Source organism: Choloepus didactylus, chromosome 8 (assembly GCF_015220235.1).
Source record: "Choloepus didactylus isolate mChoDid1 chromosome 8, mChoDid1.pri, whole genome shotgun sequence".
NCBI classification, from domain to species: Eukaryota; Metazoa; Chordata; class Mammalia; order Pilosa; family Megalonychidae; genus Choloepus; species Choloepus didactylus.
The window spans coordinates 3473882-3545970 of record NC_051314.1 but is presented as its reverse complement, the minus strand read 5'-3'; positions in this window follow the sequence as shown (position 1 = coordinate 3545970).

Genomic DNA, 72089 nt, shown 5'->3' with positions numbered 1-72089 from the left:
TATAAAATCATGTCATCTGCACAGAGATAGTTTTCGTTCTTTGTTTCCAATGTGGTTGCCTTTTATTTCATTGTCTTGCCTAATTGTCCTGATTAGAACCTCTAGTATAACACTGATTAGAAATTATGAGAGTAGACATTCTTATCTTGTTCCTGATTTTAGGGGAAAAGTTTTCAGTCTTTCACCATTAGTTACGATGTTAGCTATGGGCTTTTCAAAAATTTCTTTTTTCAGGGTGAGGAAGTTCCTTCTATTCCTAGTTTGCTAAGTGATTTTTATCATGACAGGGTGTTGGATTCTGTCAAACATCTTTTCTATATCTGATGAGATGATCAAGTGTTTTTCACCCTTTATTGTATTAACATAGTGCATTGCATTGATTAAATTTTGTAAACTGAAGCAACGGTGCATTTGTTGGATAGGCTGCTGGGTTCAATTTGCTGTAATTTTGTTGAGGCATTTTCATCTATATTCAGTAGCAATATTGGTCTGTAATTTCCTTTTCTTGTAATGCATTTGGTCTCCAGGTTTTGTATGAGTTAATACTGGCCTCACAGAACGAGTTGGAATGTGTTCTCTCATGTTTCCTTTTTTAGAAGATTTTGTGAAGAATTGGTGTTTAATATTCTTCGATCGTATGCCAGACGTTACCAGTGAAACCATCTGGGCATGAGATTTCTTAGTTGTAAGTTTTGATTACCAGTGTAATATTTCTAATGGTTAAATGTCTACCCATATTTTCTATTTATTTTTGAATTAGTTTTGATAGTTTGTGTCTTTCTAGAAATTTTCCATTTCATCTAAGTTATCCAATTTGTCCACACACATTTTATTTCTGTGAGGTCAATAATGATGACCCTTAATTAATCTGACTTTCATAATTTGATTCTTTTCATTTTTACTGGTAATTTTAACTAAGGATTTGTCAATTTTGTTGGTCTTTCAAAGAACCAACTTTTTGTTTCATTGATTTTCTCTATTGTTTTTCCAATCTCCCTTAATTTATTTCTTCTCTAATCTTTGTCATTTCCTTTCAGTTTGCTTTGTTTTTAATTTGCTCTTCTTTTTCTAGTTTCTAAATGTGGAATGTTAGGTAATTGATTTTCAGTTGATCTCTATAAATGTAAGCTTTTACAATTGTAAATTTCCATCTGACCACTGTTTTTGTGGCACCCACTAAGTTTTGGTATGTTGTGTTTCACTTTGTTTTCATCCACCTTAAAGTATTTTCTAATTTCCTTTGTGGTTTCTTCTTTGGTCCATTTGTTATTTATTAGTGTATTGTTTAATTACCATATATTTGTGAATTTTCCAAATTTATTTTTCTTATTGATTTCTAATTTCATTCCACTGTGGTCAGAAGATATACTTTGCATAATTTCAATCCTTTTAAATACATTGGGTCTTGTTTCTTGACCTAACATATGGTCTATCTTAAAAGATGTTCCGTATACACTTTTGATGTTATTTTAAATAAATTATGTATCCACTGTTGTTGAGTGGAGTAGTCTAAGGATAGCTGTTAGGTCTGGTTGTTTTAGCATTGTTCAGTTCTTCTATTTTTTTTCATTAGCCTTCCATCTACTTGGCATATCTATTAGTAGAATTGGGGTGTCAAAGTCCCCTGTCATTATTGTTGAACTGCCCATCTCTCCTTTCAATTTAGTCAGTTTTTGTTTCGTGTATTTTGAGGGTCTTTCATTAGGTGCATATATGTTTATAATTGCTATGTCTTCTTGGTGGTTTGATCACTTGATAATTGTCTTTATTTATCTCTGGAAATAATTTTTGATATTGGAATAACCAATCTAGCTCTCTTTCAATTACTGTTTGCATGGTATATCTTATCCATCCTTTTACTTACAACCAATCTTTTTCTATGAATCTAAAGTTAGCCTCTTATAGACAGCATATAGTTGGATCATCGTTTTATCCATTCTGCCAATCTATGCTTTTTAATTGGTGTTTTAATCCATTCACACTTAATGTAGTTACTGATAAGGTAGAATTTACATCCATCATTTTTCTATTTGTTTGTGACATGTCTTATGCCAAACTTGTTTCTCTAATCCTCTATTACTACCTTTTGGTGGTCAAAAGATATTTTCTATTGCACCGTTCTAATTACCTTGTCATTGCTTCTATATATTTTTGAGTTACTATTTTAGTGGTTGCCCTTCAGACTATAATTAACATCTTAATTTATAATAACTTATTTCAGAATAATGGTCACAACTTAAATGTTATAGTAAAACTTTGCTCCAATATGGCTTCAATCCCACCTCCTTTATGCTTTTATTGTCACAAATTGCATCTTTACACCCTATATACCCATAAACATAGATTTATAATAATTCCTTTATTTATATAATTATTGTTATATATAGTTGTCTTTTAAAATCAGATACAAGAAAAATAAAGGAGTTACAAACAAAAATATATTTATGTTGTTTTTTATATCTCCCTATGTAGTTACCTTTACTGTTGTTCTGTATTTCTTCATATGGATCCAATTAACTGTCCTGTGTCCTTTTATTTCACTGGGAAGGACTCCCTTAGGGGTATTTCTTATAGGGAAGGTCTGGTAGTGATGTATTTGTTTATCTGTGAATGTCTCAATTACTCTTTCATTTTATACATTTTCTCAGATATAGAATTCTTCTTTGACAGTTTCTTTTTATATTTCAGCATTTTTGTGATGGTTAAGGTTATGTGTCAACCTATGAACTTGGCTAGGTCGTGGTGTCCAGTTCTTTGGTCAAGCAAGCACTGTCCTGATTGTTACCTTAAGTGTTTCATGGATTAATTCACCAGTCAGCTGATCGCATCCATGGCTGTTAGATTTACAGTCATCTGAGGATAGTGCCTTCAGCAATGAGAGGAGGCTCATCCAATCAGTTGAAGGTCTTAAAGGGAGAACTAGTGATTTCTTCCCTCAGAAGGGAGAATTTCTATCCATATTTCAGTCAGCCAGCTTCTCCTGGAAAATTCAACAAAACCTTCCTTGGAGATCCCAACTTGTGGCCTGGCCTATGGATTCAGACTTGCCATACACACAGTCATGTGAGCCAATTCCTATAGTAAGTTTCTCTCTCATATATAATACATACATACATACATATATATACATACATATATATATATATATATATATATATTCTCTCATTTCCATTTTCCTAGAGAATCTTGACTAACATAGTTTTGCAATACTAGAAATTGGGGTGCTGCTGTTGCAAATACCTAAAAATGTGAAAATAGCTTTGGAATTGGGTAATAGGTGGAGGTTAGAAGAATTGTAAAGGCTTAAAATGAATGAGAGCTGTAGAGAAAGTTTGTATAGTCTTGGGGAACACATAATTAATCATAAACAGAATGTTGATGAAAATATGGATGATAAAGGTACTTTTGGTGACATCTTAGAAGGAACTGATTATGTCAGCAGAAACTGGAAGAAAGGTGTTTCTTATTATAAAGTGTCAGAAAACTTGGCAGAGTTGAATTTTGATAATGGTTGGAAAGCAGAACTTGAAAGTGATGCACTTGGATACTATGCTGAGGAGATTTCCAAGTTAAATGTTGAAGGTGTAGCCTGGTTTTGCCTTGAAGCTTATATTGAAATGACAGAGGAAAGAGATAAAATGAGGATTACACTGCTAAGCACAAGGAAACCAGCAATTAATAATTTTGAAAATTCTCAGCCTGTCCAGACAGTTCTTTGAGACCTAAGGTCTGAAGCAGCTCTATCAGGGGCCTCCCTGAACTTCTGAGAAGCGAGTTCCCAGAAGACAGGGCTGCATGTGAGAGTTTAACCCAACATCCCTTTGCTAAAGAGGTTGTGGCTGAACATGGATCCATTCAATCATTCCAGTGGAAGTCAGAATGGTAAGTGCAGCTATCCAGGAAGGATCTGTGGAAAGTTGTATTGTCTGATGATTTGGACCCTACAAACTACATGCAAAGCCAACAAGCTTTTTGCAAAATTTTTATGAGCAGAACCACTGTCAGCCTGGACTAAAAGGGACAAAGAAGGGAAGAATTGAAGGAAGAATGACTTCAAGGTCAGAACCATAGAAGCAAAGGTCTGGACCAAAAAGATCTCCTCAAGCCAAGAGAGTGGACCTACACTTACATGTAGAAAGGGCAGGTCCACCTGTGTGCTTGGAGGAACCAAGTCATCTACTCTAGTGCTTGGGGTGGGGGGAAGGGCCATACACCCCGTTGTACAGGTACAGTGCTGCTGTGCAGTGCTCAGAGAGTGGGCCCTGTGTCTTGGCATTTTTGGAGAGACTGGCCATCATGCTGATGCTCAGAGAGGGTAAAACCTTCACTCAGTACTCAGGGAGAGCTGGGCCACTGCACTAGCACATGGAAGGGGTGGGGCTGCTGCTTTATCAGGGCTGGAGGACTAAACATCAATCCATGGATGACTCTCAGACCTTGACATCTAATGGAATTTGCCCTGCTGGGTTTTGGACTTGTTTGAGATCTGTGACCCCTATTTTCCTTCCAATTTCCCCCTTCAGGAAGCAGATAACATTTTTTATAGATTTCACATGTCCATCAGACAAATGGATTTTACCCTAGGAAGGACCACATCCATAACTGATTTTGATGAGAGCTTGTACTTAGCATTGTTATTGAAGTGATGTAAGGTTTTGGGAATGTTGTGATGAAATGAATGTATTTTGTATATGGGAAGGGCATGTCTTTTTGGGGTCCAGAGAGTGGGCTTTCCTGGATTGACTTGTGTACCCCAGTTTGCACATGGTCTTGGTCTTGGTCTGTGTTCTGGTGAATGAGGACCCATTGTAAATAAGATGCTACTTCAATTATGGTGCGGCCTAATTGAGTCAGGTTGGGCTTTAATGCAGATTACTTGTATCCTTTATATGCAGAGTGAAATTCACACAGAGAAGGAAGCCATAGGAAGAAGCCAGAAGTCAGAAGTCAATGGAATCCAGAGGGAAAAGGAGAGGACATCATCATTTGTACTACTATGTGGCATAAAGCCACAGAGCCCCAGAGATTGCCAGCCATCCAGAAAATACTGATCCCAAGAGGAAGCAAGCTTTCTAGCCTCTGAAACTGTGAGACAGTAAATCCATGTTTTGAAGTCAACCCATTGCATGGTATTTGGTTTAGCAGCTGGGAAACTAAAATGACTTTGAACACATCATCCCATTGCATTCTAGCCTGTGTCACTTGTGCTGTGGTGAATCCCTCCTCATATGTTGTTCTCAACATCATCTCTTTGTCTTGTCTTTGACAGTTCAATGATAAAGTTTCTAGGTGTGGATCTGAGTTTTTACTGATGGAGTTCATAGAAATTCTTGGAAGTGTAGATTAATATTTTTCATCAAATGTGGGAAGTGTTAGACCATTATTTTTAAAAATATTGCTCTGTCCCTTTTTCCCCCTCCTCTCCTGCTGGGACTCCCATTACACAAAAGTTGGCCTGCTTGATGGTGCCCCACAGGTGTCTAAGGCTCTATCCCCTTTACTTCAGTCTTTTAAAAACTTTTCTTCCTGTCATTCAGGTTGGAGCATATTAATTGCTTTATCTTCAAGTTTGTTGATTCTTTCTTCTTCCTGCTCAACTCTGCTGTTGAACCCCTCTAGTGAATTTTTCATTCCAGTTATTGTACTTTTCAGCTTTAGAATTTTATCTGGTTCTTTTCGATATACCTATCTCTTCATTGATATTTTCTATTTGATGAGACATCATTCTCATACTTTCCTTTATTTCCTTAAACAATTTTTTAGCTCCTTAAATATATTTAATATAGCTATTTTATAGTGTTTGTCTAGTAAGTCCAGTGTCCAGGCTTCATCATGGACAGTTTCTATTGATTGAACTTTTTCCTGTGTACGTGACATACTTTGTTTCTTTCACATCTCATAATTTTTCATAGAAAACTTGACATTTTAAATAATGTGGCAATTCCAGAAATCAAATATTTCCCCCTCCCCAGGGCTTATTGCTGTTGCTGCTTGTTGTCATGCATGGCCACAGCAGCCTCCACTTGCTTAGCTTAATGGTCATCTCATGACTGGACAGATACTTTCTTAAGTATCTGGAACAGTAAAAATCTCCCATTCCTTGCAGAAGAGGCTGTGCACGCGTATTGGGGCATGCCTTCAACACTTGGCCAGACAGTTTACAACTCTACCTTAGTCTTTACTTCCTGTATTTGCAGGTCTCGAGGTCAGACAGAAGGGAGAGTTTAGGCCCTTCCCAGGTATTTCTGGAGCCCACACATAGCCCACATGTGTGGCCTTTCAGAGTCCCAGGAATATGTCTAAACTTTTCAAAAACCCAACGGACATCTCATGCTTCAATTTAAAAAAAAAGGTTTTAGATTTTCAACAAATGCCCTCTCAGGGAGAAGACAAGCTCCAACTCAACCTCATAAGTGGCTAATTTACACTAACAGGAACTACCAGAGAGGTCAAATAATGATAATTCTTTGGGAATAGGCTTTGAAAAAGCTCCTGCTCTGTGCTTCTGTCTCAGATACCAGGAATCCATGCTGTTATTTTTCAAGGTTACCACTGAGCTGGGGAGCAGGGAATGGGTCTAGGGCAAGTTAAAAGGCTGCAAAGCTCACTTCTCTTACTGAGATTTAGCTATCTTGAATAACTGCTCCCCAGGTTGCTGCAAGCCTTTAGTTAATTTCCAGAGTTCTGAAAAAGTTGACCCTGACATTTTTTGCCAATTTGTTTCATTCATTTTATAGAGGAGTGAAGTTTCAGATTTCTTTACTCCACCATTTGCACTGAAATCTCTTCTATTCCTCTCTTAAACTCTATTTTGTTTATAATCCTATTTATTGAGTTCATAATTTCTATTACTATATTTTAAATTTTTTCATATTTTATGGATTCAAATTCTCTTACAAAATTCTCCATCTTACCATCTATATGCTTGAATACACAATTTCAGTCATTTTAAAGTTCATATAAAATGACTAATTTATCTGGAAATTCTGTTGATCTGTTTCTAATGTTTGTCTTTTCTCTTAGCTTTTGTTTCCTTGGATTTATCTCCAAAGGCCTGGAAAAGTGTTGTTGAATGTCAGACATTGTACATCACATTTCTATAGAAATTCGATGTGCTATCTTCCTTCAAAGAAGATTTACTATTGCTTCTGGCTGGCATTTATTAAGGGGCTAGTTGAAGCTACAAATTAGTTAATTTGAATCTGGGTTTCAGTGTTTGTGAGTTCTGGGTTATTTTTGCTTTGCTCCTACTCTCCTTGTATCCCTCCAGGGACACCAAATGAAGCCAGGATTGTTTTCTAGGGCCCTTCCTCCTTGAGGGATTTGAACTCCAATTTATGTCTCCTGTCCACACAAGGCTTTGCAAAGCTCTGTTCAGCTTTTCAGTCCTTCAGCTGTCACTTAAAAATCCAACACACAGCCGGAATCAATTTCAGTCAAGATCCAGCTTAGATAAGCCAAACCCCGTCTGACCTGTCAACCTCAGAGGAGTGAGAAGCAGATGGCTTTTGGCAATGTGTCATGCAGAGTGATTGTGGGATTGCCTCTCTGTGCAGCCCTTTCCTCCATACAAGCTCCTATCACCTCTCAGCAGGGCTTTCACTAGGAGGCTCTTTGCCCTGCTCAGCTGGAAGTGTGACTCACCTGCTCACACCCATTCCCTGGATGATGAACTGATAAGTTTGTTTCAAGGTTCAGCTTCAGCCAAGCTCTTCTGGGTTCCTCAATCTGCCCACTTACCCCTCTCCATAGACTTGGAACACAAATTTTGTAGGAAAATTTTCACCTTGCAAACAACCATAACATGTATGCCTCCCCTTCCCACTGAGTATGCAGACGGGTGACCTGTGACATTTGATCCCAGCACGAGGCCTGGCATTTGTTACTTCTTGAATGAGAGCAGATCTGGTTAAATGGCTTAGGTGGAGGTTGGCTCTTTTCGGGCTAGCAGAATGAAAGCTGACAATGACAGTGCCCAACAGGTGTATAGTAATTCATGAGATATGCAATATTTTTACAAACATTATTTTATTCTGAGTCTCACATCCAGCTATTGAAGCAGGTAAAGTAGACACTCTATGGTGCAAGATTTTTGACCACTCAGTAAGTGAGGAGATTAAATCTCAGTGAGGGTAGGTAACTTGCCTGAGATTAAATGGCTTTTAAGTGGGAGAGTTGGGACTTCAATCACATCTTTTCATTTTGCCAAATGACATCCTGATACGATCTGGTTTTCACCAGTGGTAACTTAAGCAAGGCCTTTGGCATAATTTGGCCTTTAGCCAGCATTGGCATTGCCTGTTGTTTTCACAGTCAGCACACAGAACCACGAGCCCCTTTGAAATTCAGTACTTGTCCTCTGAATAAATGGGTCAAGATGTACCCCAGGACTCAGTTTGAAAGGAACTTTCACAAAGTGAAGCAAAGTTACAAGCTGTTTTTCTATGCTTTCATGTAAGAGGAATGCTTGTGTTTGTGAAGAACCGTGCCAGGAGGCCGCTGGCAGCTTTTGTCAGATGTCATGGAAACATCTGTCCCAGTAAATATCTTCCCAGACTCATTGGCAGGGAACATGAATCTCCTCTTGCACAATGAGAGCCGATCTGGTTAAATGGCTTAGGTGGAGGTTGGTTCTTTTCTGGCTCCCTCCAGTTAAGCACTGTCAGTGGAGAATTACAGCTCATCCACGGTCAAGAGCTAACGCACCCTGGCTGGGAGGCCAGGGCCTTGCGGAGCCCAGGAGAACCTTCCAGAAAGCCACAGCCTGATGAGGGGCTCGGTAACATCTGCAGGCTCCGGGTTAAGGGTGCCGTGTCTGATAATTCCCACACGCCCTTGCCGAGCCCTGAGCTGTAGACAGATTCTGGTTTATAGCAGGAAGGGGCTGGTACTGGGGAAGGAAGAGGCTTCCATGACCATATACCTCTCAGAGGAAAGCATTGGAGGGAGTGAGCTGGCCGGTGGCTGCTGAACAGGCTCCGTCCACGGCAATGCACCACTGAACACACCCCCCTGGGAAGCAGTTCATAGCGCCCATCACGACACTGTGACCCCAAATCTCAGTGTCACCAGGTGGAATCCCTGTCTCCAGCTTCCCCTTCGCTGCCAAACTCAAGGCTGCCTTTATTTTCACCGTCTCCATAGAGCTGTGCTTGCCATTAGGTGGCCCAGGGCAGGAAATGGTTAGGAAGTGAGAAGTAGTGATTGTTAGAGATTCGAGAAGGAGGCTTCTGGTTTAGTGCCACCCGAAGGCAGGTCTGACATCTGCAAGGGATGTGATGCGCACTCTCAAATCAAGTCCGCGGCTGCCCACCGGCCAGCTTTCCCATGTGATGACTGTCCACTCCCTGCTGACGGGACATAGCCCCGGTTGGCAAAGAGGCATTGATGGGGCATGTGGCACCCACTAGGAAGTCCGCGTATCGGGGGTCAGGGTGTGGGCTCTGGAGACCAGCGGCCTGGAGGATATTCCAAGCTCCTCCACTCTCCAGCTACGTGGCGTGGGCAGGCATCCGGCCCGTTCCTGGTTCTCTCACCTCCAACACGAGGCTGGCGATGGTGAAGGCCTCCCAGACCTGTGACGAGATTCGCATGAGAAAATGCCGGGGTGCTCAGCACACGCCTGGCCCGTCGAGAGTGCCAACATGCAGATCACCGCGGGGAGCAGTGCCTTCCCAGGCCAGCCCATTCCCAAGGCAGCGGGACACTGACATGTGGCCTCTCGGCTGCAGCCTTAAGCTCCCAACTCCGAACTGAAACCATCCTTGGGAACTCTCTGAGCTAGTGAATAAAGCCTCAAAAGTAGGGCTCCAGCTCCCTTCTCCCAGGCTCTGTCGGGCAAGGTCAGCCACAGGAAATGAGAAACCGAATTCCTCTTATCTGCAACGTCCTACAAACAAGCCTTAATTAAAAAAAAAAAAAAGTTTTAAACCAGCCCAAATGGAAATAAATAAACTCCCTACAGAAATTACTTAATGGCCACCATTAAACATGTAATTGAACATCCTGACTTGTCTTTCTTCTCCCCAACCCTGGGAGAAGTTGCTGCAGCCCCGCGCTGGGGGTGGTGGGGACGGCTGATCTCACGGTTTAGGGGACCCACAGGCCCAGCTCCAAGCCCCTGTCACTGCTCCTTTGATGGTGACGATCACAAAGAGAGTAACTGTTAATTGGCCGTATGCATTTTACATATGAAAAGAAAGATTTTCTTGATGAGCGCAAGTTTGTAATTTAGTTCTGTTTTAATATGGCTTAGAAAAAATTTTTAAACTATTTCAAAGCTGGTCCCAGGAAGCGGGTGCCTTTGGCTCCCCTCGCCCTGGGCGGTGGTCCCTGCAAGGGGCTGGGGAAGGGACTTTTACACCCCCAAGGCTTTTCCACCTCTTCCAACCCATTCGGGGGCCTCACTTGCTAGCCAGCTTTTCCTTTATACATTCTAGAGGCATTCTGCTTTTCTCACTCAGTGCTTATTCATCTACTTATTCATTCACTTATTCAACAAATGTTAATTAAACCTCACTAGGTCCTGGGTACTCTTCCAGGTGCCAAGATTACAGGAATAAGACACCCATTGTCTTGGCCTCCTGGGGGGGAGTAGAGGAGAGAACATTTTTTTAAAAATGAGAGAATGAATGAGTGAATGAAAGAATGAATGAATGAGTGAATGAAAGATTGAATGAATGAATGAATGAAGGGTTACACTCTTTGATTAGGGCCATGAGAGAGCAGCACCCTGAGGTGGCACACACGGGACGGACCCCGGGGAGGGGGACACGCGAGCTCCCTCTCCCACTCCCACCTCCTCGACTCAGACCCGGAAAACCACCCTCCACAACCAAACAACTTCTGTTTCCTAAAAGCCTTGACAGCGTCGGGGAAGTGGCTTGTGGAAGAAACACAGCCGGTTAAACAAAGCGCAGGCCTGAGGTCTGTTTGACGTAAAACCCCAGCCTGACTCCCTTCCGTGCACGCAGACTTGGACAGCAGGTGGAGGGTCCACTGTGGGCTCCTCTGAACCCCGATTCCGTCTTTGGGGGTGACCTGGTCTCCCAGGGCTCCTGGGAGGTTGCGCTGCCCTCACGTCTGCAGGCCCCGGGCACCGGCTCTCGCTGTCTGCGGTCTGATTGATTCCCCGCCAGGCCTCTCTCCACGCTGCATACAGCAGGTGCTCAAACCTGTCCAAGGAGGGAGGGTAGCACACAGCCACATAGCTAGTTTCCAAATCAGTGATCATGGCTTGCCACTGCATGCCTTTCTGCTTCTCCCACACATACCCCCTAAAATAAAGACAATCCCGGAGTCACGTCTGTCTGTGCTACGGCTCGTGATGCATTTTCTCCTTGCAGGGCAGAGGCCCACATGCACGGACAGAGCCTCGTGCAAGCGGACAGACGTCCTTCGCCTGACCTTGGCCAGGCAGGTTCTCAGCAAGAAGTGATTCCACTCGGCATCCTGAGCCCCTGGCCCCGGGTTCCTGGGGCCTCTTCTCTCCTCCCTGTCGGGGTGACCCAGGCTGGTCTCTCCGCAGAGAAACAACCCGCCAGGCCTCAAATATCACCTGAAATCTGCGCGGAGAACACTGAGACTCTCATCTTCCAAGTCTCTCCTAGATGTCAAAATGTTGACTTCATCCCTGCTAAAATGCGGCTTTGAAAAAAAATTCACATCTTCTCAAATTTCCGGCAATACCTGTCATTCCCAGCATCTGTTCGTGCATAATGATGTTCCAAAGTGAAGTGACATTTCAGAGTAATGAGGCTCTGGTGACAGCGTGTGAGATGCGTGACAAGTTCTCTTTAATATAGAAAGGAGTGTAGACAAAAGGGCGTCCACACCGTGGCAGCCACGGCCCCTGACCACAGGCCCGTGTCCAGCTCGCCTGCGGGCCACCGGGCACCCCCCGCGAGGGTGCTGTGAGCACATATCCACACACTTGCACGCTCAGCCCATGCGCTCCCAGGCCCAGAAGGACACTCAAGGTCACCCACCAAGGGGGCCAGGGAGACGAAGGGAGGAGAGTGGGGGTGGCAGGGCCCGGCCAGAACAGGGAGCGGCTTTGGCGGTGGCAGAGCCGTGCGGGAATCCCAGCCAGCCCAGGGCCTTGGCCACGCTGCTTCACCACCCTAAACCCTGCCCTCCTCCTTAAAATGGGGCAGTGCCCCCATGGCCCAGGAATGCCCAGGAACTCAGGAGGGGCTTCCCCGAGGGGCCTGCTGGGGGCCGGTGTGCCCTAGAGTGAGGTGGCCGCCCTAATTTTACACTCACGGTGCTTTTAGTGAAAGCTGAAGCGGCCTCTAAGTAGAACACTTTGGCAATGAGACCCTGCATAGAGAAAGGGGTGGGTGGGGACTCCTAAATCCCCAGCCCACGCTGGAGGACACAGCTCCCCTCCACCCCTCTCAGGCCTCAGGGGACCCTGCCGGGCCTCCTGCCCAGGGCCTCCCGGAATTGCCAACACCGTGGAGGGGCCAAGGCAAGGGGCAGTCCCCGCTGGGCTCAGCCTCCAGCAGCGTGGAGAGAAGGGCCACCATCTCTGCTCCACCGTGCCCCTGACCTCCCAGACCCCACGAGGGGCCCGGGGGAGCAGGAGACCCTGAGCGGCTGTCGCCCTGCCCGGCCCCTCCCGAGTCCTCAGGATTCGAGTGTCTTCTCCAAGGTGGTTCACCCCCACCCGCGGAGCCCATTCACTCAGCACGCTTCTGCGGAGTGTCTCCACATGCTGGGAGCGGTCAGAGGGAGGAGGTGGGCAGGGCCCTGCCTCGGGACTGGCCTTCCTGGGTGAGGAGGGGAGAAAAAACAACTGGGCACAAGCAAGAATAAAATCAGCTCAGGCGGGGGAACAGGTCTGAGGGACACAACAGGGCAAGAGCCTGAAGAGGGATGCGGTAGGGAGGGGTCTGAGGGCAAGGAGCCCACCGGGGCCCTCAGGCTGAGCAGAGGAGGGGAGGCGCTGGTGGACAGGGCAGGACACGCGGCATCTCTGTGGCTGAGAGCCAGGAAGGTGCCTGGAGACGACCAATAAATGCCCGGGGCGGCCTCTGCCCTCCCTGGTCCCAGAGGTGCCCACGGCCCTGCCCAGGCCTGGGTGCTGGCTGGAGGGGCGGGCGGCCTCACACCTGCTATGGATCTCACCCTGACAGCCCCTGGCCTTTTCTGGAGCATGTATTGATTTCATCCATTCATTTACACAAATGCTCTCAATAACGGACATTTCTCCATGCATTGCTCTGGAGCTGGATCCCTTCACCCTGGCTGATGTGGAGCTGTCATCTGCCATTCCTCGTCACTCACCAGACCTGGTGTGGGACCAACTGCCTCCACTGGGGGCTTAAAACAACAGGCGTTTATTGTCTTGCAGGCTGGAGACCGGAAACCCCATATGAAGGGCTCAGCAGGGCCGGCCCCCTCCGTGGGCCCTGGGGCAGCTCTCCGGCCTCTCCCCGGCCTCCTCCAGGCCTCCTCCCGGCCTCCTCCCTGGCCTCCTCCCAGCCTCCTCCCCGGCCTCTCCCCGGCCTCTCCCCAGCCTCTCCTGGCTGCCCCCTGAGCCTCCTCCTGGCCTCTTCCTCACTCCACGTGGTTACCACGGGTCCTTGGCATCCTGGGCTCACAGCTGCAGCACGTCGGTCTCTCTCTGTCGTCACAGGGCTGTTTCCCCCCATCTGTCTTCCCTTCTTTCCTCTCGTGATGGGTTAGGGCCCCTCCTACTCCAGGGTGCCCTCATCTTGAGTTAACTGATTTTATCCGCAAAGACCTATTTCCAAACAACGTCACGTTCTGAGGAACTGGAGGTTAGGATCTCCACGTGTCATTTGGGGACATAATTCAACTTGCAACAGACCCCATCGAATAGTCTAAAGAGCATTAAGCTCCCCCAGCTCTCCAAGCAGGAAACTGTGAGCCTGGGCTGGCTGCCCGGCTGGTTAGCGGCAAATGCGCCCGTCCAAACCTTCCTTCCCGGCCTTTTCTTGGTGAATTGGCTTCGGGAGAAGGAGACCTGTTGTCTGCTCCCCCAATTTTGGTGCCTTCTCAGGTTCGTCCAGGGGGGCGAGCTCACAAGGCTGGGGTGCCACTGCTTTACCTGTGAACCTGAAGCTCACCTGCAAGCTGAGAAGTGCACTCAGGAGATGCAGATGAGGGGTGTTGAGCATGGGGTTTGGCTCATGGGCAGGTGTTCATTCTCCAAGGGGTGAGGGGCTGAGCAGCCCTGAGATGGCCCAGCTCCCAACTAAGCAGGCCAGGTGCTGGCCCCAGAGTTGGGGGGGGGGTTCACCTCAATCTGCAAACTCCTCCCTGCCCCTGGGCACTTCTCCGGGTCCTCTGTACCTGGGACACCTCCCTCCTTATCTTTGCCCCCGTGGCTTTTATGCTGAGCTGAATGTCGCCCCTGGGTCCTCGGGCCCTGGCTCATTTAGAGCTCACTGATGGACGAGCTCCGGCCTGGGGTCACGGAAGTCTCCCAGGGCTTCGCTCCGGAGGAGGGGAGGAGGCATCCGTCATCTGTCACTCCTCACTGAGGACGAAGAAAGTTCTGAAAACAGACAATGGCCAACAACACCCGGGGACTGAGGAGTGGCAAAGGAGGGACGCAGGCTTCCAGCAGGCATTTCAGAGGCAGGAGGGAGATTCAGGGCAAGCCCCTGAATGAGGAGGGTCTTGTCCAATTAATGAAATTCAAATCGCTAAAGCAGGTTCTTTGGGTCTTCTTTTTAGGAGCTCCATTCAGCACAGCCGCCCAGACAACGGGCAACGAGGGAGCCGGCAGGACCCTCACCTTCCCAGAGGGAGGGGCACTTAGAATGGAATTGCTCTCTCTGGATAGGGATCCCCCCACCCAGGCTGGCCTGGGAATTAAGCAAGTTCACTACTGTTCTCTCTAGACTTTTTCCTGGCCCTTGCTGGGCTGGTTAAGCACCCACTGGGGGCCCCGGGCTGCTGCCAGATGCCAACCCCTCCTTCCCCGCACACCCCAACAGCTGTGAGAACTGGAGCCCACACCCCACCCCACATCTTCCCGGCAGCTGCAGCCCAGGCCTGGCATGGGAGGTGGTCCACGCAAGTTCCTGGGGGTGGAGGAAGGGGATCTGCGCGGGGGTCTCTGCAGCCTCTGGGTGGGCACTGGGGCTTTGCAGAACCGCTCCACCTCCAGAGAGCAGGGTGAGCCAGGGGGAGTCCACACACATGGGCTGACTTCTGTCCAGGGACATTCGTGTGGGTCTACATGTGGGCCTGTCTTCCCGGCCCCTGCCTGCAGGGTGCTAAATGTTAGCCACGTGAAGAGCTGCTCTGGCTGGAGCCCGTCACCCTGTGGCTTCAGGACGCCCCCACCTTGGGTGTCCGGTTGTGCTCCTCGTCTCCCATGTTCTCGCAGCCCCTCCTGGCACTGCTGGCCTGCTCTGTGCCCCTGGGGACAGGGTCCCGCTGCCCGGGGTGGTGCTGCAGCAGCAGCGGGCCAAGTCCAGACCATGCACTGGTGCCGTGAAGCAGCCACTTCCTGACTGCCCAGCTGCTCCCCACCAGGGTAGATTCAGGAAGCTGCAAATTCAAGGTCCTCAGTCTTCCCAGGCTGGGCCTCTGCTGTAATCCAGGGCCCCAGGGCCCCAGGTGCCCAGCTCTCGCTGCCACCTGGAGAAACCTGATTCGGGTCCCCGGGCCCACCTGCTCGATGTTGGGAGTGGCCTTCCAGCGTCCTCTGCGTGGGGGTGTTTCCACCATCGCCCCATCTCCCCGGAGCTCAAGCCCAAGCTCACTCCCAGCTGGGGAGCAGCCTCAGATGCTGGAGCCCCTCATCCCTGGAGACGCGTCCTTCCCAGGGCTCCCCAGTCCCTCCTGGAAACAGACACCTCCCCTGTTGCTCGTTTCATTAAAACTCACCAAGTGGTGGCCACGCCCTGAACATCGCACTGGGCTCTGGGGAGCACAGGGGAAGCAAAAGGTGGGACCTGATGGAGCTCACTGTCGAGGGGGAAGGTGGGCAAGATGCAGAGGGATGAACACATGAATAAAATAATTAAGGAGGACACAAGGGCCGGCGGGAGTCAGACAGGACGGACAGGGGGCTGCAACTTGCTGCACCTTTGCAATTTGTCGTTATGTATTTATTTATGTCCTTATTTATTCAGTATGGATCTCCTTCCTAAAACCTAACAAGAACCACATTAATGGTGGTTAATATTTATTCAGGACTGTGTGCCAGACTCCAGGCTAAGAGGTTGACGGATGTGTATTAGCTCACGTAATCCTCACAGCAAATCTAGAGGAAGTTCTATTTTTTTTTCTCTGCAATAAATATGAGAAAAGTGGGGATTGGGGAGGCACGTGATTGGCCACATGGCGGCAGGTGGAGTCCTGGGCCTCGGCTGGGAACGCCGCTCTTTGCCAGGGGCTCTGCTGCCCCAAGGCAGGGACTGTCCATCTGTCAGTCGTTTATATGATCAATGAATGAAGCAATGAATGAGTAAATGGGTGAATGGATAGATCATTTAATTCCTCGTCTGTGGTATCGGTTGCTATTATAATAGGACCCCAACAGTGCTCAACCCCAGGCCCCCCACCTCTTCCCCCCTCCTCTGGCCCTCCTTTATGGCTCAGGCAGCATTGCATCAGGCACCTCGAGGAGTGGCCACAGGGGGATGGAGAGGAGGGTCCTGGAGCACATCCCTGTCTTGTGCTGGCAACCCAGACATGCAGGCTGCCCATGGTGGAAAGCCCAGGCCCTGGAGGGTGGGCTGACCTGGGACAGGAGGCTGGGCGAGGCCGGCTCTGACCCTGGGCTGGACGCAGAACCAGTCGCCCACCTGCACATGGACGAGCTGGGAACACCACGCCCTCACCCCCCGCCGGCCCCTCCAGCTGCCCCCATCCGCGGCCACACAGAGCCAGGCCCGGCCAGAGACGCACCAGTGTCCGCTCAGGTGGACATGATATGTGCGGCCTATTCAGGAGAATTTTCATCACAAAATGTGTTAAACTAGCAAGTTCCAAGAGTTCAAGGGTTACCAAAATCCAACTCTCCCCGTGGATTTACTCTTTGGCAGTTTGCTAAGCCGTGAGCACAGTTCCGCCTGGTGCTTCGGGGCCTGATGATTCTGATGGTGGTTTTGCCTCGTCACGAAAGACCAGGGGCTCAGACATGGGGCTCGGCTCGGCCGTGGCGCCAGCTCAGTCTTCTGTGCTTTCAGCTTCCTTCTCGTGGGCTGGCCTGGCTGGGACTTAAAAACCCGTAACCAAAGCGTATGTAAAACCAGATTAATCAACTCAGAAGAAGGGTCAAGGCCCTTTCTTCTTGGGCAGTAGGAATGGAATTTGGGACCCCCGTGTCCTGCTGTTCTGTTCTGGGGCTACACCTCTAACCCTTCATCTCCCCAGGCCCCCTGGTACCTTATCTAAACTCAGGGTGAGGAGAAAACCCTCCCTCCACCTGCCTGCGCTCAGGAGGTGGGGAGATCTGAGTGTGGATTAGCAGAGGGGAGCTCTGCCCGCGATTTATACAGCCCCTTTCCCCAAGGAGCGCCGAGGCCTGCAAGGCCCATCATTCCAGCCCTTTATGTACTCATGGCTGTGGTGTGGGAGACATTTCAAAGTTAGACAGGCTTTCGCTTAGCTTATAAAATTAAAAATAAACTGTAATAACTTTAATGATGCTGTATTAAATGCCAGAACTAATAATACTTCACATTTCTTTAATGCTTTATGGCTTTAAGCACGCTTTTAAATAACTTCTCATCTCTTAGGATTTTCACAACAGCCCCGTCTGGTGGGAGAGAGAGTGGGGCTGCTGGCCCGTCTCACAGCTGTGCATCTCAGGGCTCAGCCCAGCTGGCTCTGGAGGGCTGGCTTCCCGACTCCCAGCTGGAGGCTTCCATGGCATTCCCCGGAACAGAGGCCCGAGGTCTGCCCGGGATTCCGGAATGGCTACAGTGTCTGCCACTCCCGGGATCTGTCCTGCCCTTCCGCCACCCGTGGACCCGCACAGTGGACTTCCTCCTGTCTTCTGACCCCACAGCTCACAGCCCTGGTCCCGCTTCACCAGGATGACCAGGAGGCCGGTGACTCCGGCCAGCCTGAGAGGCCTCCCCGTGCCAGACTTCACAGCAAATCAGAACGGTGCCCACTGGAGAGCGCTCTCTGCGTCCTGGGTGTGGGCCATGGCGCGGGAAGGGTCGGCTTTGGAAGTGCCCACGCCCCTCTCTGTCATCGCTGCCTCTCTCCAGTGCAGGACTTGGGGCGAGTTCTCAGCCACTTGGAGCCTCAGCTTTCCGTCTGCCACGTGCCAACGGTGCCCCATGGAGCTGTCACAGAAGGAGGGACACATGGAAAGTCCTCCACAAACACTAGCTCCGTTTCCCATCCTTTCTCTCCCATCTCATTTTGGGGCAAGCCTTTGTGAGTTTTGTGGGTGATTCTCCGGGTCCTCAATCTATGGGAGAGGAACCACAGCCTGTCTACCCTGTCCTGCCAAGGTGAGTCTCCTCGCCGTGGAGTGGGGGCCGCTGGCCAGGGCAGCAGGGCCAGGGGCCAGGCCAGGGCAGCTGGGGGCTGGGCCATCAGAGCCCCGATGACGCGATCCCCGTAGGGCAGGGAGGAAGGAGGCTCAGGCCGGGACAGAACCAGGGAGGCCCTGGCCCCTCTCCTGGCACCTGGTTCCTGTTTGCAGCTCGGGGAGGCTGACCTCGGTGCGCTCTCAGTACTGTCTTACCCTGAAACCTCAGGCTTTCATGCAGGACCGACTACGTAATTTGCAGGATCAGGCAAAATGAAACGCAGGGCCCTTGTTCAAAAATTATTAAGAATTCCCAACAGCGACAGCAGAGGGACACTGAGTGACTGCATGTCCACAAAGCTCTAAGGTCTCCAGAGGAGGACACAGCCCAGGCTGGATGGGAAGGAGGCAGCAGCATTGCAGCCTCAGCAGGATTCGGGAGGAGACCCCAAGTGGAAGCCAGGAGCAGCCCAGCCTTTCCTTCCGTGGAGCAGCCCCAGGCCCTGGAGATGCCCAGCAGAGCCTGCAGTTCCCACGGGGGCCGCTCGCCCACCTGCCAGCCCGAGCACCGGCCTCAGCTCACCCTGTCCTCTCCCCTGGGAGGGCTCTTCGTGGACCTCGCTCCCCAGCCACCCACGGCGAGGATCCACACCGGGCCCAGCGAGCCCCCCACGGCCCGGCACTGTTGCCCGTATTTACTGTTGGGATCCCTGCTCCCTGGACTAGAACACAGAGTCTCCGAGAGACTGAGCAGCCTGCCCAGGCCACAGGAGACTTGGGAGTGGGGGAGGCTGTGGTTTGAACCCAGGCACCAACTCCAAGAGGCCCAGCTCCTGACCACCCTGCCCTCCTTCTCTGGGACTTGGGGGTGGTCTCATCTCACCAGGGGCCTGAGCCCTGGAATGACTCTTGAGTCTGTTGGGGTTGGGTCATGTCGTAACCCCAGCCTGTGGCTGTGAACTCATTGGGGTCTTTGAAGATCCTACTGAGATGGGTCCAAACTGAGGCAGGGGGCCTGACTCCAGTCCTACTGGGGTCCTAATAAGCAAAGGAAATTGGCACAGGGGAGTAACAGCCACGGGAAGAGACAGAGACAGACAGACGGCCATGGGACAGAGGGGGAGATGGAGCTACGGGTGGCAGCAAGCCACTGCCAGAGGTTTCAGAGAAGACACGGCCGGCTGATACCATGATTTTGTATTTCTAGCTCCCAGAATCGTGAGCCAATAAATTCCTGTTGTTTAAGCCACCCAGTGTGTGTCACAGCAGCCCTGGAGAACTCAGACAGAGTCAACCAAATTTAAATTCAAACCCAACCCAACCACGTATTAGCCTTGTGACCATGGAAAGTTCCCACAGCTTCTCTATGGCTCATCTCCTCCTCCGCGTGGTAGGAAGGGGACCCAAGAGGAGAGGCTGCCAGGAAGGCAAGGATGGGCCGGAGCGTCGTGCTGCGAGCACCGGCTGCCCACGGGGGTCTCCCCAGCTCTGCCTCCCGCCCCCACTCCGGGTTCTCTCCGCCCTGTCCTCTCAGACACGGGTCTTCTCGGCCACCACGCGTCCACCTCCTCCAGCACCACGACACTCCCCACGCGCCACGCTCACCTCACGCCCTCCTGGGGAGAAGGAGCCCCTCCTGCGTCCAGAAAAGGAGCCGGCGGCGAAGGCAGGGGCTCTCTCTAACCAGGGGCTGCCCCTCAGGCTCTCCGCGTGGACTTCGCTGGAGACGGGGTCTTCCTGCACGCTCTGGCTGTGACGTGGGAAGAACTGTATTTTTCTCCTTTCCGGCAGCATAAGGTAGGAAAAAAAAATTAGAGACATCTTCAACAACCTTCTGAGCCATCCCGAAGCAGTCAGGAAATGAGCACCTGTCTCATCCCAGCCTCAGATCGGTCAGGAGAACATTCACCTGAGCGCCAGGTTGTTCGACAGCTGATGGATGTGGTCACAAGCAAATCCAGACTCCGCTAAGGAGAGGTTTTACTCAAAGAGACCGTTGTGATTGTGAGAGCACCCGGATGTCAGAAGTCTGCAGCTTCCCGAAATTGAACCGGAAAGGCTTGCTGTAGGTGGCTGGGGGTCAGCAGAGCTCGCGGGGACTTTGGGGGGTGGGGATTTGGCAAGCTGGGGTGTGTGAGCTGCCAGTCTGACAGCCGCCCCTCAGGGCCGCTCAGCACTGCTCAGGTCTGGGGGCGAGCAGGTGCAGGGCCGGGCGGGAGGAGACCAGCCTCATGGCAGTTTGGTCAAGACGAAGCAGAGGGTGAGAAATGGGCAGCTGAGAACACAGGGCCAACTTTAAGAAAACGCTCACTAAGGAGCATCCCCGGCTACCCCAGAGTGAAGGTTTGTTGGCCACGATCGCACGGGGGTGTCCACCTTGATGGGGGTCAGCAAATAAGGGCCAGGGCTTGGAGGGGAAAGGAGGAAGTTCCTGAAGCCGAGTGCCCATGTTTGCCCGCATTCCCTCGAGGAGTCGGCCCCTGTGTCTGGGTCTCCGTAGTTCACCAGGGACAGCCCCCTTGCTCCCCCAAACCCTGTCTCCTCTCATTCCCACCAGGCTCCGGCAGGGGGTGGACATTGAGGCTCTGGGGCCCACGAAGTTTTGCCGTGTCCTGCGACTCACCCTCACCTGATCTCAGGACGGGCAGGACACTTTCCACAGCCACCCCAGGCCTCTCCCATCCTGACCGGCCTGTTTCCCGTCACCTGCTTCCACGGGTGGGGTTGCAGCCTCGCCCCCAGCATGTCTTTCTGACCAGCTCCATCGGATCAACCTGGGCATGGCCTGCACGCTGGGCGCATGCATCTGTGAAAGGGGCACAGCAGCCCCTTTTCATGAGCGAGTAAATATCATCTCCCATACATGGATTGCTGTGCGCTGATGAAACGCCTTCTCGCTCTAGACACTGTGACTCAGGTCACCTTCTAGATTGGTCTCCATTGAGGTAGGCCCAGGGCTTTTGGACTATGCGAGTTGCAAAACAAATCCTCAAAACTCTCACAAGTAACATTTTACCAATTGCACTCCTGGGGCTAAAGATTACAATTTTAAAAATATTTTTAGTTGTTTTTATATAAGAATATACTATAATACAATAGATTTTTAGCTTAACAGTGTAGTAAACTAATATGCTTTGTTTGTATTCAGGATGAAATTGTTCGGAATGTGGTTTCAAAATATCCAAAGCAATGTCTTAATCCATATGAGAAGAAAGGTGGATATTTTAATCTGTACAAATGCTTAGCAAAGGTTTACTATTTTATGAACCTCTCTGCCCCCAGATAGTCCTTATAAGACAAGGATAAAATTATCATTTAAAAATAAACTTAAAGTAAGAACAATTTTATCCAAAGTATTAACAAAGTCTAAACCAATCAAATGAAGCGGTAAACTCAAAAATAATTTCAATGATGCTCTGAGTTCCCGTTTTCTCAAGATTGAAAAATATGCTGACACTTGATCCCCTAAAACTAATGCTTAGTACTAATTTTGTTATTTTTGAAAGGCTTTATTTCATGGAACACAGTTTGTCCTTTATTGTCTTTCCTTTTTTTTGGACTTGAATAATATTTCAGGTTTAAAATAAACATTCTGTATTAGAAGAGGTTTAAATTTACAGAAAAACTCCGTGGATAGGACAAAGGGTTCTCATAACCCCCCCAAGATGGGTTCCCCCAGTTGTTGACATTTAGTCATCGCATCTCCTCAGGCTCCGCTTGGCTGTAACAGGTTCTCTCACGTTCCTTGTTTTTGATGACCTTGACAGTTTGGGAGCACTGGTCAGGGATTTTGTAGCGTGTCCCTCCATGGGGATTTGTCTGATGTTTTCCTCATGATTAGCCTGAATGACGGATTCGGGGAGGGAGCCCCCAAAGGTGAAGGCACATCCATCACACCCTGTCAAGGCTGCACCATCAACATGGCTTAGTGTGCAGAGACTGACCTCGAGCGCCTGGCTGGGGGGGTCTGTCAGGCACCCCACTGTGGAGTTGCTCCCCCCCCCCACCTTTCCATCCGTCCTCTTTGGATGCAAGAACACATGTAAGGAGTGGGGAGTGTTAGAATTTATTTGGAATTGTTCTGCACGGGAGATTTGTCTCTTCTCCCCATTTAATTCTTTACTCAGTTACTTATGGATGTTGGTATGGTTTCATAGATATTTATTTTATAAATTGGGTTATAATCCAATATTACTTAACTTATTTTGTTGCTCAGATTATTCCAGCTTTGGTCATAAAGAGCTCTGTCAGTTGGCTTCTTGTTCCTTTGGCATATCTCTACTGTTGTTTTGTTGTCATTAGTGGTGGTCGTGTTTTTAGCTCTTCCTTCATTCCTGGCACCAGAAGATGCTCCAGGTTCATCTCATATGTTTCCCGCCCCATCCTAGAATCAGCCAGTTGTCCACGGAGCTCTGGCTCCTTTGAATGGAGAATGGTATTAGAAGCCAATATCTGGGTGCTGGTGTCCTAGTTGCTACTGGGGTATAATTACTTCTAGCCCCTTTGAGCTGATAGAACAAGAAAATATGTGTGTGTCCTTATTGCTCCAATCCTTGCCAGCGATTGGCATCATCAATGTTTTGAATTTTAGCAATTCTAATAGGTGTGTGCATCTTGTTTTATTTATTTTTCAATTCCCTAATGAGGAATCATGTCAAGCGTCTTTTCATGTACTTGCCATCTGTATCTTCTCTGATGAAGTGTCTGTTCAAATATTTTGCTCATTTTTAAATTTTTTTTTTCTTATTGTTGAGTTTTGAGAGTTCTTTGTATGTGTTGGACACAGGTTCTTTATCTGATATGTGTTTTGCAATTTGTTTTTCAGTCTGTGGCTTGTCTTTGCATTATCTTAACATTTTATTTCACAGTACAGACATCTTAAATTTTAATAAGGTCCAACTTAACTATTTTTTCTTTCATGGATTGTGCTTTTGGTTTGGTAACTCGTGATCAAATCCAAAGTCGTATAGATTTTTCCCAAATTTTTTTCTGAAAACAGTTTTGCAATTTACCTTTATGTCTATGATCCATTTTCTGTGAATTTTGTGAAAGGTGAAAAATCTTTATATAGGTTCTTTTTTCTTTTTCGCATATAGACACACAGTTGTTCTAGCATCATTTGTTAAAAAGACTATCCCTCCTGCACTGAATTGTCTTAACGTTGGGTGGTGCCAGTCTTCTGACTTTGATCTTCAGTATTGTGTTCACTATTCCGGCTCGTCTGCCTCTCCATAAATATTCTATGGATATCTACAAAAGAGCTCACTAGGATTTTGGTTGTGATCACTATCACAACCAAAGAAATTGGGAAGAATTGCTATCTGACAAACATTGAGACTTCCAGTTCTTGTGCATGGAATATCTCACCATTTATTTAGTTCATTGATATTTTTCATCAGTTTTGTAGTTGTCTGCATCAGATACTGTAGGTATTTTGTGTATTTGTAACTAAGCATTTCATTTTTTAAAATGTTTGGTGGTATTATTTTTATTTTAATCTCAAATTCCAATTGTCCATTGCTGGTATATGGAAAAGCCATTGATTTTTGTATACTAACCTTTTATTCTGTGGCCTTGCTATATTCAGTTACTAGTTCCAAGAAGTTTGGGTGACTCCTTGGGATTTTCTACTTAAAGAATCATGTCATCTGTGAACAAAAACTTTTATTTCTTTCTTCCCAGTCTATATTCCTTTTATTTTATTTTCTTCTCTTATTGCACTGGCCAAGTCCTCCAGTATGATGTTGAACAGGGATGGTGAAAGGGGAACATCCTAGCTGTGATCCCAATCATGGGGAAAAACCACCCAATTTCTCACCATTAAGTATGATGATAGCTACAGGTTTTTGTGGATGTTCTTATCAAGTTAAGGAAATTCTCCTCTATTTATAGTTTAGTGAGAAGTTTCATCATAAGAAGATGTTGGAATTTTTTCAAATGCTTTTTCTGCCTCCATTTATATGACCATACATTTCTTCTTTAGACTGTTGATGTGGTGTATTATATTAATTGATATTCAAATGGTAAACCCATCTTGAATACTCAGAATATATCCTATTTTGCATTGATATATAATTATTATTATAAACAGCTGGATTCCATTTGCTAATATTTTGTTGAGGATTTTTGCGTCTATGTTCATGAGAGATACTGGTCCTCCCTTGTAATGTCTTTACATGGTTTTGTTATTAGGGCTCTGCTGGCCTCAGAATGAGTTAGGAAGTGTTTCTTCTGCTTCTGTTTTCTGGAGGAGATTGGAGAGAATCGGTGTCACGTCTTCCATAAGTGTTTGGCAGAATTCACTGAGGAAACCAACAGTGCCTGGAGCTTTCTTTCTTTCTTTCCTTCCTTCTTTCTTTTTTTTTTTTTGAAGGTTGTTAATTATTGAATCAATTTAGTTAAGAGAAAGAGGTCTATTCAGATTACATATTTCTCCTTGTGTGGATTTTGGTAGTTTATGTCTTGCAAGAAATTGGTCCATTTCATCTAAGTTATCAAATTTGTGGGCATTAAATTATTCATAATATTCCTTTATTATCCTTTTAATGCCCATGGGTTCAGTGGTGATACGCTCTATTTCATTTCTGATACTGATAATTTGTAGTATCTCCCTTTTTTCTTGGTTAGTCCAGCAAGAAGTTTATTGATTATATTGATCTTTTCAAAGAACCAGTTTTAGATTTGTTCACTTTCTCTATTGTTTCCCTGTTTTCAACTTATTTGTTTTATGCTCAGAATTTATTATCTCCTTTCTTCTGCTTATTTTAGGATTAAATTACTGTTTGCTCTGTAGTTTCCTCAAGTTCAAGCTTTGATTATTAATTTTAGATTTTTCTTTTTTCCTAATATATTGCATTTAATTCTGTAAATTTCCTTCTGTTCTATTTTGCTAATGCTGCTGGAATGCAAAACACCAGAAATGGATTGGCTTTTATAAAAGGAGGTTTATTTGGTTACACAGTTACAGTCTTAAGTCCACAATATGTCCATCAACAAAGGGTACCCTCACCGGAGGAAGGCCATTGGCATCCGGAAAACCTCTGAAAGCTGGAAAGGCATGTGGCTGGCATCTACTTGCTCCTAGGTTGCGTTTCAAAACAGCATTCTCCAAAATGTCTGCATCAGCTTCCAATGGCCATCTTCGAAAGGTCTGTCTCAGTTCCAGCTCACTATAAGCTCCTTCTGTCTGAGCTTATATAGTGCTCCAGTAAACTAAACTAGGCCCATGCTGAATGGGTGGGGCCACACCTCCATGCAGATCATCCAATCAGAGTTATCACCTACAGTTGGGTGGGTCACATCTCCATGGCCACTGAACCAATAGGTTCCAACCCAATCCACACTAATAAGTCCGCCCCCACAAGAATGCATTAAAGAATATGGCTTTTTCTGGGGGACATAAATACACAAACCAGCACAGCTTCTAAGCCTTGCTTTCACTGCATCCCCCAAATTTTGATGTTTTACTTTCATTTAGTCCATAATATTTTTGCATTTCTTTTTTTAAATCCAATTTTATTGAGATATATTCACATACCATACAATCACGTATGTATGTAAGATACGTATGATATGTAATCATCCAAAGTGTACAGTTGTCCACAGTACCATCGTATAGTTGTGCCTTCATCAACCCAATCTATTTTTTGAACATTTTCCTTGTACCAGAAAAAGTGAAAATAAGAATAAAAAAAAAAAGTAAAAAAGGACACCCAAATCATCCCCCTACTCCCATCCTATTTTTCATTTAGTTTTTTGTCCCCGTTTTTTTACTCATCCATCCATACACTGCATAAAGGGAGTGTGATCCACAAGGCTTTCACAATCACTCTGTCACCCCTTATAAGCTGCACTGCTATGAAATCATCTTCAAGAGTCAAGGCTACTGGGTTGGAATTTGATAGTTTCAGGTATTTATTTCTAGCTATTCCAATGCATTAAAACCTAAAAAGTGTTATCTATATAGTGCATAAGAATGCCCACCAGAGTGACCTCTAGACTCCAATTGGAATCTCTCAGCCACTGAAACTTTGTTTCGTTTCATTTCACATCCCCCTTTTGGTCAAGAAGATGTTCTCAGTCCCACAGTGTCAGGTCCAGAGTCATTCCCTGGAGTCATATCCCACGTTGCCAGGGAGATTTACACTCCTGGGAGTCAGATCCCACATAGGGGGGAGGGCAGTGAGTTCACCTGCCGAGGTGGCTTAGCTAGAGAGAGAGAGGCCACATCTCAGCAACAAAGAGGTACTCAGGGGGAGACTCTTAGGCACAATTATAAGCAGGTTTAGCCTCTCCTTTGCAATAAGGAGTTCCATAAGGGCAAGTCCTGATATAGAGTGCTTGGTACATCAAACCATCAATCCTCAATGTTTGTGGGAACATCAGCAACAATCCAGGTGAGGAAGCCCAACACCTCCGCATTTCCCCCCAGCTCCTCAGGGGGGCCCTGCATATATATTTTTAATCTCTGTCCAGATTACTTTGGGATGTGTCGCTATTTCAGACTAACATTTGCAAACCTACGCGGTCTCACTTCCTATTAAAAGTTCCATGTAATTTTGAAATGAGTTACATTGTTTAGGAAATATAGTTCTTGTACCAACTAACCATCTCTTTTCTTGGTCTCACATGGAATTTGAGGTTTTAAAATGCAGTCAGTATTGTCCTTTACCCTTTGGTCCAATTTGCCCTAGTCCTAACCTCATCTGCTTCATTCATATCTCTAGTTGAAATCTAGACTCTTTTTCAGCTTTTTTAGCATTTGCTATATGTTCTAATGCTGACATTCATATCTGCCAAGTTCTAGCTCTGAGTTTCAGGTGTCATACAGATACCCAAAGTTCCAGAGACCAATCAGGTTATACACAAAGGGATCAGCATCTCAGAATTTAGAGATAGCCATTACCATTCAGGAATAGATGTGACTGCTGTAAGAGCTTACAATCTAGGAACCATTACAACAAGTGTTCCCCTGATAAGCTGTGCTCTAAGAGTCAATTCTGAGTTTACACATTGTAGTTAGTCCATATCGGTGATGCATTATAGTGTGTGCCTTTGTTTCTGGTGTACTTCACTCAACATTGCTGTCTACAGGATCCATTCACCTCGTTGCGTGTCTCACAGCTTCACTTCTCATAGTTGCTCAGTATTCCATTGCATGCACACACCACAGTTCACCATTCTGTTCCTCAGTCAGTGCACACTTAGGCCACCTCCACCCACTGCACATCATGAATACTGCCTCCATGAACACCAGTGCACATATGTCCATTCATGTCCCTGCTCTCAGATCCTCCAAGTAAATGCCCTGTAATGAGGTTGTAGGACCTTATGGCCCCCACATACGTCGCTTCGTGTGGAACCACCACACTGTCCTCCAGAAAGGCTACACCATTCTACCTCCTAACCGATAGTAAATATATATATATATATATCCTTCTTTCCATGTTTTCTCCAGAACTTTTATCCCTGTTTATATTTTTCCATACAATTTTATAGAGCTATATTCCCATACCATATAATTATCCACAGTGTACTATCAGTTGTTCATGGTATCATCATACAGTTGTGCATTTATCACCACAGTCTGCACTTGAACATATTGATTACGACAAAAAAGTTTTTTTAATGAATAATAAAAAAGATAATTAAAAGAAAATTAAATATCATACAATACAATATAATAGGACGTTCAGACAACACCACCACTACCAAGAATCCCATATCCCTCCCTTATATCCCCCTATCATACACATTTAGCTTTTGTATATTGCCTTTGTTACATTTAATGGAAGCATATTACAATGTTATTGTTGACCATAGACTCCAGTTTGCTTTGATTATATTTTTTTCCCAGTGCCATCCCCTTTACAACACTCTGCAGGGTTGACATTCATTTGTTCTCCCACATGCAAGAACAGTTTCATAGTTGTACATTTAGTCACAATCATTGACCACTCCAGTTAAACAGTCCCAGTCTTTATCTTCTATCTTTACCTCAGGTGTCATTCATGCCCCTATCCCACCCCTTTCAGCTTTACTCACAGACATCTTTGTTCAGTGTAATTACAATATTGTGCTTCCATCACACAGTATTATGCTATCTATTTCTGGATCTATACAGTCAATCCTGCTAAACATTCTGTAGTCCTTCAGCATCAAATGCCTGATCTCTACACTCTTTCTATCTCCTTGTAGTCTGTGTTATTAGCTTTTAACTCTCAAAGTTTCCTTATTAATGTTAGTTCATATCAGTAAGACCATACAGTATCTTTTTGTTTCTGGCTAACTTCATTCAACATAACATCCTCAAGTTTCATCCATGTTATTATATGTTCCGTGTCTTTGTTCTGTCTTGCAGCTGCATAGTATTCCATCATGTGTATGTAGCAGTTTGTTTATCCACTCATGTATTGATAGACATTTGGGCTGCTTCCGTCTCTTGGCTTTTGTGAATAATGCTGTGATAAACATTGGTTTACCAATGTCCATTAGTGTCTTAACTTCCAGTTCCTCTGAGTATATACCTGGTAATGGGATTGCTGGGTCATATGGCAAATCTATACTTAGCTTCCTGAGGAACCTCCACACTGTCTTCTAGAGTGGTTGCACCATTCTACATTCCCACCAACAATGAATAAGTGTGCCTCTTTCTCCACATCCTCTCCAGCACTAGCAATTTTTTGTTTTTTTGGATAATGGCCATTCTGGTGGGCGTGAGATGATATCTCATTGTGGTTTTGATTTACATTTCCCTAATAGCCAGTGAAATTGAGCATTTTTTCATACGTTTTTGAGCCACTTGTATTTCCTCTTCAGAAAAGTGTTTGTCCATGTCTTTTTCCCATTTTTAAATAGGATTGTTTGTCTTTCTGTTGTTGAGTTGTAGGATCACTTTATATATTCAGGATATTAAACCCTTATCTGATATGTGGTTTCCCAGTATTGTCTCCCATTGCGTAGGCTGCCTTTTTACCTTTCTGACAAAGTCCTTTGATGTACAGAGTGTTTAATTTTGAGGAGCTCCCATTTGTCTATTTGTTCTTTGGTTGCTCGTGCTTTGGGTGTGAGGTCTAAGAAACCACCTCCTATCACAAGATCTTTAAGAAATTGCCCTACATTTTCTTCTAAGAGTCTTATGGTCTTGGTGTTAGGTCTTTGATCCATTTCAAGTTAATTTTTGTATAAGGTGAGAGATTGGAGTCCTCTTTCATTCTTTTGGAAATGGATATCCAGTTCTCCAAACACCGTTTATTGAAGAGGCTGCTCTGTCTCAGTTGCTTTGACTTGACTGCCTTATCAAAGATCAATTATCCATAGATGAGAGAGTCTATTTTTGAATAGTCAATTCAATCCCATTGGTTAGTATAGCTATCTTATGCCAGTAACATGCTGTTTTGCTGGTTTTTTTTTTTTTTTACATTTTTTTATTATGATTATTCACATACCATACAATTATCCAAAGATCCAAAGTGTACAACCATCCCCAGTACCATCATACAGCTGTGCATGCATCACCACAATTAATTTTTGTTCAATATTTAGAACATTTTCATTACTCCAGAAAAGAAATAAAGACAAAGAAGAAAAAGAAAAAGAAAAGAAAATGAAACTCAAATCCTCCCATATCCCTAACCAACCCCCTTCTTTGTTGACTCAGTATTGATATAGTACATTTGTTACTGTTTATGAAAGAACGTTGAAATACTACTAACTGTAGTACATAGTTTGCAATAGGTATATATTTTTTCCCTATATGTCCCTCTATTATTAACTTCTGGTTGTAGTGTCATACATTTGTTCTGGTTCATGAAAGATTTCTACTATTTGTACAGTTAATCTCAGACATTGCCGACCACAAGGTTTACTGTTTTATACATTCCCATCTTTTAACCTCCAAATTTCCTTCTGGTGACATACATGACTCTGAGCTTCCCCTTTCCACCACATTCACACACCATTCAGCACTGTTTGTTATTCTCACAATGTGCTGCCATAACCTCTGTTCATTTCCAAACATTTAAGTTCATCCTAGACAAACATTCTGCTCATAATAAGCAAACGCTCCCCATTTTATAGCCTTGTTCTATATCTTGGTAACCTATATTTCATGTCTATGAGTTTACATATTGTAATTAGTTTCTATCAGTGAGACTTTGCAATTTGTCCTTATGTCTGTCTTATTTCACTCAGTATATTGCCCTCAAGTTTTCATCATCAACCCATTTTTTTAAGACGGTTTTGTTCACACCCCATACATTCCATCTAAGTAAACAATCCATGGTTCCCTGTATAGTCACATATTTATGTGTTCACCACCCTCACCACTAATTATATAAGGACATCTACATTTCTTCCACAAAACAGGAGGAAGAGTCAAAGAAGGTAGAGAGGCAAAAGAAAAAGAAAAAAGAAAGGGAAAAAAAACATGACTGCTAGGAATCAGAAACAGGAAAGATAACCTTAGATCCAAGTAAAGAGTCAGACACCACCACCAATGCCAAGAGTCTCACACCCCACCCCTATGCCCCTCTCTTATCTGCATTTACCTTGGTATATTGACTTTGTTACATTAAAGGAAGCATAATAATATGATTCTGTCAATTATAGTCTCTAGCTTACATTGATTGTATTTTTCTCCCAATACCTATTTTTAACACCTTGCCAGGTTGACATTCGTTTGTTCTCCTTCGTGAAAAAACATGTTTCTACATTTTATCACAATTGTTGAACACTCTAGGTTTCACTGAGTTATGCAGTCCCAGTCTTTATCTTTCCTCTTTTCTTCTGGTGTCCCACATGCTCCTAACCTTCCTCTTTCAACCATATTCAGAATTATCTTTGTTCAGCGTACTTACATTGCTGTGCTGCCATCACCCAAAATTGTGCTCCAAACCTCTCAGTCCTGTCTTTTCCTATCAGTCTGTAGTGCTCCCTTTAGTATTTCCTGTAGGACGGTTGTCTGGTTCACAAACCCTCTCATTGTCTGTCAGAGAATATTTTAAACTCTCCCTCATATTTGAAGGACAGTTTTGCCAGATATAGGATTCTTGGGTGGTGGTTTTTCTCTTTCAGTATCTTAAATACATCATACCACTTCCTTCTTGCCTCCATGGTTTCTGCTGAGAAATCCTCACATAGTCTTATCAAGCTTCCTTTGTATGTGATGGATTGCTTTTCTCTTGCTACGTTCAGGATTCTTTCTTTGTCTTTGATGTTTGATAATCTGATTATTAAGTGTCTTGGCATAGGCCTATTCAGATCTATTCTGTATGGAGTACACTGCACTTCTTGGACCTGTAATTTTATGTCTTTCATAAGAGATGTGAAATTTTCATTGATTATTTCCTCTATTATTGCTTCTGCCCCTGTTACCTTCTCTTCTCCTTCTGGAACACCTATGATATGTACATTCTTGTATTTAGTTTTGTCCATAAGTTCTCAGAGATGTTGCTCATATTTTTCCATTCTTTCTTTTGTGTGTAGACTTTCAGGTGTTTTGTTCTCCAGTTCCTGAGTGTTTTCTTCTGCTTCTTGAGATCTGCTGTTGTATATTTCCATTGTGTCTTTCATCTCTTGCTTTGTGCCTTTCATTTCCATATAACCTTTATCTCTTTGCCATATCTTCTCTAAACTTTTTGAATTAATTTAGCATTGTTTGTTTAAATTCGTGTATCTCAGTTGAACTGTAAGTTTGTTCCTTTGACTGGGCCATAACTTTGTTTTTCTTAGTATAGGTTGTAGTGTTCTGTTGTCTAGACATCTGACCTCCTTGGCCACTCCAATCAGGTTTTCCCAGACGAGAACAGCCTCAGGTCCTGGAAGGAGGAGTACCATGCTGTTTTGAGCACTGTAGCTTTGTAATATGCTTCAAAGTCAGGTGGTGTGAGACCTCCCACTTTGTTCCTCTTTCTCAAGACATTTTTGGCTATTCAGGGCACCTTGCCCTTCCGAATAAATTTGGTTATTGATTTTTCTATTTCTGCAATGTAAGTTGTTGGGACTTTAATTGGTATTGCATTGAATCTATAAATCAGTTCAGGTAGAATTGACATCTTAATTATATTTACTCTTCCAATCCATGAACATGGTATGTTTTTCCATTGTTTTATAGGTCCTGTTTGATTTCCTTTAGCAGTTTCTTGTAGTTTTCTTTGTATAGGTCTTTTGTGGTTTTCATTAAATTTATTTCTAAATACTTGATTCTTTTGGTTGCTATTGTAAATGGAATTTTTTTCTTGATTTCTTCCTCTTGTTGCACATTACTTGTGTATAAGAAGAACACTACAGATTTTTGCATGTTGATCTTGTGCCCTGTCACTTTGCTATATTTATTGATTGGTTCTAATAGCTTTGCTGTGGATTTTTCTGGATTTTCTGCATATAGAATCATGTCATCTGCAAAGAGTGAAAGTTTTCCTTCTTCCTCTCCAATTTGGATGCCTTTTGTTTGTTTTTCTTGCCTAACTGCTCTAGCTAGAACTTCCAGCACAGTGTTGAATAACAGTGGTGATAGTGGGCATCCCTGTCTTGTTCCTGATCTTAGAGGAGAAGCTTTCAGCTTCTCCCCATTGAGTATGATGTTTGCTGTGGGTTTTTCCTATATTGTCTTTATCATGTTGAGAAAGTTCCCTTCTATTCCTATCCTTTGAAGTGTTTTCACCAGGAAAGGATGTTGAATTTTGTCAAATCCCTTTTCTGCATCAATCAAGATGATCATGTGGTTCTTCTGATTTGATTGATTGATGTGGTGTATTGCATTAATTGATTTTCTTGTATTGAAACAGCCTTGCATACCTGTAATAAACCCCACCTGATCGTGGTGTATAATTCTTTTAATGCACTGCTGGATTCAATTTGCTAGTATTTTGTTGAGGATTTTTGCATCTATATTCATTAAAGAGATTGGTCTGTAATTTTCTTTCTTTGTAATATCTTTGTCTGATTTTGGTATTAGGGTGATATTGGCTTCATAGAATGAATTAGGTAGATTTCTCTCCTCTTCAAGTTTTTTGAGGAGTTTGAGCAGGATTGGTACTAATTCTTTCTTGAATGCTTGGAAAAATTCACATGTGAAGCCATCTGGTCCTGGACTTTTCTTTTTTGGGAGCTTTTTGATGACTGAGTCAATCTCTTTACTTGTGATTGGTTTGTTGAGGTCATCTATTTCTTCATGAGTTAATGTTGGTTGTTTATGCTTTTGTAGGAAGTTCATTTCATCTAAGTTGTCTAGTTTATTAGCATATAGTTGCTCATAGTATCTTCTCATTATCTCCTTTATTTCTGCAGGGTCAGTAGTTATGTTTCCTTTCCCATTTCAGATTGCATTTACTTGCATCAGCTCTTCGTTTTTTAAGCCTAGCTAGGGGTCCATCAATTTTTTTTTTTTTTATTTTCTCAAAGAACCACTTCTGGTTTTGTTGATTCTCTCTATTGTTTTCCTATTCTCAGTTCCATCTATTTCTGCTCTAATCTTTGTTATTTCTTTCTTTCTGTTTGCTTTGGGGTTAGTTTTTTGTTCTTTCTCTAGTTCCACCAGGTAAACAGTTAATCCCTCAACTTTTGCTCTCTCTTCTCTTTTAATATAGGCATTTAGGGCAATAAATTTTTCTCTTAGCACCACCTTTGCTGCATTCCATAAGTTTTGATATGTTGTGTTTTCATTGTCATTTCCCTTGAGGTATTTACTAATTTCTCTTGTAATTTCTTCCGTTACCCACTGGTTTTCTAAGAGTATGTTGTTTAGTCTCCATACATTTGTGAATTTTACAGTCTTCTGCCTGTTATTTATCATTCCATTATGATCCAGGAAAGTGTTTTTTTAATAATACCAATATTTTTAAATTTGTTGAGACTTGCTTTATGACTCAACATGTGGTCTATCCTAGAGAATGTTCCATGAGCACTTGAGAAAAATGTGTTATCCTGCTTTTGTGGTGTGTAGTGTTCTATAAATGTCTATCAAGTCTAGTTCATTTATTGTACAACTTAGCATCTCCGTTTCCTTATTAATCCTCTGTCTAGATGTTCTATCCATTCATGAGAGCAGTGTATTATTGTAGAAGAATCTACTTCTCCTTTCAGTGTTTTCAGTGTTTGCCTCACGAATTTTGGGGCACTCAGGCTTGATGCATAAATATTTATGATTGTTATGTATTCCTGATGAATTGACCCTTTTATGAATATGCAGTGTCCTTTGTCTCTTTTAATGCTTTTACTTTAGAAGTCTGATTTGTGTGATATTAATATAGTTGCTCCCACTTTTATCTGGTTGCTGTTTGCTTGAAGTATCTTTTTCCAACCTTCACTTTTAGCCTAATTTTGTCCTTGTGTCTAAAGTGAGTTTCTTGTAGACAGCATATAGTTGGGTCCTGTTTTTTAATCCACTCTGCCAATCTGTGTCTTTTTATTGGGGAGTTTAATCCATTAACATTTAGTGTTATTACTGTGAGAGCAGTACTTTCTTCTATCATTTTGTCTTTTGGATTTTACATGTCATGTGTTATTTTTTCCTCTCTCTCCTTTTAGCCTTCCTGATAATATTCATTTCTACACTCTTCTCCAAACCTCTCTCTCCTGTCTTTTCCTATCACCCTGTAGCACTCTCTATAGCATTTCTTGTAGTGCTGGTCTCTTATTCACAAACTCTCTCAGTGTCTGTTTGTCTGAAAATATTTTAATCGCTCTCTCATTTTCAAAGGACAGTTTTTCCAGATAGAGAATTCTTGGTTGTCAGTTGTTCTCTTTCAGTATCTTGAATATATCATATCACTGTCTTTTTGCCTCCATGGTTTCTGCAGAGAAATCTGTTCATATTCTTATTGTGCTTCCCATGTATGTGATAGAATGCTTTTCTCTTGCTGCTTTCAGAATTCTCTCTTTGTCTTTGACATTGGAAATCTGATCAGTAAGTGTCTTGGAGTAGGTCTATTGGGATCTATTCTGTTTGGAGTATGCTGTACTTCTTGAATCTGTAATTTTCTGTCTTTTATAAGAGTTGGGAAATTTTCAGTGAGTATTTCTTCTATTATTCTTTCTGCCACTTTTCCCCTCTCTTCTCCCTCTAGGATACCCATAATATGTATATTCATGTGCTTCATGTTGTCACTCAGCTCCCTAAGACCCTGTTGTATTTTTCCATTCTTTTCAGCATCTGTTATTTTATGTGTGAATTCAAACGTCTTGTCTTCCAATTCACTGATCCTTCCTTTTGCCTCTTCAAATCCACTGTTGTATCCCTCCATTGTCTTTTTCATCTCCTTCATTGTGCCCTTCATTCCCATAAGTTCTGCCATTTGTTTTTTTGAAGTTTATGAATTCTTCTTTATGGTCATCCAGTGTCTTCCTTATATCCTTCATCTTTTTTCTATGTCTTCCCTCAGTTCATTGGCTTGATTTTGAATTCATTTAGCAGATTTGTTTGAACATCTTTAATTTGTTCTTCCTTCAATTCATTGAACTGATTTAGCAATAATTGCTTCAACTCCTGTATCTTGGTTGAACTATTAGTTTGTTTCTTTGGCTGGTTGATACTTTCATGTTTCCTAGTATGGGTTGTTATCTTGAGCTGTCTAGGCATCTGACTTTCTTGATTAGTTTATTCTGGAGCTCATTTTCCCTCTTTTACCTAGGGTTTTCTTGTTGGTTGGCTTTGTTCTCTAACCTTTGCTGATAAGTTCAGCTTATTCCAGGCTTCTTACTTAGGTTCCATTTAGTTGATCAGAGTTTTTCATCTCTTGTTTTTCTGTTTCTTGCCCTGCTTCTATGTAGTCTTTTTGTGTGAGGGTCTCCTCAGATATAGTCAACCTCAGTCACGTTTTCCTAGTCCAGAGAGGCCCAGGTCTCAGGAGGAGGGTATGGAGTTTCCTTGAGAATGAGACCCTCCTGTGAGGTCTTTAGAATCTGTGCTTTTCCTGTGCTGTCCAGCAGGTGGCACTTGCCAGCCTGCAGCTCCCTCACCAGTGTAAGGAGGTGTGAAGTCTTTCATTCTCCTGGTGACCCTGACCCTGCTGGGGGTGTGGCTGACTGAAGCTGGTTTCTGAATTCCAGCCCCTGGGGTCTGAGTTCTCTGAAGGAGGGCTGCCACTGGAGCTGGGCCACATCCCCCTTTACTTGGGAAGTTATGGTGTTTAGTGAATTTTCTCCACCACTAGACTTATTGCTTTGTTTCTCAGAGCTATCTTAGCTCTGTTCTTGCCTGGGCCCAAATTGAAAGTCTTTGAGGCTTTCTGTAGTACTTAGAGCAGTTATTAAAAAAAAAAAAAAAACTGAAAAATATAAAAAAAAAAAAAGAAAAAGAAAAAGAAAGGTCCAGTATAGATTTTTTAAAGAAAAGCCCTTTAATTCAGTCCTTGCAGTTCATATGGGCTATTGAAATGCAAAAAGACAAGGGGTTGGAAAGCAACTAAAGAACTATCAAAAAACCAGAAAAAAACAGCTTTTCAGAGAAGGGCCCTGTTTTCCCCAGTTGGGAAATGTGCCTCATTCTGTTTGAGCCCAGCCCTTCTCTGTATTATGTTTACCCCCAACTCCAAAAGTCTCTGTTTTTGTTTTTGTTTTTTGTGCTATTTTTGCTAGCCCTATCTCCTCTCCACTGGGGTGACTGCTCCCAGATTCTGCATTGTCTGGTATCAGTCTATCTATAGTTGGAGTTTTGTTCAGCAGTCTGAGTTTGTTAATCAGAGCTGCAACTGCAGTTCTCCCTCCTGGTTTCCAGCACTGACGGCCCCACCTCCCTTGGGATTGTGCCTGGCAGGGAGGGGCATGGGTCCCCTGGCCTCCAGAACTTACAATTTTCACTGATCTCAGCTGCTCCACCTGCTGCAGACTGTTGTGTGCCATGTGTCCAAACTCACATTCTTCTGTGGTGCCCATTCCACACAGTTCCTGGCTATCTACCACCTGCCCCACAAGAGTGACTAAAAGACACACCTCACCACTCTGCCATCTTGCTCCTCCTTCTCTGCATTTCTTTTGAGACTTTGTCTTGGTGTATGAGTCATTTAGAATTGTGCTGAGTAATTTATAAATACTGGGGAATTTTTAGCTGTCTTTCTATTGGTGATTTCTGGTTTAATTCCATTGTGCCTTGAGAACAAACATCCTCTGTATGATTTCTATTACTGTATATTTGTTATGGAGGAGGAGGGTGTATTTCAGAATGGTTACTTTTCCCCTCTGCCTGCCAGAGCTATGGGGGGATCTTTCTCAACTTCATCCTAAGCCTCTTGTAGGGTTCCTGTAGGAAAAGACAAAAAAATTTGGGGGACACCCTAAGGCCCCAGGAGCTTCTCATGCTCACGCTAGTCCTCCTTTGGCCTCAAAATGACCAAGCACGTGTTTCTACCTGGTCATGATCCAGGCCAGCAGACTGTGGCTCTGACCCTGCAGTCACCTGTGTCTCCTGATTGCAGGCTGTGGTCTGCCCTAGAAGCTTCTAATGGATCCAAGAAAAATAATAGGAACAGGGACTTGTGACCTCTAAGCTCCTTACATGTCAGAGAGGAAACTACATAAGATCAGTTATCCGAAAACATTTCAGGAATCATGTAGTGAAATGTAAACTCAATTATTGATATTTTGCCCACTGATTTTTTTTAAATTAACATTTAAAGATGTACTGGTACCCACATGTTGAGAAAATTTAAAAGAACCTTCCCACCCATGGAGTGCCCTCTTCTCCTTCCCTTCTCACCTGAACTCTCTGGAGTGTGTTTGATGCATGGGATCATCACTTCGGGCCCACAGGTGCAGCTGTGAAGCCCCTACAGTGCCAAGGCTCCTGTTCCTGGCTGCTGGCCTAGTAAAATCCCAGGGACAGTGGCCCCTATCCTGCAGGGCTCCTGGGCCCACCTGTGCGGAGGTCGGGAGCTGCTGGCCATTCTTGGTAGGAATGTCTGTTAATTGGGCAGACTTGCCCTCCCCAAATGGAGAGGGGCTGCCCCAGGGCATGCTGGGAGCTCCTCAGAGCTCTGCTGCTGCTGCTTGCACGGCCACATCGGTGCCTCGGCGCTGGAGAACCAGGGTCTGTATGTTCGTGCCCATGAGCTGGACACAGAGGAGTGTCCTCCCAGGCCCGTGGGATGGAAAAAAGGCAAGGACAACCCAGAGCATCTGTTACATTGTTGAATTTTCCATCAGTTGTTTTTTTCTTGGCCAACAGTTACAATTTAAGCCCCACAGTTTTAGGGCAAATAGGAGTGGAAAACCAAAAACCCACTGCAGCTGGATATCCATATTTCCATTATATTGACCTTCCTGCCTTGTGCCAGTTTGGATGTATTATGTCCCCCAAAACGCCATGTTCTTTAATGCGATCTTGTGGGGACAGACGTATTAGTGTTGATTAGGTTGGAATCCTTTGGATAGGTTGTTTCCATGGAGCTGTGACCCACCCAAATGTAGGTGATAATGCTGATTAGATTATTTCCATGGAGGTGTGGCCCTACCCATTCAGCATGGGTCTTAATTAAATCACTGGAGTCCTATAAAAGCTCAGACAGAAGGAACTTGGTGCTGCAGCTTAGAGAGACAGTCTGGCGATGGCTGCTGAAAGCTGACTAACTGACACTTTGGAAATGCTAGCCTACAGTTTGTTCCAGAGAAGCTAAGGGAGGACAAAATGCCCCAAGAGCAACATTTTGAAGAACACACAGGAGCTGAGAGAGGAGCTGGAACAGAACTGAGGATCAGCAGATGCCAGCCATGTGCCTCCCAAGATAACAGAGGTTTTCTGGGCGCTATTGGCCTTCCTTTGGTGAAGGTATACTTGGGTTAAAGCCTTAATTTGGACATTTCCTTGGCCTTCAGACTGTGACTTTGTAACCAAATAAACCCCCTTTATAAAAGCCAATCTGTTTTTGGTATTTTGCACAACAGCAGCTTTAGCAAACCAGACATGCCTGCTGCTGCTGAGACAGGCCTCTCATTTGCTGGGACTAATGCCTCCCCCTTCCCAAGACTGTCCTAAGCCCTGTCCTCTGAGGGAAGCACATCTCCTGAAGATCCCCAGAAAGAGCCATGGTCCCTACCTCTCTGGTTTTTCCCAGCCTGGCTGCATCTGCTGGGTCTGTTTCCTCCACTTTCCATCCAAGCCCCTGGGTGACAGCTGGCTCAGATGAGGCGTGGAGCAGGCACGCCTTCCCTGTGGATGCACGAGCCTGTTGGACACCAGTTTCCCCCACTGCCTTGCCCTTGTCTTCTCCCCTTGTCCTCTCCTGCCAGGCCACAGCTTGGAGGCAGCATGGAGTAGAGGACAGCCCCCATTAGGGGCTGAGCACACAGGCTGTGCACCCACCTCCTTGCTTCTCCCGGCATCACCTCAGGGAGCCCCTCCAAGTCTCTGAAAATGAGGTTTCCAGGGGCTTCGACACACAGGCACCAGGGTCCCGTCAGGTGCATGGTGCCTGACCTGGGGAAGCCCCTCCCCCTGGGCCCGGCCGGGCATGTATTTAGCCTCCCGGATGTTCTGCACAATCGCCTCCTGTGTGCGCTGGAACTGCCTCAGTGCCTCTGGTCTAGAGCAAGTGATCTGCAAGTTTAGTCCTCTGCCAGCTTGGCGCAGGTCCTGAGGAGCAGACAGCACCCCCTCCCCACCTAGGGAAGTGCCCCAGCTCTGGGCATGGAGGGTCAGTGGCGACCCAGCCCAGCGTGGGCAGGGAGACCCCTCCCAAGGCCCAACGGTGGGTGTGGTGTTTGCATCCCATAAAATCATTACAAACCACCTCTGTCTTAAGAGTGTATGTCTCCAAATTTCCTCCTAAGCTGGATTTCCACAGTTGTCTTCCCATTTGACTTGTAAATTCACAAGTAAATTTCCAGGCTATTTGACAAGCACATCAGGTGGGAGGCTCACAGGAATCCATGGGTGGGAGTGGGGGGGTAGTCACAATGAAATAAGTTTGGGAAATGATGGGTTAAGTAAATCCAAACATATTTTTTTCAATTGCTAAATTCTGAGAACCTTTATTCTAATGACTGTTTGAGCCCATGGATCTTTAAGATGAAGATATTGTGCATCAAGTTGACCAAACACAAAACCCCCTCCTCCTCTCTTCCGTCTCCCCAAGACATACCTTTTCCTTCTGCCCCTCAGGACATCGTACAGGAATAATGCCTTGCATAGAATCCTCTTGAAAATCACTGGCTGCAATTACAGCCGGAACACTGCAGGGATCCCATTTCCTTCCTGCTTCTGTTCCTGCAGACTTCCCCACCCAGGGATTCTGTGAGTGAGCGGCTCACACCTTATGGCTGGCGTAAGAGACACACTCACCTTCCCTTTGCACCTCCGTCTGGCAAACCCTCCCAGCAGCCTCTGGCCTGATGTGGGCATGACAGCAACCAAGCGGACGCCAGAGGAGCCCTTTGCTTGCAAATGCTGGCTGGAGAGAAGTCAGAGCGACTGTCCTTGTGAGCGCACACTGTGGTGTGGGAGGTGCCAGGAGGGGAGGCCCAGGCCAGGCAGGATGCTCTGAAGACGTTTTCGAATCTAAGAGTCAGTGACTCCACCAGGACTTGATTAACTTTTCCTTAAAGAAAAGTACATGGGCACAAAGTCTTCTACCAAACAGATTCTTTTCTGCATGTGTCTAGCTCGTCTTCATTTTGCCAGCACCACATATAGTGCCTATTACAGTGTAAGCACTTAGCAAATGTTTGTTGAATGAAATAATCGATATTATATCCTAGAATTTTGAGAAATACTGTCTTGGGGATGGTGGTGAACAGATAGCATAATTAAAACCAGATGCCAAGGAGATTTTTAAATGTCTCTGGGGATGACATTCCCCATCATTTATTTGGTAAAAAATGCTCTCCGCTCCATATTGAAGCCAGCTCTTTCCTGGCACTAGAAACACAATCTAAATAGCTTTAATTCCAGTGAAGCTTTTCTCACTTCCTGCTCATGATCCAAATTGACTTTAAGCCAACCCAGATTGGCTCAATTTACTGCAAGTCTGTCTCATTTTGAAGTTAGCCTTGCTTGGGCAGCTAGATGTTTTCTTGCCCTTACAAGCCACAGAAAAGACATGGAATAGGTGATCCCACCGTAGTGCTTTGATCTGACCTGCTAGTTGACAGACCACACTGGTTATGTTGCTTCTGCTTGATGCATGGGTCTCCATGGATGGAGACAGAAGCAAAGGCCAGGCCCTTGTCCATTGAGAGGGGATGATGACTTGGACCAGATAATCACAATTGAGATGGAACAAGGACTGATTTGGGATATTTTTGGAAGAAAGGACACTGGGATCTATTGATAAAGGATGCAGTGGTGAGGGACTTGGAGAAGGTTCAACAATGTGAGCAATCAGGGATTTATATGTTTAGGCTTGAGCAACTGGATGGTTGTGCCATTTACAGAGATGGTGGAGGCTCAAAGAGGCACTGGGACCCTACAGAGGGAAATGAGTTCAGTTTTGGACACAATAAGTCTGAGTGGCATCAGACTTCAAAAAGCAAAATGGCAGTTGTAGTTCAGTTCTGAAGACCAGTGGCCAAGCGTGGGACACAGAGCATCCTCAGGTTACAGATAGAACATGGAGCCGTGGGCCCAGAGGGGCTCACCTATGGTGCACTGAGAGAGAAGGTCCAGGACTGAGTCCTGGGGAACTTGGAGACCCCCTAGAGAGGATGCAGTCAGCAGAGAAAGATGGCCACCAGGAGCAGGTGGTATCCCAGAGGCCAAGAAGGTGAGGTAGTCAGCAAAGTCCAGAAAATAAAGAACTGCTTAGAAGTTAAGGCACATGAAAGAAATAGAGACACATTGTCTTGTATATGCCAGGGAAGTCACTAGTGATCGTAAAAATTAACAGGATGAAGAGACTATGGGTAGAAGCCAGAAAGAAATGAATATACAAGAGAAGGTGAGGTGAAGAAGTAAAGATGGTGATACTATGACAATTCTGGGAGAGTTCTGCTGAGAAGAAAAGGCAAAAAATGAGGATATTGCAAGAGTACAATTTCATCTCTGAAAAGGAAAGCAGAGACAAGGGGAGGAGTGGGTCTTTGATAAACATGGGAACCTCTTTAGAATATAAAAGGGTCTGGTGGGAAATTAAGAGCACAGGAGCAGGCAGTTGGGTAGATTTAGGCATAGAAAGAGGAAGCAGTTCTTGTTTACTCAAAGAAGAATGAGATGTTGACAGACTAAGGAGGTAGGAGAAGGTGTGATAAGAGTTATTGTGAAGAAAGAACTAAACATTTTACAAAATATGTTAGGGTTGCTGTGCAATGCTGACTGCTTGTCTGATCAAGAATTTAATTTAAATCTAGTCCATCCGGTGTAGTTTTGTGTTTAACTACATTCAGCTGCTGGGGTGAGGTGCAGACTGGGTGGAGAAAGGGGATACAGTATGTCAGAGGGAATGAAAGGCAAGGGGGCTGAGGGTATTTGTAAGAGAGTTTATAATGATAGGCTCTGGGATTTAATTTGTATAAAGGGTAAAGCTGGGGCATAAGGGGAATGACGGACCTGCAAACGTGGCTGGTGCATTTCATTCAACAGCATGATGATGTGACCTTGACTTTGACAATGAAGATTTGTGATGTGGGGACCCTGGAGAGGGAGAAGTGGTAATCCAAGAGTTCTGCAGTTCTGAAGATGAGTGTGCCTGGAATGTGACACAGGAGAGAGTGGAGTGCAGGAAAAGAAGTCCATAAATTAGAAAACCAAGTAGCTGGGAGAACACAGGGATGCTCCTGTGGATGTTGAAATCATCAAGAAGGGTGAAAAAAGTGAACATGGAGACAAAGACAGGAAGCCAGGCTCTAGAGTCTTTAATAAGTATCAAGGAGTGACCTGATCTCAGAGGATGTCCACAACAAGTGGGGCAGCTGATGAATGACACGCATTCAAAAAGGCTGGGATTTTTGATCTGGGAATTACAAAAAAATGGATTTGGAAGAAGCAAAAGGGTCAAAGGACACTTGCCCAAACCCCAAGCCTGATGTCCAGGTTGTGATTTAAGTAGTCTCAATTTGACAGCACTGCAGGCAAGATGACCTTCTCAAGCCAGGAGGAAGGGGGACTATTCAAGGAAGAAGGTGAAGTTATGGGAGATTTTGAAGAAAGGCAGCAATTCCAGAGGGTACAGCATTGCGCCTCTGTTCAAAGTGCCCAATGGCTCCCTCTCATCGCAGCAGAAACCAAAACCCTTACAATGGTCACCAAGACCCCATACCATCCGGGAATCCACTACCACTTTGTCTTCTCCCACTAGCTCCATTTCACCTATGCCCCTCTGTCCCCATGGGTTTTCTGGCCATTCCATGTCTATGCTTACTCCCACCCCTAGATCTTTGCACATGCTGCTCAATCTGCCTGGGATACCTTTCCCCCAGAGAGGCACGTGGCTTGCCCCTTACCTCATCCAGTCTTAGTTCATATGTCAATTTTGGAATGAGGTCTTTCTTGACCATCTTATTAAAGTGTAACCCCACCCCCAAACTCTCCCTTCTCCACTTTTCTGCTTAATTTTTTCATAGTTATGGAAAAAATATCAACTGGATAATATATATCTTCTAAGAGGCAAACATTTAAGCAGGGATTTTTACCTATTTTCACCATTGTTTTATCCTTAGTGCTTTGCACAGAACATTGAACACAGAAGGCACTCTAAAAATATTTGCTAAGTATGTGTTGAAAGTATGAAGGTTGATATTTCTGATACTATTGATGAGCACAGATAAAATATGCACTTCATACAATTTTTGGGTTCTGTAATTCAGAGAGATTTGCTTTGAATTTTAAGTATGTTCTCATTTTATATCACCTGAATGTTGCAATAGATGTTATTCTATAGTCGCAAAGTTTCACATTTCTTAATAACTACTATATACACCACTGTAATTATAATAATCAAAATTCATATATCCCTATTTCATTTTGCTACCTTGATGCTTCAAAGGAGAAAAGATTATTCAACTGCCTTTGGGTTATTTGATACTTTTTCTTTGTATTTCAATCTGATTTTTCTTTATCTGCTTTGATGCTGTATTATTTGGCACATAACTGTCATCTTGTTGTATTAAAATGAACACATCAGCAACCCAACATTGGGCGCTTTGGCTTGTTTGTATTTTTATTTTGATATACAATTTTTCTTAGGTTATGATAGCCTCCTGGGCTCTCTTTGTTTTTGCTAGGTACATTCTGTGCATCCTTTCACTTTTAATCTTTCCACATCTATTTGCTTTTATTAAAGTCTGTTGTAGATAGTGAATAGACAGATTTTTTTTTTGTTCCGATGTGGAAGATTGTCTTTAGCAATTAATTTAATCCATTTAAACTTTTAGCTATCGGTAATTAGTTTGGTCTGATTTCCATCCCATGGGGGGGTGTGTTTGTTGTTGTTGTTTGTTTGTTTTCTGCTTTTAATCCTTTTGTTTTCTTATTGCTGTTGCATTTTATCTTGCCATATTTCTATTTGTGATGAGTGATTCCAGGGGCATATATAAAGTGATAATTCTTATATTGGCTACCCTTGACATTATTTAAGCCTTAAAAACCTAGCTGTCAGGTTCTTTAATGACAAGTTTCTTAGTGACCTTCCACCTTTGTAAGATCAAGAAATCCTCTCTTTTGCTTTCTCCCAGGACTCAATTTCCAAATTTTCAGATTTTATTTCTAAAAGATGGACTTAAAGCTCAATGACTTTAAACATTTTCCAATATATGTACTCTATTTCAAGAATTGTTGTGATCCATAACTTGGAACCTTATTTACAGAACATATTAATTATATGTTAAAATTGTTTTAGGGTTCATCATTATGGCTTTTTATTCCTGTTTTGTTTTATTTTGTAATCCATCTCACAGTTGACTTGAATGTGTCCAGACAGAGTACACAGGGACTATATTTTCAAAACTTTTGCATATCTGAGACTTTATTTTCCTGAGTTCAGTTATAGATGACAACTGAGCAGGATATAGTATAATTGAATACAAATGTTTTTATCCTAAAATTCTTTAAGACATCACAATACGACTACTTTCTGCTTTGTGAGGTTGAAGGGAATAAGCTTGGGATGGGGCTGCTTTTATTTCTCTCATCTACAAGGGCTTCCTATCTGCCCAGAACTGAGGGAGAGTTCAGTTACTGTTGAACAGAGAGTGTGACTCCCTTGTCCACATAGCTTTTCCCTGGGGATTGAATGACCCCCACAGAAGACAGGTGGAAGTGTCAATCTGAATTCCTGTGGGTGTGGACCCTCTGTAATTGGACCTCTGGAGCTGTTACTGTAGGTTAAGTGGGGGACTCTTTTGTGAATGGGATCTTTGAGGAGTCTACTTAGACGAGAACAAATTGAATCAGGGTGGCCTCCACCCATGAGTGGTCCTTACAGGCATTGGGCGCTCAGACACAGCCAGGCGTCAGAAGCCCGGAGCCAAGAAGAGCCAGAGTGAGAGAGCACCACGTGACAGCATTGCATCACCCCAACGCCTCAGGCTTTGGGGAAACCATGGCCTTGAGGATGGACTTCTAGACTCCATAACTCTGGGGTAATAAATTCCTGTCAAGTAAACTAACCCATTGTGTGGTACTTGTCATAGCAGCTTTGGCAGATTAAGACACTTCTTACTTAAACAAATCACTCCTATACTCATGATCTCATTTGAAACATTATAAATGAAGACACCAAGGCACAGGGAGATGATGAGAATTGTTGTGGGCAGGTGGCTCCAAGGCTTGAATGCAAGGCTTGCTGCGGTCCAGGTGCTGCTCTCAGGTTGGATTTTCTCTTAGGCTGCCTCCCCAGTCAATCCAAAGAAGCTCACTGTAGAGCTCAGCAACCACAGAGACAACACACTCCAACACGTGATGAGCATCAGACTTGAGAAAGATAACAGAAGGCCAAAAAATACCTCTCATGGTTTTGAATAACACTGTCCCCAAAGAAATGTGCATTCTCTAGTAAATTTGAAAATGTGTATATCCTATGTCCCATTAATTCCACCCCTCATTTTACCGATTGTTTATATATGGTTGAAGACATGAATGCATCAGAAAGAATAATAAACTGCATATACACACATCAACTAGGGTAGATCGCATCAATGTGATATCAGCTGATGAAGGCCTGGCTGGAGGAATGATGATCGTCACTTATCCGGCACTTACTGTGCACCAGGCTCTGTTCTCAGTGCTGGGCATGTGTCAACCCAGAGCTCCGGTAAACGGATGAGGTATAAGTTACTATCATAACTGTCTTACAAGTGAGAAACGTGACCTTGGCACATTGCCCACCCCCCACCGAGATGGAAAGTGGGAGGGTTGGGAGTGAAGTGCAGGCCCTCAGAGCACAGGCTTGGGTCTCACCCACCGTCCAGCCCCAATAAAGCAGGAGTCTTTTTGGAGGATTCAAACACGGGCAAAAGTAAACTTTTTCCCAGAAACAAGCAAGACCAACACACTGAGGCTTTTAAGGTTCCACTTTTAATCTGAGGATGGGTCCTTTTATTAATTTAAAATTATTTTTAAATTGAGCATAAACCTTATATGCTACCTTTTGTGTTTATTTGGAAATTAAAAAAAAAAAAAGAGTAAGGTGGCTACTTTTGGTGGCTGTGTATCTTCCTTCCTTCCTTCCAAATGACTGTCAGTAGTGACTCTGAATCCCTGCATCACAATTTGACTTTTATATTTTTACTGTCTCTGACATCTTCCTGAGTATAGTTGGAACCCCTTGAAGGTAAGAACTTCCTCTCTCTCCCTATTTCAAAATCTCTACGTCCCCTGCAACATCTGGGGCAGGTGTTTCCGCAAAATAGGCATAAACCCTTTTCCATCTATGAACCAGCTCGCTCTTGGAGACAGGGGTTTAGTAACGGGACAGTTCTACCCTTGACACCCTATTTGAGAAACAGAATCATGAGTAAGAGATGGTTGTGGTAAAAATTCTGAGCAGCCTCTCAGGGAAAGATCTGATATTGCAGCTAAAGTGCCATGTTGGCCATGATTTTATCACTGGGAAGGTCTTTTACCAGCTTGGAACCCAAGGAGAGCATTCCTTCCCCAGAGGATTCCGGCTTAACTGTAACCCTGCCAGAGGGCGTGCAGGACGTGCGGAGCCAGGGAACCAGGCACAGCAGGATCACAGGAGTGAAGGGCAGAGGGAGGGTCCCTAGACCCGGAGAGCAGAACCTTCCAGGTTGCAACTTGTGCATTTCTGCATCTAACTTTTCTCACCTATAATAGGGGGTTAGTGATGCCTAACTCAGGTCAGTTTGTGAAGATTCAGCAATATTCATGTAAAGTGGCTGGCAGGTGATAGTTGACGCATAAATAGAAGCCACTATTATTGTTTCCACTGTATTGCATGGAGCCATATGATATTGCTGGTACTCTAATGCTATGGCATTCAAAAGTGGCAATCGCATCAGGTTTAACCTCATAGTATCAGGTGTGTGCACGATACACGCACAAGCAGTAGGTGTCATGTAAGCATCTGAAGAGTGACTTGAGTATTAAATGTACTGTAAATGAAGACTTTCAAAGGTAAATTTCCTGTGTTTTAAAATTCATTGGGTTTTTAACATTTTAATAGCTTTAAAATTAGGGTGTCTTGTATATACAAGCGTTATACAAAATGCCCTTTTCTCTTTGTTACCAGGAAATCTGTGATTAAATTGATGAAGTGTCTTACAATCCATGATGCCTCAGATTTAACTTCAGCCTCCACATCATGGTATGAAAATGATACCAGAGAGGGAAAATACGATATGATATGTTTGCTAATATCTGTACCTTTGTACTTTTGGTTCTAAAATATCCCCAAACCACATTCTCTGAGGCCCTTTGGGGAATCACTGCAGGAGGTGGGCTTGACTTGTGGGGTGTAAATCAGCCTCCTCCAGCCTCCAGGCACCAGCCCTTCTGTACTGCAGGGATGGAGGGAATTATTTGGAAACAAGCAGAATCTAAATCTCTAATATTCCATCATTTCAGAAGCAGAACACAGAATAATTCCTTCTTTCTAAGAAGTCCAGGGAGATTTCTTTGAAAGAAATGAGGTTTTATTGTCTTCATTATACATGGAAGATATTTAATTACACATACCTAGGAAATATATCACTCATTTACATGAATACCTCTGGATTCACCTTCATTGCCAAAGGGAGATGGTAGCAGAGTCTGAAACCGAGATAGGAGCAGCAACTGTCTAGACAAGCCCACACTGTCCATGCCAGGACACACCTGGAACAGGTACAGAGGCAGTCACGGTTCATGTCTACCATCCCAGAGTCCTGTCCAGTTTAGCATTTTGTGCCAGACTTTTCATTTTCAAAGGCAGAATACTATTCATAGTTGCATTAAAACATGCCAGGTGGATTTGGTGGCCTTCCACCTAGCGTTTTTGGCTTCTGCTGTCTTCCTGTCTAGTACTACAGATAAAAGTGCAACTAAATCTGAAAAACTTCCTCGTGGGACATTGCAGATGAGTGGGGTGTGCAGTGTGGTTGGGGGATGGGTACAGTCTGCCATGAAGTATGTAATGTCTGAACCCTCTAGCTACTGCAGCTTGTCTTTAGTTATATGGTATATATCTATAATGATTTATTTTATCATTTGAAGACATTCAGTTTGCAGTAACGTTCAGCAGCAAAGAGTTAAAAAATATAAGTACATACTTAATGAAAATTAAGAACTGAATTTCTGTTTCCCAGACATTTTTATGATGATCATCTATCTTTCATAAAATATTTAATATCACTATCCACGTGAAAACCAGACGACACAAATATCCTGAAGAAACATCTGCCTCTTCTTCAAAGGTTGATAATAATTTCAAGAAGTCTGTCTGTGGAGATGAAAACAGATCATGGGCAGCTGCAAAAAGCTCAGTAACATTTCACTTTAAGAAGCATGGCTGTTCAATTCATTTAGCTGACTCTCTTTCCAATTTAATTTTGCTCATTTTCTATTCCAATTTTTCTTGTGCTCCTATGAAAGCTAAAGCAACAGCTATTAACACATTGGGTCAATTTTGCAAATGTTTAAATAGCGCAAATTTCTCACCAGTGTCATGTTATTTAATACAATTAATGAAATTAAAATAAAAATTTGGGAACTGTATAATATCAAACGTCTTCTGACTTTATTGTGAAGGCTATTGTAAATTCAGTTAACATGTTAAACATTGAAGAGAAAATCATTTGTTTTCACAGAGAAATTTTAAGTAAAATTTTGATGGAACATACAACTATGGAAAAAAACAATGATTTTACTAAATTAAGAAACTATAGAGGTGGCTGATTACCCCAATATAAGTCAACTGTCAAATGTTTTTAATTCTGAAAATATGTTCATTTATAAAATGCTTATAAGAAAGTTAGGGCCTGGATTGTAAGCTCTTATAGCAATCATATTTGTTACTGAGTTCTAACTGTTATTTCTAAATTTTGAGATGCTCTGCTCTTTGTGTATAACCTGGTAATTCCCTGGATCTTTGGGTATCTGAGTGACACCTGAGACTCAGATTTAGAGTTCTGCAGCTCTGAAAGTCAGCATTACTCCATACAGCAACCATTAAAAAAGCAAAAAAGAGATCAGACTTCAATTAGAGATTCTGTTATTCTCTACAGGTTTTTGTAATACCTGATATATTCCTGAGTATTTTGGGCAGAAAATAAATAAAAAAAAAAGTATTTGCAAAGTCCTTTGAGGGGCTGTAGAAAAAAATGTGGAGGTATTAAACTTCCCCACCTGGGGAATTCCTGATACTCTCTCAAGCACTAGGGACTTACAATTTAATAAGCCATTGATCTTGAAGCTTGCCCTTATGAAACTTGTTTCTGCAATGGCAAATCTAAGCTTAGTTAAGCTTACCTATAATTATGCCTAAGAGTCACCCCCAGAGAACCTCTTTTGTTGCTCAGATGTGGTCTCTCTCTTTCTCTAAGCCAAACTCTGCAAGTAAATACACTACCCCCCACTCCCAACCACAGGTGTAAGTCTCCCTGGTGATGTGGAACATAACTCCCAGGGAGAAGCCTGGCCAGGGCATTGTGGGATTGAGAATGCCTTCTTGACCAAAAGGGGGAAAAGAAATGAAACAGAATAAAGTTTCAGTGGCTAAGAGATTTCAAATAGAGTCAAGAGGTCATTCTGGAGTTGCTCTTCTGCAAGTTTCAGTCAGATATTGCAAATTGCCACAGTATGCCGTGCCCCAACCAACAGTGTTCCTGAAAACCCTACCGAACACCCTGAGTTCTATTTGAGACTCTATCAAAGTTTTCCTAAGTTTTTTTTGTTTCAGAAACTTAAAGCCTCCAGCATGGTTTATCTGGCATAGTTCTTATGCCAGATATGCCCTGAAACCCAGAGGTACCAGTCTATTCAAGAACATCAACCAGTTTCATTCCTCTACCCCATAATGTCAGTGCCCTTTTTCAGCATGCAGAAGTTAGAATGGTCATTGTCTAGATATCCCTGAAGATTGAGAGAATATCAAATGAGAGGGAGGCATTACAACTGAGAAGTTAGGATTTGACAAATGATTATGACCACTGAATCATTATATAGATATTTCCTTTTCATTTCTAGTGCATTAGAAGAGCCAGAAGGAAATACCTGAAATTGTTGAACTGCAACCCAGTGGACTCGATTTTTGATAATGATTGTATTACTATATAGCTTTTATCTTAAGACCGTGTGATTGTAAAAACCTTGTGACCGACACCCCCTTTATCCTGTTGTATTAGTTAGGGTTCTCTAAGGAAACAGAATCAACAAGAGTTATCTAAATATAAGATTTTATAAAAATGTCTCATGCAACTGTGGGGATGCATGAGTCCAAATTCTGTAGAGCAGGCAACAAACTGGCAACCCAATGAAGGTGTTCAATGAACTCCTCAGGAAATGCTTCACTGGCTAGCAAAAGAAGAAGTGAAGGTCCTCTAAAAGGACCTTAAAAGTCTTCAACTGATTGGATTAAATCCAGCTGATTGAATTCTCTCATTGTGGTAGACACACCCTTCATTGATGTAATCAGTCACAGCTATAGCCAATTGACTGATGATTTTATAAACCGGCCTTCTGGCTTATTAACTAGCCACAAATGTCCTTTCAGTAATGGTTAGGTCAGTGCTTGCTTGACCAGACCCCTGGACACCATCACCTGGCCAAGTTGACACTTGAACCTAATCATCACAGTTTATGGTTAGATGAGTAATAAAATAAAGACATGCATGGGAAAAAATAGGCTACAAAAAAAAAAAAAGAAACTATGGGGCAATAAAGAGCATAGAATTGATTGGGGTACCTTCAAAATTTACAACTGCATTCAGACTGTAATGTTCTACTAATGAAAGATTTATAAATAAATGTGCACAGATCAAAAGTCACCACATTTTTGTAATAAAATTGACTTTGAATATGAAAAATACAATAGCACCTTCTTTGCAGTCCACAATAAACTTGATCTTAAAGATATTTGAATCTTTGAATAATGACTTTGTAAATCAAGTTAAGTGCCCTACAATGGTATTAAAATATTTAAAAGTGGTCTTCTAAATTTTAGTTGCCTTTTGTTAAGAAAATCTGTGATTCTGTAGATATTTAATTCTGTATCTGAAGCATCAAAAAATACTTCAGAATTTAAAGCTTTCAGCCAATTGCAATTGTTGAAATCAGAGCTTTCAAACATAAAATCTTTTATATTTATCTCTCCTAAAGCATCAGAATCATAAAAAAATCAGAGTCAACAGGTGATAAGATTTCATTTTGAAATTCTATAATTGCATTCTGGAATATTTCAACTCATGCGAAGCAATTTTTGATGAAGCACTTATTTTTCTCAACATTTAATTATGAAAAATTTCAAAATAAAGAAAACTAGAAAGAAGTTTACAGAGAATACCCATATACTCACCAGCTATATTCTACCATTAATAATTTATTACACTTGTTTTTTTTTTTCTTAGCTCTCTCCATCCTTCTAGCCATCCATCAATCCATCTTATTTTTTGGATACATTTCAATGTAAGTTGCAGGGAACATTACATTTGTCCCCTAAATATTTCAGTTTGTGTCTTACCAACAAAACTTTAACATATGTTAGTTAAAATGTACATGTAGCTTAGCGCACAAATTTTAAGGGTAGTATTTGATAAGTTTTGATAATACATTTGCTATGAAAACAAGATATAGAACAGTACCATTTCTCCACTCTCCTTAACCATTCCACCTCCACTCCAAGAATCAGCTGCTGCTCTGATTTGCTTCACCCTGGGGTAGTTCAGTCAGTTCTAGAACGTCATAGAAATGAAATCATATGATACAGGCATTTGGTGAAAAGATTCCTTTTCTCAGTGTAACAATTTTAAGATTCATCCATGTGTTTGTTTGTGTCACTATTTTTGTGTTTTTTTGGTTTTTACATTGCTCAATATATCATAGTTTATTTTATGGATATACCACAGTTTACCGATCAGCCTGTTGGTGGGCACTGGGCTATTTAAAGGTTGGGGCTATTGTGAATAAAGTTGCTAGAAACATTCTTGAACAAGTCTTTTCGTAGACATATGTTTTTATTTCATGGGCATATGTTTGTTTTAGAAGGAACTGCCCAATATTTTCTAAAGTGGTTACAGCATTTTAAATGTCACCAAAAATGCTTGGGAGTTCTGGCTGATTCACATCCTTGCCAACATTTGGTGTTGTACGTGGTTTTACTTTCAGTTATTGTGGTGTGTGTAAGTAATACCTTATTGTGGTTCTAATTTGTAATCACTGATGATTAATGATGTGGGACCCTTTTTCATGTATTTAATGATCATTTGTATTACAATCCCTAAAATCTTTTGTGCATTTTTAATTTGGTTGTTTGTCTTTTTATCATTGAATTTCAGGAGTTCTTTATATAGTTATGATAAATGTCCTTGTCAGATACTTATTTTGCAAACATTTCTCACAATCTGTGGATTGTTCATTCATTTTCTTAATGATGTGTTAAGAAGAAGAAGGCCTAGATTTGGTGAAGGTGAATTAATTTTTATTTTTTTATAGTTACTGCTTTCTGTGTATTAAGCAAAATTTAAATACTCTCAAATCATGTAAATATTCTTTTGTGTTTTCTTCTAGTAACTTTATAATTTTAGATTTTATATTTAGGTCTATGACCCATCTCAAATTAATTTTTCTGCACATTGTGAAATAGTTGTTGACATATATTTTCTTTTCATAAAGATGTCATATTATTCCAACACCATTTTTTGGAAGAGTTTTCTTTCCACATTGGATTACTTTGGTGCTTTTCTTCAAAAATTAATTGACCATAGTATCAGGCTCTTTATCTTTTTCTTAATCTGACAGTGGTATCATACTATCTTGATTGTTGTCCTTTCATAGTAGGTTTTGAAGTCAGTAGTGTAAATTACTAACTTTTTTTTAAAGATTTATTTTAACATTCAAGATGTTTTCAATTGATTTATTAAGCTTCAAACCAACTAGTCAAATTCTATGCAACCATCTTGTGGATTTATTTCAGGGATTGCTTTTAATCTAAAATATGGATGAGTCTTCAATCAATGAACAGGGTATATTTCCCCTTTTATTATAAATATAGGGCTATGCACATTTTCTATTTCATCTTGAGACAATTCTGATACATTTTATATTTTACAAATTTTATCAATTTCATCTAGCCCATCAAATACATTGGCATAAAGCTGTTTATAGCAATCTCTTATTCCCTTTTAATATCTGTATAATCTGTAGTGATGTCACCTCTTTCATTCATGTTATCTGTAATTTGTTTTCTTTCTTCTATATTATTAGAAGTTTATCAATTGTTCGGTCTTCAAAAATCCAACTCTTGAGTTCATTAGTTACTTTGTTATTTTTATTTTCTCAATTTTTTAAATAACAATTCTTATCTTTATTAATTTCTTCTTCCTACTTACTTTGGGTTAACTTTTCTTCTATTTCTAGTTTCCTAAGGTAGACTCTTAGGACATTGAATTTATATCATTATTATTTTCTAGTATGAGCATTTAGTGCTGTAAATTTCCCTTAGAGCACTGCCTTAACTATATTCAGTAGATTTTAATATGTTGTATTTTAACCAACATTCAGCTAAAAAAAATTTTCTATTTCTCATTGATTTATTTTTAACCTGAGTATTCAGGAGTATATTATGTAATATATAATATATAATAATATTAATAGACTACAATATAGGGCAAATATATATATAAATATATATAACCCACTGTATATATGGGTTTTACCAGATATTATATTGTTATTTATTTTTCACTTAATTCCACGTAAGTCAGTGAACATGCCTGTAGTAATTCAATCATTTTTTCTTTATCAATGCTTGTTTTGTGACCCAGAATATGGTCTATCTTGTGAATATACCATGTGTAAACTTGAATAAAATATAGATTCTGAAGTTGTGATGGGTAGTGTTCTATAAGCATCAATTTAGTGAAGGTGGTTGATAGTGTTGCTAAGATCTTCCATTTTACATTGATTTTTGGATTTATTTGTTCTTTCAATTACTGAGAGAGGAGTGTTAAATTATTCAACTATGATTGTGTATTTGTTTATTTCCTATTTGTGCTTGTCAGTTTTTTCATTGTAATGTGCACATTTAGGATTGTTACGTCTATTTTAACATTATGGAATAGTCCTTATCCATTCCATCCTTTTTATGCTATTTGCATGGTATGTCTTTTTTCACCCATTTTCATCCATTTTCCTGTATGCATTTTTATATTTAAAGAGTGCTTCCTCTAGACAGCATGTACAAGCATATCTTGTTTCATTGCATGTTGCTTTATTGCACTTTGCAGTTACTGTGTTTTTTTTTTACAAATTGAAGGTTTGTAGTAACTCTGAGTCAAATAAATCTATCAGCACCATTTTTCCAACAGCATATACTCTGTGTCACATTCTAATTGAAGTATGTGCATTCTTTTAAGACATAATGCTGTTGCATACTTAATAGACTACAGTATAGCGTAAACATAAATGTTATGTACAATGGAAACCCCAAAACTTCATGTGACTTGCTTTATTGTGATATTCGCTTTATCATGGCGGCCTGGAACTAAAGTCACAATATCTCTGAAATATGCCTGTAATTGGGTCTTGCTTTATAATTCACAAAACTCTTTGACTTTTAATTGGAGTGTTTACATAAATGTAGTTACTGAGACAGTTTTATTTTGATCCACCATTTACTTTTTACCCCATCAGATTTTTCCCCTCTGTTCATCCTTTCATATCTTACCTTGGGTTAAGAGAATACACACACACACACACACACACACACACACATGTATACATATACACGTATATATATCATACACATGTATTATACACACATAGATATATACACACATACACATCCATATATTTATATATTCCATTTTATTCCTATGGTTACTTTTAATTTCCTGCAGTACACTTAGTGGTAAAATTGTGCTTCCTCATATAAAATATGACAGCTTTGCTAACTTTTAGCTCCATTTACCTATCTACACTTGGGTTTTTGGGCTATAGTTATTATATATATATATATGTATATAATGCTTACATATGTTATAAACATTACAATACAATAGCTTTGCATGAAATCATAATATGTGTTTCAAAGAAGTAAAGAGGAAACAGAGTGTTTCATGTTTATCCACATATTTTCTCTATAATCCTTTCAAAGACTTGCATTTCCATTCAGTATTATCTCTGAACATCCCAAAGAAAGTAGCATATTTTCAATACATTATATGCTGGTGACAAATTCTCTTAGTTTTCATTTATCTAAAAATGTCCTTATTATGCTTGCAAATAAAAACAGATTTACTTTTTCCTTTCTTCTCTGAATGTCTATTATTTCCTTTTCTTGCCTTATATTTACTTTACCTTATTCCTGAAGTATATTGTTTGAAGTAAATAGAATTCTGAGTTGACTTTTATTTTGCTCTCAGCATTATAAAGATATTTTCCATACTCCTCCCCCATCCCACTGATTTAAATGAGGAATCAGCAATATTATCTATTGCTGTCCCCTTGTTTTCAATATTTCTTTTGTCTTTGGTTTTGATCAGTTTATGAGGCTCCGAAGCACAATTTTCTCTGTGGTTAACTTCCTTGTTCTTTTTTTGACTCCTTGAGTCAATAAAATTTATGTCTTTCACCAAATTTTGAAAATGTTTGACCAATATTTCATCAAATATTTTTCGCCATTCTTTTTATCCTCTCATAGGACTTAAATTACATTCATGTTAGATTCTTTATCATTCCATAATTCAAGAAGGTTGTGCTAATGTTTTTACAGTCTTCTTTCTCTGTGTTCTTGATATTGAATAATATCTATTGATATATCAAATGCACAGACTTTATCTCTATTCAGCTGCCAAGTCCAATTGCTTTCTCTTCAGTGCCTTCAATGATTTGTTTTAATTTTTTTCCTCCATATTGCAATTGCTATCTGTGGGGAGTGAGGTCTGAGAGGAGCTACTTTTATATTATTGAAAGTTGTAATCAACATCCCTATTTTTAACTGTATAAGTATATAAACTCTAAGAGAGTGAAATAAAATCAAGAAAATATGATTTTCAGTCTCCTAACTGTGGTGAATCATTCCAAAGTATCATAAATAAGAAAAATATATCAGATGAATTTAGTTTAAAAATATATTACTCATCCAGGAAAGTACCCTGAATAGGGATCAAAAGTTATTGACATAAGTTTATACATTTACGTATTTCAATACAAAGTTAGAAGTCAGAATATCTGCATTTAGCAGAAATTGATCTGAGCTTACCAGATATTTCAGTAACTGTAAAGAAATTATTTTCTCAATTAAAAATATCATAGAGAAGAGTGTTTTAAATTTGCCATCACTTTGAAATGTATGATACATAAAATTCAGCTTTGAAGAAAATTTTTTAAAATAGGAAAAATGAAACCACGTTTAAAACACATTCTCCAGCCTGGGGTGTGCAAGATGGCTGCGATGGATGTAAAATGATGACTGAGCCCATAGCTCTTCTACCATGAGTGTGCCCTTGGGCCACCTCTCAGCTGGTGGGAGCAGGTTGCTGGCCAAGTCTGGGGTACAGAGTGTTCCCCAGAGATACAGCAATAGCCAGCCAGGCCAGCGTGGGCCCACACAGAGCAGGTATGTGCTGGCAGCAACCACCTGCTGATACCGACTTTGCTCACCTACTGCTTATTGGTTGTGAGTGAAAATCCAGAAGTAGACAGTTGTCAGCTGAGCTACTGAACAATGCAACCATGGGAATTAATGAGCTTCAAAGATGTAGCTGTAGACTTCACCCAGGAACAGTGGGCATTGCTAGACACATCCCAGAGAAAGCTGTTCGAAGAAGTGATGCTGGAGAATATCAATCATCTGGTCTCAGTGGGGTGGCAGGTCTGCAAATCAGATGTGCTCTCCCAGTCGGAGAGGAAGTGTTAAGAGAAGGAATGGGATTTCTCCAAAACCAGAGTCTAGAAAGGAAAAGTGCCCAAAAAGCAAGAAATGATATTCATGCAACTTACCTGCAGGAAAGGCAAAATTCTAACATCATGTCATTGATATCTCACACTCAAAAGAATTCTTTTACATGTAATTATTTGCAAGAAGATTCCATTCTCAGATCCACAGTGACTCAACATACATTAATTCCCTTGAGAAAGAAACTGTATTCAGGCAAAACGCTTGGAAAAGTCCTCGGTGACCAGTCATCTTCTAATCAACAAAAGCAGATTCACATTAGAAGTAATTCATATGAATGCGATTGAAATGCTAAAACCTTTATGAAAAGCTCTGTCCACAGACAGTACAATGGAACTCAAACTGGAGGTAAACCATATGAATGCCTTCCATGTGGGAAAACTTTCATTAGATTTTTTTACCTTTGACAACATGAGAGAAGGCACACTGGAGGAAAAGCTTGTAAATGTCAATTATGTAGGAAAACCTTCAGTCGACATTCTCGTCTTACACGACATGAGAGAACACGCATTGGAGAGAAACCCTATGGATGCCATACCGGTGGGAAAGCCTTCATTCAGTGCTCTGCCCTCAGATGACATGATTGCGCTCACACTAGAGAGAAACCTCGTGAATGTCGTCTATGTGGGAAAGCTTTCACTCAGAGTTCTGTCCCCACGCAACAAAAGAGAATGCACAGTGAAAACAAGCCACAAGAATGTCATCTATATCGGAAAACCTTAACTTTTCTATCCTTAGACAACCTGAAATTACTCAAAATTAAGAGAAACCCTGAGTGTCATCAATGTGGGAAAGCTTTCAGTCAATAGTCTGACCTTAGATGGAATGAGAGAACTCACTCTATACATATTTTGAATATGGAAGAGACTTCAGCCATAGCTTTAATCTTCAAACATATCAGAGTACTCACATACTGAAGAAACACTGAAATCAACATAGTACTGCCTTCAGCTACCCATACTAATTCAGTTAATATAAGGGGATTCATGCAGGAGAGAATCTGTATGAAAATCATCTATGTAGCAAACCCTTAGCAGATGGTCTGATGATATATCATATGAGAGAACTTACAATATAAATCTAATGGAAGTGAAGAGTCCTCATCTACCCCTCTGAGAAGCAAGCCAGAGAAATTACATGAGAAATTCTATGTTCTCAACGTAGGAGTGCCTTAATTCATGATTGTTCTGGTTTGCTATTGCTGCCATTATGCAAAATACCAGAAATGGATTGGCTTTTATAAAGGGGGTTTATTTGGTTACAAATTTACCGTTCTAAAGCCATAAATGTATCCAAACAAAGGCATCAACAAGAGGATACCTTCACAGAAGAACGGCCGATGGTGTCCAGAACACCTCTGTTGGCTGGGAAGGCACATGGCTGGTGTCTGCTCTTCCTTTGTTTCTAGCTTGCATTTCAAAATGGCATTCTCCAAAATGTCTCTGGGCTTGTCTCTCTTAGCTTCTCTTAGGGAATTGGGCAAATTATTGGAGCAAACTCTGGGCTAGCATCTTGTAGCATAGCATCTCCAAAAGTCCTTCTGTCTGCATCTCCAAGCATCTCGAAGCGTCAGCAAGCATCTGGGTCTGCTCCTTTTAAAGGACTCCAGTAAACTAACAAAGACCCACACAGAATGGGTGGGGCCACCCTCCATGGAAATAATCTAATCAAAAGTATCACATACAGTTGGGTGAGTCACATCTCCATGGAAACAACCTAATCCAAATATCCCACAAGATTGGATTAGAACATGGACATAATATATCCAAACTGGCACAGTAACTTATCCTTTAAATGGACCCCATAGGAATGAAATGCTAAGTCTGTAATTACTGTGCACTATCATTCAGTGAAACACACACCTTAGTGTGCTAAAATTTAATCAATTTAGGAATACCACAAAAACATGAAATAAGACAGAAAAGTCATGAAAACATGAAATAAGATGGAAATGACTTAATTAGGAGGATGAAACCCCTTGAGGGAAATCCATAAATTTCATGATGGAGAATGTATTAAATGTAAAATCAAGTGAAATCGTTTGTTCAGAAATTTGGGAAGTTGTAGGCATGAGTTATTGTGTCTCTGTGAGGGCTAGTATTTAAGGGAATTGGGCAAATTATTGGATATTTGGTGGCTGAGTTATGGAGATCAGTGGTGGAAATGGTATAGGTGTGGGGATAGTGATTAAATATCTGAAGGTTAGGAACAGACATGTTTGCTTTGTTTTTTATCTTAGGGGGAACAATCCCTCATCCTGGTAACTACAATATTTATCAGTGGGTGAGAAAGTCCTGCACACAGTAGTTTGCTGAGTCAATCAGAGGTCCAGATAATTCCTATGTCCCATCACTAATGGCCCATTATGGAGTATCAGTCCAAACCCACTGAAAGAATTATCTTAATAATCAAAGAGGTAATAGATTCCAAAATCTATAGGGCCCATAGACAATGCCCTATGATGGTCCATATGTGGGAATACAGTCCTTGATATCAGTTTTGGAAAAAATTATGATCCAGAGAATGCAAGTATGAAAACTTTTCAGCTAATTTCATAATTTTAAAGACTGGTGAATGCTTTCATACTAAAACCGGGGATACTAGAAATACTTCAGTTCTCATCACTATACCTTATATTTTATGAATTATTGAAAGACTAGTTGCTTTACCCTAAATAGAGAACAAGAAAAGATTGTTTTTTCTCATTAACTTCCATTACATATAGACATAGTGGTGGACTTATGTAGTGTAATAAGTCAAAGAGTGGAAAGAAAAAGCAGAAAACTTTGGGGGAAAAAACAAAACTGTTTTTGTTTGCAGGTGACACATTTGGGTATATAAAAACCACTATTAAATTTGCAAAAGAAAATTAGAGGCCATTATTAATTTTAGGAATGTCACAGGGTCTGAAGTAAAAATATAATTTGATTTCTAAAAACAAAAAACCACATTCTTCAGAAAAAAATACTAGTAACATGTATTTGACACAGATAAGGCTAAGAAACAGATCAAAGTACATGAATATGTGTCAAAACCAATTATCAAGGTATCTTTAAGTTTTAAGCAACCATAAGAACTAAAAAAATCTGTAACAATTGCTTCCATAGAAAGTGTTCTCTATTCCATCCAAAACTGGCAAATTCTACACCTCTCTGGGACAAGGCTCTGGACCAGACAGCAGAGCAGGGCCTGGGGTGCCCTCCTGGGACGTCTCTGGGCAGTCACTGGGCTCCAAGACTGGGCCATTCGCAGGGATGGCTCTCGGGCAGGCCTCACTGTGCAGGGCAAACCCGTTAGGAAATATCTTCCCTGGGAATTCCACCTTCCATGTGCCCAGTCTTGGAGAAGACACTCCGGAAATTGTTGCAGTTGTTACCGAAGCTTGCACCCAGGCAGCGGTGAGGAAAGGGGCTCCAAGCTGCAGAATTGCTGGGAGGGTTCAAAAGGATGGAACAAAAGTCTCCATAGGATTAGCCAAAGAACAGCATCACTGTGGGCCTGGGGTCAGCTTGTACTTTTATTACTGGGGGACAGGGGTGGGAGATGGGGGTAGGATGAGCTTGAAGGCCGGGGAAGTTTGCCCCTGCTCTGTGTAGCCTGCAGCTCATGGTTTCCCGCCTCTAAATTCTTGCCTCCTTTACCTGTTTAAATGAAGCTGTATAATTTGCCTGACTCCATCACCCTGTGACAGCATCACAGGTACACATTTAATTTATCATCTTAGCCACAACCCAAGGAGACAAGCATCCTTGTATTCATTTTATGGACGTAGAGGAGAAGCAGTATGTCACGGCTGCACAGACATTGTCAGTCAATCGAGAGACCATTCGGGGCCGAACCTGTGTGGTGGGTGGCCCAAGGACCCTGGCCTCAGCATCACCAGGGAATTTGTTAGAAATGCAGAGTCTCAAGGCCCTTCCCCAGACCTGATGAATCCCAATCTGCATTTTAACAAGATATCCAAGTAGAGTTCTGACCAAAGAATTGGGTGCTTGGGCGGACTTAGAGCATATCTGCCTCACTACTGATTTTTTCTATGCCCAGTGTTAGGGCAGTTTTGCAAGATGAGAAGGTGGGAACTTATTTGGGGGTAGGAGGATCCCTGCGCATTTTGGAAGGTGTGAAGAAAAGGAGAAGGTAGCCTCAGGCCCAGGCCCTAGACCTCAAGCTCCAAGCCCCAGAACACAGACCCAAGCCTTGAACCCAGGCTCAGCTCAACCCAGCCCAGCAACAGGGAAGTGAACAGAAGACTGTGCCATAGGTAGGGCGGGTCTAGAGGCTCCAGAGAGGAGGCCAATGTGCAGAGACATTGTCCTCAGACAGCTTCCAGCACTCAAGCCCGGAGGGTAGGGAGATGTGAAGGGGGAGCAGAGGAGGGGGTCAGTGCAGATGCAGATGCAGAGGTGGAGAGTTACAGCCACAGCAGAAAGGTCTGGAAATCAAGGGTGTACAAAGCAGTGGGAGTCATGCAGGAGTCTGGGCCCTAACTTTGGAGAAGGGGAGAGACAACACCACAAGAAGGTGAGTTTCAAAAAAGGCGAACGCAGCTTCAAATCTACAATGCTCTAAAAGTAGGGGAAATTTGCCTTCTGATCATACTGCATTCAGAGTGAGCTACACAGACCTACATCACGTGGTCTCAGTCTGGAACGAGCAAGCACTCACCACGAGCAGGCCCTCTGGACGACGACTTTCTCCCATTGCTTCCAGTCACCACAATCCCATTTTTCTAACGGTAAATCTTAAGTCCAGAGGACGTAAGTGATACCTCCACGGCCACAGAGCTGCAAAAGGGAATGTGTTTGAACTGCCAAAGATATTTGTCTTAATTTCCAGGTCACTCTGACGAATACCATGCAATATGTTGGCCTAAACAATAGGGATTTATTGTCTCATGGCTGGGTTTGCAGACTTGCTCCCTCCCGGGTTTGCGGTGTTCCAGCTGGCAGGCAATCCTTGGCTTCCTTGGCTTTCCTGTCACATAATGATGTCCTTTCCTCTCTGGGTTCCTTTGACTTCCAACCACTTCTCCTCCACGTGGTGTTTTCTTCTTGAAATCCCCAGTAATAGGGTTAAGGCCCAGCTTCATTCAGATATGCCCCACCTTAACTAAAAATAGCATCTTCAAGAGGTCCTTTTTACAGTAGTTTCACACCCACAGGAATGGATTAAGGTTAAGATCATGTTCCCCTTCTCCCCCGGGATACATAATTCAACCTACCACAGTATTTGTGAGTTTTAGTATTGAATTTGGGTCCCACCATCAGTCAATATTTTCCCAGGCAGCCTGTTAATCACCAATGACTTTTTTTTACCAGAACATGAACGTACAGTGGATGAACTGGACTTAGTTCGTTCCTGAATTTTTATAAAATGGCATTTATGTAAAGGAAAAAGTTATAAAATATTGTTCAGAAATATTAACTCATTCCATTCTGTTTAAGAAACATCACTTGGGAATCCATAATGTGCCCAACAGCCTTTTGGGAGCTAAGGTTATCATGTTGAATGAGGGGCATGTGTGTAAACACACTTGACAAATATGCACTGATATTACTGATGTGTCTGGTCCTGTAGATATAGAAATGAACTCCACCAGGACTGCTCAAAATTTTACATTTTGGAGACAGGCAGTTTTCTCAACTGCTCAGGTTTGCTAATGCTGCTGTTATGCAAAACATCAGAAATGGATTGGCTTTTATAAAGGGGGTTTATTTGGTTACACAGTTACAGTCTTGAGGCCATAAAGTGTCCAAGGAAAGGCATCAACAATAGGGTATCCTCACTGGAGGATGGCCAATGGCATTGGAAAACCTCCATCAGCTGGGAAGGCACTGGCCTGTGTCTGCTAGCTCCCAGGTTGTGTTTCAAAATGGCGTTCTTCAAAATGTCAGCATCTGCTTTCAACAGCCATCTTCAAAATGTGTTTCTCAGCTGCAGCTGTGAGATCCTTCTGTCTGAGCTCTTATAGGACTCCAGTGATTTAATTAAGACCCATGCTGAATGGGCAGGGCCACACCTCCCTGGAAATAACCCAAGCAAAGGTGTCACTCACAGTTGGGTGTGTCACATCTCCATGGAAACAAACTAATCCCAATATCCCAAGAGATTGGATTAAAAGATGATGGCTTTTGCTTGGGGGCCATAATATATCTAAACTGGCACATCAGCTTAGCTATTTATTGGCCCTACAATGTTAGGCTTTTGTGGCTGTTTTTTCATGTAAAAGTGGGGATGACACCATGTCTGCATCCTACCTCACAAAGATGTCATAAAGATCAAAATCGTTTCAGAGATGACAGTCCTTTTAAATTTATGAAGTGCTAAATAAATGCATGCTGTGATTATTTTGTCTGAGATATTTTCCTGTCTATAGTTCACAGCTAAATAAAACTAGCAGGATTTTTTTCATCTTTGTATTACAGATATAACTTGCAGAATTGCAAATACAAGGCCCTTGGATGTCAATCAATCCATGGATATGGCTCATGATGTTGACAAATGTTAGATGGATCCTCTGTGGAAAGGTGTTTGGGCTCACTTCCTGTTATGAGGTGAGGCTTTAGGAAAATGAATGAAGTGAGTGATGGTTGATCTGCTGAGGCCATAAATTCTCAGGCAAATTTCAACAGAACCTGGAGGCACATTTGTAAGTAGATGAGATTGGAAAGGTAGCACAGGTCCTGGTTCAGACAGAAAAATGCATCTCTGTAGGCTGTCTAACCATTCAGGTCCCTAAAAGCAGTCAGATGGATCCCTGGACCTCAGAAAAGAAGGGATTAGGTGACTTTCTCATCCACGGCATAGCCATACCCATGTGTTTCTAACACATTGTCATTCGGTCCCTAACAGTTACCAACGGCTGCATAACAAACATCCCTACAGTTAGCGACTTCAAACCACAACACCATATTTGCATGGATCTGAGCTTGCAGGTTGGCTGGGATTTGGGCTCCCCTGGGCAGTGGGGTGGCTCTTCTGGGCTCTACACAGCCTCTCACCCTCTAGGAAATGAGAGTGAGCTTGTAACATGATGGTAGAATCTTCCCAGAGAAACAGTGGAAGCCAGGGGCCTAAGGTCTAGTCTCTATAATCAATTAACAATGGATTCTGTCAGATTCTATTGGTGGAAAATCACAAGATCAGCCAGATTCAGGGGACAAACTCACCTCTTGATGAGAAGGGCACACAAGGCTTTGCGATTTGTGGGGCATTAGTATAAAAACAGTATTCCTCAGCCCTCCGTTTGGCCCCAGTGGTTCACATACTTTCCATGTGAAAAAATATTCTCACAACCCACCCACACGCCAACCAGCTTCAGAGACCCATCAGACCACGGTGTCAGGCTTGTGATCCTGGAACAGGGGTCAGGTCCAGGTGAGGTTGAGGCTCTTCATGTGAGAATCGTCTTCATCTAGAGACCTTTGAACTATACAGACCAATTATCTACCATCCCAGTCCCAACTGAGTGTCAAAATAGGGATGGATGATCTCAAGAGATGCTCCCATCCACAAAAGGGAAAGAATGGAGAGTGTATAGCAGTCCCTGCCTTACAGAAAATTTGAAATCCAGCCAGGTTCATGTTGCCAAACCCCCAACTTCAGAGACAAGGGATGTTCTTTGATAAAGTGTTTCCCTAATCCATTGTTTTTCTTGGATCTCAGCTCAACTTCTGGACACTTGCTCTGCCCCCTGAGACTTCTTTTTAAAAAGAAATTGCAGCAGAGTAGTTCTCTCATTCTTCTTCCTGCCAGGAAAAAAATTGGGGACTCAAAGGTTCCTTTTCACTTATAACTGTCACTGTCCTTAGAAGCATCACTCCATGTTCCATAAGCTAAATCTGTAGTTCTTTTCCAAACAGGAACCTCTCTGATTAAGACGGATTCTTAGACACCCTTTTGTCCAGCTGAGAGGAGCTACCAGGCATTACCTTAAAGCTTTAGTGGGGTTTAATGAAGAGGCTAACAATGATAAGCTTGATATGATCTTTTACCCTGAGGTTCTTTCTTACTCTAAGACTCTTTGATAGGCTGGAGACATGGGGGATGACAAGAAGTTTTATTTTTCATTCCAGAATGTCCCGGATCTCTTTTATTTCTTCTAAATTCTGCTCGCAAACTGAACAGTTCTCTCTATAGTTGATCTCTTTCTTCCTGTACCTTATCATGAGAAACCAAAAGAAGCTCATTAACACATTGAACACTTTTGGAAGTGCCTTACCTTATAAGGGGTTTCCATGGAAATCTAACATTGTCATATCTGCTGCATTTGACTGGGATGAGCACTGTCTTATTTAAAGTCTTTTGGACTGGGCAGTGCCGTTCCTTGTCTACTCTTGTAAAAGCCAACTCCGCAGTCTTTACTTGATTTCCTTCAATGACAGCAAGCTCAGTCTTTACCCATCCTTGCATTTCTCAGCTCTAGCAGGAAGCACTTTCTTATTTAGAGCAGCTCCCCCCACCTCACCACCATACCTTGGCTCTATTTCTGGATTCCGCAAATCAATTTCTCCTGCCTCATGAGTGTCTTTCAGTGACATAGATGCTCCAACTCTGTGGCCTTGAATCTGTACAACTTTAGGCTAAATAGACCCACAGCCTCATCTGGTTTGGAGCTTTTCTTCTGGACCTCCCTAGCATTTGGTCAGATTTATTCTGACTTCATTAGCAGATCTGTACACTATTCCCCAGGGAGGGGGGGTGGTCTAAGTAATGCTGAGGACGTGCTTGATATTCCAGATATAGAAACTCTGTGATGGCAGCCTCATAGGAAAAAGTACCTGGGGACAGTTTCCCTGAGACTTCCTGCCTACTAAAGGTCACTTCGTGGCAAGGCTAAGGAGGTGGTGGAGCCACCCAATCCTCAGGTTTGTGAAGGGACATGAGCTGGGGAGGGCAGGCAGCTTTTCTTAGCACCTCTGAGACAGTCACGGGAAAAGCTCTGGGTCTGCTGGTGGCATCGATTGAGTGCTTACTACGGAGCAGAGCCAAATACCAACTACCTTATAATCTTTATCACTTTTAACCGTCAGGGGGATCTTGGAGGAAAATATTAGTATCCCTACTTTATAGCTGAACAATGAGGCTTAGGAAATTCAAGTAAAGCTTGCCCAGGGTTGTATAACTAGTATATCAGTTAGGTTTGGTAAGAAAAACAAAACCTCTAAGACAGAAAGAGTGAGAAAGAGAGAAGGGAGAGTAAGGGGGGGGGAGGGAAACAGGTGAATGGATGGATAGATGATAAATTGATGATACATGGATGATAAATAGATACAGATAGATAAATATATGATAGACAGAAACTAGCCAGATAGATGTACAGATAGATATTATGTATGATAGATACAGATAGACTGATAGATAACCAGATAATAGATACACAATTGGATATAGATAGATCAGATAGAGATAGATAGATGGATAGATAGATAGATAGATAGATAGATAAGATAGAAAGAAAGATAGATAGAAAGACAGACAGGCACATATGCAATTATCCTCTCATCACCTCCAATGTCCAACTTCATTGATGAGGGAATTCGACCAGAGAAGCTTTGAAACAGAGCTGAACACGCATCTGATTCCTGAGACCGAAGAGCCTAAGGGGCCTATGGCAGGAGCCGAGGAGCTGTGGGTCAAACAGTTGCCTCGCCCTCACCAGTGAGTTAGCAGATTAGGGATATTGGGCACGCCAGGGGCTACAGAAGCACCCCTTGCCCTGCCCTGAACTTTGAAGTCTGAAAAGAAAGAAGGCTACTACTCAAATTCCACCTCCCAGATCTCCTGTGGCCACACTAAATCAGGACTTTGCAGGGAAGAAAATCACAGGAAAATTATTTCCAGTTGAGCTAAGTTCACCCAGTACAAATCCAACCCAGCACCACAAGGTACTTAGCAACCTGAAAGACTGAGATAAGATCTTGGGACTGATGAGACTTAGGAAACGACCAGAAGAGTTTCCCCTACATCATAATCGCAGGAGGTACCTCAGTGCAAGCACATGGCCTGGGGACAGGGGAACATGATGCTAACTGCGTGTGTCACTTTTTAATTGAATTTTTTACTTCGAGATAATTATAGATCACCTGCCGTTGTAAGAAACAATACAAAGAGATCCACGCAAACTTTTCCCAGTTTCTGCCAATGGAACATTTATGAAACTATAGGACAATAACACAACCAGGATATTGATCGACAGAGTCAAGACACAGAACAATCCCTCATCTCATGGATCCCTCAACAAGTCTTTTACAGTCACACCCTCTGCCTTCATCCCTTCCCCCGATTAATCTACGACAACCACTATCTCCATTTCCATAATTCTGCGTTTTGATGATGTTATATTTGTGGACTTATACAGTATGAAACTTTTTGATGTTTTTTTTTTTTTCACTCAATGTAATTCGCTAGAGAGTCACCCAGGCTGTTGCATGTATTAACCATTAACCTGTTGAAGGACATCTGGGTGTTTCCAGTTTTTGATGACTGCATAAAATTGCTATGAATGTTAGTGTTTGGCTTTTTTGTACGAACATAAATCTTCATTTCTCTGATATAAATATCCAACAATGCAATTGCTGGGCTGTATGTAGGCTGCAGGTTTAGTTCTCTAAGAAACTGCCAAACTGTTTTCCAGAGTGGCGGCAACATTTTACACCCCAGCAGAAATGTTTGGGGGATCCAGTTTCTCTGCATCCTCTCCAGCATTCTGTATTATTGCTACTTTTTATTTTAGCCATTTTGATAGGTATGGTATCTAATTGTGGTTTTGATGTGCATTTCTCTAATGGCTAATAATATTGAACATCTTCTCATATGTTATCTTTTGCTATCTGTATATCCTGTACAGTGAACAGTGAAATGTCTCTGCATTTATTTTGGCCATTTTCTAATTGGGTTTTTTTTTAACCATTGAGTTTTGAGAGTTATATATATATATATATTCTGGATAATAGTCCTTCATTGGATATGTGGTTTGCAATTACTTTCTCCCAGTTTGTGGCTTGTATTTTCATCTTCTTAACAAGGCCCTTCCCAGAGCAAAGGTTTTCAATTTTCATGAAGTCAAATTTACCGACTGGTCTTCTTATGGCTAGCAGGAAGACACGAAGATGAGCCGGCATGGGGCACAGACTTTACCCTCACAGTAAGGAGTTCATAAAGAGCATGGGGAGCAGGGGGCTTCCATGTGGACTGCTTGTGAAAAGATGAACTTTAGGCTGAAAATTTGAATATTTATTCAGTACCTGCTGATTATCTGCCATTTTCACACACACATAAACTATTTCCTTTAATTCTCATGGTAAGCCTTTAGTTTATAATAAAAAATTATATTGTGGTGACTTCCACTTCTAGGAAGCCATTAAAGATAACAGAGCACACATGCACACACACACAGTGTTTGGGAAACAAAATGAAAAGCAGACGGAGCACTTGAATTCTCTCCCGGAAACCTGTAAGGGAAGGGAAGGAGCTGCAGTTCCAGGCAGAACTAGGGAGGTGTGCACACAGGCGTTCCCCCCACGGACGAGCCAACACGCTGAATCTGACCACAGGCTGCGTCCGGTCCGTGTGGAGATCTGCTGACCGCCCACATCTTCTCATAATGTCGCCAAGATCAAGCAATGGCTCTGGGGACTCAGATACTTGGGGGACCCTCCCTGAGTGTTGGCCTCCCGTGGGGAAGCAGAAGAACTTCAGTAATGGGACATCACCATTGTCTTCGACAGACAAACATTGTATTTCATACCCAGTGATGTGTGAGGGTCCCAACCCTGGAAGGACTCACGTCACAGGATGAGCAGGCAGACATTCAGCAGATTCCCCGGAAGGAGAAGTCTGTGATGGGAAGGCCAGGGCCGTGGAGGGAAGACGCTGGGGTCAGATAAGCCTGCGGCTGCTCAGTCGCTGCACATACTTGCCCTGGTTCATTACATTAGTTGCATTCCATGTTCCCCACCATGGACCAGGGAACCGTAGGAGCACTTGGCCATGGGCAGTCGGTGGGGAGGCTCATGCTATGTTCTCGGCACGGAGATTGGCACAGAATCTGCCCTCCTTGGGCATGAGCTCTTCTGCCCCATGTCTCATGGCCACAGCCTAATTTCAGGCAGAAAACATCCCCCACCCCCACATCCCCCACCCCCACATCTGGTCACTCAGCCCCATGCCCAGCCCCATCCTCAGGTCCCACCTCAGGCTTGGGGGGAGTCGGTGGGGGGGAGGGTGGGATGGTGGGAGCGGGCCCTCCTTGGCCACCGAGCCCACAGCTGTGGAGCTGGAGGAAGCTGGGGATTTCTAACCAGGCTCCTCCCAACAGGACTGAGGGACTGTTCTGACTCCTAAATGTCTCTTTCAGAAATAACCCCCCAAAATGAGGGTACATATTTTTTTCTTGTAACTGGCACCAACAAAGAATCTGTAGGCAGGACACCAAAAAAGCTTTTTCCCCCAGGAATCTGAAGCCTTGGGACCAAGGGGCAGACATATTACTGGTAAACTTCACCCCCAAACCAGCCATCAGAGCAAGCCTGTGTTTAGTGGGGCTTTTTGTTTGGAAATATATAATAAATACAGCAGGGCAGCAGGGGGATGCTGACTCCGTGAGCATTTGCTGGAGATGTTGGTAATTATGGCATCACTGAAGTGACAGTGAAATGCTGTTTTCCCTTTCTTGTAATTAACGTTGATAGTGGTGGCAATCCCCAGTCCTGTGTTTATGTTACACGGTGCGTATAAGAACTCCCAGAACTTTATAAACAGTTTATTCAGCTGTGCTGCTCACTGAGCAGTGGGTGGGAGATGGCATCCGGAGCTTGGCAGGGAAAGGAGACTGGCTGGGAAATCAGGAGACCAGCTCTCTCCTATAGGCTCTGCTCCAATTTATCCACTGACCTTGGATGAGTCCTTGGTCCTTTCAGAACCTCAGGCTCATCATCTTTAAAATGAAAGGCTGGGTGCCATGCTTAGGACAGCCCCTTCCATGACATTCTGTGTGTGAAAAACTAAGTGAATAATTCAAATGTCTTAAATACCTGGAAATCTCAGGCCAAGGGGTCTGATGAATGTATTTGATAAATGCCTTAAGCTTCTTTGCAATGACAGTTTCTCTCTGTGAAATGAGTATGATAATGACTATTTTAGATGTTTTGAGATTCAAAGAGAGAAACCTCTACAGCACCTAGCTCAGGGCCAGGCATACGGTAGACAAAGAATTGAAGACGGCTGACACTAAAGCTGGATTCCTGCCAAGGCTCTGCCACTGCTAGCTGGGTGACTCAGCTCACCTGAAAGAACTCTGCCCAGTCTTCTGGATCCCGCCATCATGGGTCTGGAGTGTGGCGAGAAGACGTGGACCACCTGTTCTGGGATCCTAGTTCTGGTGGCTTCATCTCTTGGACCACTGTCTTTGCATCTGTCAAAGGTCATCAGGGATAGGAGGACACCACAGCAGGGTATAGAAGTGATGCCTCCACCAGCTAAATATCTGGAATGTTTCCAATTCTCAACTTCTGCATTTGCATAATAGTTGCAGCCATTTATTGCCATTATGAAAACATGTAGAAGAAGTAAATGGGAATTCCAAGAAACCCCTGACATTTGGGCTAGGGAGGCCATTCACAGCCCACCCAAGTGACTCCCTGGGCTATTCTGCGCTCCACCAACAGCGTGTTTCTAATCCCGAGGAAACTCGGTACTGCCTCTCTGCCTGGACTCCAGGATCCTGGCCCTCCCTGGGCCCTCCACTCTGGTCCCAATGCCACACGCTTCTCAGGAGCCTTTCTGCCACAGGAGCATTGACCGGCTGTGGAAGGATTCTGGGTTCAGGCAAGAGGGACCTCAGGTCGCCTCGGAGGAGTTTGCCCAGTAACGAGCTCCAGGACTTTATTTCTTTTGAAAGTGTACAACTAATGTTCTCCAATGCCAAACACTCCCTTCATGACTTTCTGAATTAGCTTTAAATTTGATTTTGACAGTCATCAAGCTTCTGCAATATGATGAGAATTACCATTAAGTGTGAGATGCAGCTCAGGAGATATTATTATTATTAAAAATATCAGTCTGTGCACACACGCTGCCTCTCTCATAACCATGACAGGAAGCCTGGGCAAGATGCATTATTATTGTTTCACTGT